The sequence below is a fragment of the Nelusetta ayraudi genome, unplaced genomic scaffold (genome assembly GCF_046127955.1).
Source record: "Nelusetta ayraudi isolate G7.1 ecotype Tasmania unplaced genomic scaffold, CSIRO-AGI_Nayr_v1 ptg000017l, whole genome shotgun sequence".
NCBI classification, from domain to species: domain Eukaryota; kingdom Metazoa; phylum Chordata; class Actinopteri; order Tetraodontiformes; family Monacanthidae; genus Nelusetta; species Nelusetta ayraudi.
This window is the reverse complement of record NW_027466067.1, coordinates 8387421-8458831: the sequence shown is the minus strand read 5'-3', so window position 1 is coordinate 8458831 and position 71411 is coordinate 8387421. Positions and strand designations below refer to the sequence as shown.

Sequence of the window (71411 nt, the reverse complement as noted above, 5' to 3'; positions counted from 1 at the left end):
ATGTGTTGGTTTCATCTTTTATGTTAAATTGCCAAAATAAAACAACTTTTACTTGATAGTCTGATTTTTCGGGTAGTACCTGTATATACACGTGAGATGAGACCTTGAGCTGCAGAGGCCAGGTATACATATAATGTGATGAAGTCTGCACTCAACAACACTCATTCATTCATTTTCTATACCTCGCTTCTTCCTGAGATCAGGGTCACGGGGTTCTGCTGGAGCCTATCGCAGCTGTCATAGGGCGAAGGCAAGTCGCCAGTTCATCGCAAGGCCACATAGAGACAAACAACCATTCACACTCACATGCACACCTACGGACAATTGCAGTGTTCAATTGATGTCACATGCATGATTTTGGAGTGTGGGAGGAAGCCGGAGAACCCGGAGAGAACCCACGCAGACACAGGGAGAACATGCAAACTCCACACAGAAAGGTCCCAGGAGACCCCGGTATCGAACCCGCGACCTCCTCGCTGTGACGCGGCAGCGCTAACCACTGCGCCACCCTGTCGCACTCAACAACATGCATCACCTAAAGGTAGATGACATGAGCACACACACGTGGAACCACGTCTGTTGCACGGCGACAGTCTGCGGTCGCCCAGACCCAAAGTGGACTTTGAAAACTTTCCCCGTCTCCCTTTGTGATTTATGCCCCTCGTTTCATTTTCGCAGAGCGGTCAATTAACCTTGGCCGTCCTCTCCGGGACGTGTAACTCTCTTTGAGTTTGGATCCTCCTTCACAGCACGCCCGAAGGTTATGCATTTTCCTTACCTTTCTGCGGGACAGCTGTTGAGTGAGATAAGGCCCTAATATCTAAAAATATCCCCGCACTTCTGTCGGCTGTACACGGCGCGGCCTGTCATTCAGCCTTCGCCTTTGTAACCCCCCCCCCTGCGCACAAATGTGTTGAGATAGCATGTTGCAAAATGCGCAAGATAACATCGCAATCCCCTCTCCTCTTCTCCCTGGCTGCTTCCTTTTTTGAATAGGCTTGTGCTCACTTGGGCACATGCAACTCCTCTCCCCGACTATAATTTCCTTCAAGCGTCTCATTGCTTTGATGTGTTTGATACCATGCTTTAGGAAATTTGAGAGAACATGTTCAACCTGTTTTTATTTATTCATTTAATCTTTATATATTACCAGGAAGATCCCATTGAGATTGCGAACCTCTTTTTCAAGGGAGACCAGAGGGAGGGAGGAAGAACTGGGCATTTTGCTAACACTCAGTTTATTATTTATGTACACATGTACATACACCATCTACAGAGAAGACTAATACAACTCAATGAATGTACTGTGAAACATGAGCAGGCCGCCAGTTTCCTGTCCACTGCCTTCATACATATGAGATATGTTTGCAGCTAGGTTGGTTCAAATACGGTGAGGAGGTACAGTCTGTCCTCACTGTCTTGCCATTGCAAGTCCTGTGTGAAAAGCAATCATTATACCTTTACTGGCAAGAGCCAACTCCTGCACAATTAGGGCTGGAAAGACCTAAAAAGATGAAATAGAAAAGATGAAAGGGAAAAACTTGGAATTCGGTGACAGAATCTGTCCAGCCTTTTCAAGCTGCTTACTCTGATCGTGGATAAAGGAATTTTCGGTGGCGCCAAAATTATGGATGAGTGTGAACATGAAATAATTTACTGAATGATTTCAAATAAGTAAGCAAGTTCAGTGGACCAAGTTACAAAAGAAAAAAAAGGTACACCGCTCAAAAGAGTCTTGTCAAGCTGTCAAAAAGAATGGGTGATTTAAAAAAAAAAAAATCACATTCTGATATTGCACGTCCTAGTTTTCACCTCAAATACTTTCACAACTATTTTCTTTTAAAGAAAAATCCTTTTAAAAAGCAGAACCTCCTGAGCGCTGCTGACTGCCTTCTCAGTGATATGATATATTGGTGTAAAGTGTTTCAGCCTTCAAACATCCGTCAGCTACTGTGCGTAGCTTTGAAAAATGCGACTAGCTTGGACTGACAAGTACACAAGAAAAACTGACTCTCCACTATACTGATTAGTTATTATCCAACTAAATAGCCATTTAGATATTTGATTACCGACTGGTAACCAAATCAGATCAAAGGAAAGGGTCATTTTGGAGTTGAAAAAAATTCTGCCCAAAATATCTCTCTGATTATTTATTTACTCATATAAAGTGATGCAACGTTGTTCTTCTCAATTATTTTTACAGTTCATGACTTGCCCATCAGAAGAATCGTGCTCCTACTGTTGAAATAGCACAAACAAACATGGTGTGGTATTGGACTATATCACTCTGGTTGCCTGCCCAGCGCCCTCTCATGTTAACACACTACGCTTAACTTATACCAGACCAACTGGGTGCAGTGAATCGATCCCCATCACTTTTAGTAGAAAAGAAAAAATGCCACTTTAAAGGTGAGAACTCTTTGAGATGTGTACAAAAGGGCCATATCACTCTTTTAAGATAAAATGCAAAGTCATGCCCGAGAGTATTGGGATTGTTTTTTGTGCTACTGATTGAAATGTGGTTTAATTTTATACTGACCTAAATGAGCAAAGTGATGCACTGATGGTGATACTGTACATGCGGAGTTGAATAGAGGCAGAGGAACCAAACTTCTGCCGTGTTAACAAACCAGCAGAAGGGAATCCGAGTTAAGTGGGAGGAAAGAGCAAAGCTCGTTAAGCTTCCCAGACACCACTATCCTTTGCAAGTTTAATTCTTTTTAAATGAGTTTAGGTGTTAAATGAACCCGTGTTGGAGCTAAATTAAATTCCACAGCTATCATTAGAAAGGTTTCTATTAAAGAGCCTTATGCTGGGAAATTGCCTCCAAGAGCATCCTGGCCCGATTAGAGAAGGAATTTTTCTAATTTCCTCCTCACCGCACTCGTTTTGACCCCAGAGGTTCAGCAAAACTGCAAAATAGACCATTAATTGTATCTGGAAGCAGGCCTCCCATTAAAACAATACAACAATAAGTCACCTCTGACAATTCACGGAGTGGAACATTCGCGCAATAACACACTATGCAGCTCAATGTCCCAGTTATGTTGCAGCGCAGCGCAGGGATCCTCAATTATTAACAAAAACAATGGATGTCATTCAAAAATTAATCTGCCAGCCTCAGTCTTTCTGATACCAATTACCCATTATCTGAAACTGCAGTAAACACCATTGATCCTGGACGTGAGAAACTGCTTCGCACAAGGCAAATTGGAAGTCCACAAATCATCAACCAGTCTGATGAAGAAAGATGGACAAAAGGCACAAGATGATGAAACTAAAACACTCAACCAGACTATTGATTAACTCCCCTCACAAGAGGCTTTGTTCCATCTAGTGTTAATTAATCCCTTTCCATAGAGCCGGGGCGCCACGAATGCAGTTAAAAATACCTTTCATCAAATCGAGCCTGATATTATAGCTACTTTCACTGTCAGAAAACCCACAGCTTCAGACAGGGCTGGTCATGGGAGTTAATAGTGCAAGTAAGACAATTAACCTCATAAATCACCGAAAAACATTCATCAAACAAACTGGAGGCAGGACAAAGCGCAGGCAAACACGGCTTGCCATCTTGTGTGAGAGGCCAGTTGTGCGACGATGAAGCATGACAGAATCATAGATGGGAAGGACAAAAAAAAAAAAAAAAAGTTTCAACAAGCATCTCAGCCTCTGAAAACATAAACTCTCCCGTGAATAGAGAAAAGTCCTTCACAGTATTGTCTATTTTTTTTTTCATATAAATCTCCGTTTTAGGGAAGTTAAAAGGAGCAGATTTTTGTGACATGCCTCCACACACGGTTCAAGTTTTTATCAGGCACAACACATTACCGCAGATACAACATGCACAAGGGAAAGGCACTGAGATTCTTGGGCATCTCTCCCTAGTCAAATAGACATAGTGGGAAAGTTTTAGAGTGTCTGTATAGCATAAAAACTCTACAAAATAGGAGCAGCCCTGCAATAAAACTGACTAAAAATGGATGAATGAATGGCTGGATAGATGAACACGTGTACGTGTATTGCACGTATGCATGTCCATAGAGGGGGGTTAAGGACTGAGTCATACTGTGAGAGTCACTTTAATCAGGACAGAATATGTGATTCCAGTCCCAAAGTCTTTACCCAGCAGTCTGGGTGTTGCAACCATTAAACACCAAAAACACACCTGTTTCACACCTACAGGCAGGTTAGAGTTGAAGTTACTGCCCGAGGGAGCTGGGGAACTTGAGAGGAACCCACAGTGGTAAACTCAGTGGCTCATTGTCTTCAACACAACGTCAGACATCCCTTAGAAACCAAGCTGGGCAACTTTCATCCGCCAGTATTTCCTCATCATTTGAGATTGTTAGAGCTCAACCTTTTAAGAATCACCACATTGCTTCATGTAATTATCATTACATTAGGCGAACTGAAAGGACTTGAGCAGTTGAAGGATTAACACTTTGTGGCTACTTGTCGCTGCAGACAATGAAAGTAGCAATTAGACTTAATGGATTCTTGAAGGGGGGAAAAAATCATCTTAAAATTCACACACACACACACAAAAAAATGTTTGCATAATTTCCATAGGGGAAATTGTACTGAATGTGAATAGTTTGGATCGTTCACTAAACATCCATCTCACATGGGCCCCACTGAGTCGTTATCAAATTTGCCTGAACAAGCTCATCTTCTGAACTTCCTGTTTAATGAGATGATGACTAAATGGCTACAAGTATGCAGACAAGTCCCCTTACTTGTGAGAGTCTTGATTGGCTAAATGTGAAGTTCTGGTCCAGCTACGCTTTCAGACGACGGCTTGTCGTGGTAAACGACTGCACATTTCTGTGAGAGCTATGCAGCTTTCCCAGTAATTGCTGTGTAGATTGAATGGCACGTTGCTACGAGGTTGATCGACGCTTGGTGAATGACACACTTGTCGTCAATGACAGAATTCTGAGAAATATGGCCTTCAGGTTCTCCACTCCTGTGGCCCCTTCCCTTCATTTGTAGAGCGGCATAGCACAAACCGATCTCAGGACATTTTCCATGTTGAGGAGATCTCAAGCTCATTACAGGCACTTACAGCCAATTGTTGCAACAGTGGCAAAGGAATAAAATAAATAATCGGGGAACCTCGGTTCGGCGGATGAACTCAGAGAGGTCATCCGCCAGAAGTGGAGAAAAGGAGGCGAAGCAGAAAAGGAGCCAGAAGTGGGGCTAGAGTACGTATAATAGACGCCAAGATCGCAGAGATATAATGGTCAGCCAGAATGAAAGGAGAGGTGCAGAGAAAGGTTGCGAGAACAGCAATGCTGGATGGTTCAGAGACGGTGAGCGGTGGGGAGACAACAGGAGGAGGCGCTGGAGGAGGAGGAGGAGGAGGAGCAGGATGGACAGGATCAGGGATGGGAACATCAGAGGGACGGAGCAGGTTAGATGTTTTGTAGGGCCGACAAAATGTAGACAGCACTCACGGATGCGTGTCAGTTCAGGCGCAGGTGGAGAAGACAAGGCGGCAAAAATCATCCAAAAGATGTTCTGGAGATTTATTTGGACAGTAAATACATGCTGAGGTTGGAACTGGCAGACAGGAGGACTGGAGGAAGGAAGGACAAGGACGCAGTTGGGGTGAGAGAAGAGGATGCAGTGGACAGGGTTAGATGGAGGCAGATGATGCGGACGTGCGATTGAAGAACCAGACAACTGAGGAACCAACCGTCCTGAGTGTGAATGCAATTCAATGAGGGAAGACCAGGCGACTTCTGCTGGAGTTTTCTCAGCCACCTCTGTCTCGTTTGCGCTGCCCAACCACCGCACGGTGTGACCTCCCTTCCCGCTCCCGGCCCAGTCCGCGTCACCCAATGGAGACGCTGAGCCGAGAGCGCGGTGGTGGTGGTGGTGGTGGGGAGGGAGGACCGAGCTAAACGTCTCTCTGAAGAAAGTAGCAAGATTATATATAGCCACATGATTAAGGCAGAGATGGGAACATGACCTACATGCATAACAACATTTTTCTCTCACTTTGAGCCACAGAATGTGCCTCCGTCCAGGACCGGGACTGGGCAACTGGGAGAGTGGCTCTAATTATAACGCGAGAGTCGGATTCCAATACAGCCTCGTTAATATTTTCTCTCATTATCTGTGCTTTTGGAAGGCGCTTGGGACCAGGGGGGGAATCGCCGGCGTGTCGCCGACCGGCGGCTTTCCGAGTGCACCTGTCGAGCAGGTGAAAAAAAATAGAGCAAACCCCCCCAAATATAGAAAAAAGATTCAGCAGCTCCCCATTCATTGTTCCTCTAGCCTGGATTGAGTTATGGTTGATAACTCTCTTTCACGTTCAGGGCTGCGCTCTCAAAATAGCCGTCCCCCCCCCCCGAGAGGCTCACGGGGGACGATGGTGGGGAACAGGCAGCCGAAGAGCAGAGGAGAGGGAGGTCTTCCTCCGTCCTCATCAGCCTCTCCGATCCCGTCCCCACTCGGGAACGGGGAGCCAACTCTGCTTGGGATCTGGCGTATAGATCCCTTCCATGGGCCACCTGGGTTCGGTTTAACGCTCATGTTCCCGGACAGTGAAAGCAGCCGATTATGCAGCAGGTCAGTTTCTCCCCTCGTCTCACCCGCTACACACAGAGCTGTCTGGGCTCGCACACACAGACCAGGAAGGAGATGCACAGAGGCGGGTCTCAGTGCTGAGACCAGATCAAAGCGAGGACCAGTGCGTGTGTGTGTGTGTGCATGTATAAATTCATCGGATCGCGATCTTGACAAGCTTGACAGTCGGCTGTAAACATCTCCAACTCTCATGTCGCCGTCTCGGCTCCTCTGTTTGGAATCTTCATTCCTTATTGATGTTGCTGATGAAAATCTTTTTCTCTGCCTCCCACTGTTAACGCCGACCGACTGGGTTCACCGTCATGTGTGTCGACTGAAGAGGCAGCTCTAGTGCCTTGAAATCCAAGCAAAGAGGGTTTAATGAAAATCATGATGTGGATTTTCTTTATTGGGCAGTCATTTGCCAACAGCACACGTTTCTTCAACTAATATATATTTTTTTTTTAATTGTAGAAATGGAAATTGGTCGCAACTCACCATAAAATGCAAAGGCATCCATTTTTGAATCCCAAAAGAACCATTTCCTTTATATTAAAAAAGCTCACACATCAAGAGGGTCTAAAATGGCTTCAGGTGGGACGACGCGTCATCATTCAAAGCACGGCAACGGTTTAGCTTTAGGCCAATTCCCCGTCTCCAGCTCACTGCACTGCTGCAAACGGGCTCCCCAAATTGTTCCCAGACAACAGATCCAAATGACAAGCGTCTGACAGCACGAGCAATTCGTTTCTGTGCACGCACTTGAAGTTCTCACTTGGTTTCATTAGTCTGCATACGAAGGAGTCTGTCGGCCGTGATATTGGGGCAAATGAGATCTGCAGCGCTGAACGACCGCAAGTGATCAAGGACGGCTCCGCAGACACCGGCAGAGAAGATCCAGTCGGATGAAAGCTCCCTGGATCCTTCCCAGCGTTTCTGACAAAAACCAGTCGGTTGGCAAACTCGTTTACGCCGCTTTCTGCAAAAGTGAGCGCTGAAACATGCAGGACACGGAGAGGTCACCTTTCCCAGGTGACTGACAACAGGGTCCAGGGTTTGTCCCCTGGCACCACATCACCTTGTTTCTGTACAAGCTGTCTTTTTTTGTCCAACAATTTTTTATGCTATTTCATTATGCTAACAAAGAACTAGTATTGGAATGAAGCTACAACTCAGTGCTTAGAATTCAAGTGTGCTAGGTCTGTTCATTTTCGTTTGTTGTGGATTTTAAATTCAACGTCATTCCTGTGGCTCTGCACGCGCACTGACAGATGGGATATCGGTGACCTCACCACCTCGGCATATGTCCTTGCAGCAGGTGAAGCCATCGGCAGACGGGAGGCAACGCAGAGTGTTGAGAAAATCTCTGCCAGTCATTCACCTCCAGTTGCACCTCTGCAATCATAAGCAGCTCATCCCTCCCTCCTTCACACTCGCAGAGCCGGGCGAGGCCTCGGCGCGCTCAACGGAGACTTTACATCCCCCCCCCCCCCTCCCACCCCCCGGTTTGCTTTTGTTTATTTTGTGTGGGCTGGAGGTTTTTTACAGAACAAAGCCTCAACGCGACACGCTTGTGATGGCTTTTTTCTCTTGCTGAGGGCTTGCAAAGGGAAAAGCCTGTGTTGCGGTTGGCGGGATGAAAAAAAGAGCGGTTGTAATGCGCGATGCTGCAACAGCTGAACAACGTGCGGATCATACACAGAATCTAGCTGGGCAGTGCGGATGATCCTGGCTCGCTTTTTAAAACCGTGTCAGTTAAATCCCAGTTGAATTGAAATTTTGTTTAAAAATTGATGCGCCAGAAAACCCAGGCTTTCATCTACTTTTGTCCCGTGAGACCCCCTGTTGTCACAGGAAATACACCCGGATGCCGTTCGGAAAAGCAAATGTTTAAGTGAATTTTTGTCCGCAAAGAGCATTTTTTTTTTACATTTCAAATCAGTGCAATACAGAAACAGGGTTTTTCTTGCATGGAGAATTTGGTGTCGGTCACCACTGCCAAATTTGTTACCGCCACCAACTCACGGCTCAATGGAGCAAAGTATATTATACGGTTCCCTGCCTGGATCAGTCTTTTTAGTTATTAGCAACTGCAGTTGCACGCTACCACCAGTAGAGGTGGCGGCGCTGTGTCGAAATAATCAAATTAATCTCATCGGACAATTGAGAAAAAGAAGAAACGAAATAAAATACATTATATTTGACCTTTTGCAACGCAACAGACTGACGAATCCACTGAATGGGAGTGTGTTGTTTCATTATCAGCCAAGCACATCCAGTTCCATTTAAAAAGTTAAATTTTTTAAAACTATGTTACTTCACATTATCCTTTCTGCAGGTATGGCGAATCGTAAGCAGTTTTTTTTTTTTTTTTTTTTACAAAAACGAACAAGAGAAGAAAGAGGAGGAAACAGCCAGGTGAAGGAGTGTCAAGACTATTAGAGGCAGTTAAAAAGCAATCATTCATGTCGTCAGATATGAAAGCAGCACAGCCAAGAAAGAACTGGCAGGGAGAAGTGAAAGGGGGGGGGGGGGGGTGCAGGACAGCGAGTTGAGTCGCATGTAATCATTCTGTCTGTCATGCGCCCAAGTTCTGCAAAAGGGAGAGTAAACAATGTTAACACGATTTTAAAGTATGTTTTTATTCTCCGCTGATCTAAAAAGCACTGAGCCTGCCCGTGATTTTGACCCGCAGCAGCTCAACAAGTTACCCTGACCCAAACACGCCGTGGATGGCATGATTTGTTATGTCTGTCAAAGAAACATCCCTGCGGCCCCATTCAGCAGCTTGCCAGTGGGTTTGCGAGGAGGCCGTGCACACTATTGCTAACGAAGGAAAGCTGCCACGTAAGATGGCACACGGTGCCAGTGGTACTGTTCTCAACGGTTGGCGCGCTTTAACAAGGAGAATGAAATAAACATACTGCCATGTTTTAATCACGTAATCATAACTCACGAAACAAACGTATAGTAAAATGTTTGCTTGAGCCAATTGAAGACAAGATACATGCACGAATGTGAGCTGCACCACTGCTACCTCATTTTAAGCCAGGAAGTAGGGAAGTCCGATATTATCAGCCTCCCGATATTATCGACCGATAAAGGTATTAAAAATTAATATTGGAAAATATCGGTAAAGTATTGGGAAAAAATATTATAAAAATATGACGTTTTTTTATTTAATTTCTTACAAATAGTAGTCATGCCAAAGAAAGAATTCCTTGAATTTCCTGGTATTACTATATAGTAAATAATACTTGTCTACTACTCGTCTCTACTACGCTTGATGATGTCAAATGGAAGCATAACAGCAAGCGACACACGCGTTTCAACAGAGTGGTTTCAGCTCGTTCGTGACGACATCATGCGGGACATGACAATACAAATTAGCCATAATGTGTTAATTCCATGACCGCATATATCGGTATCGGTTGATATCGGTATCTGAAAATAGGAGTTGGACAATATCGGGATATCGGGTATCGGAAAAAAAGTCGATATCGGACATCACGACCAGGAACCCTGAGAAATACTATGTGGTGGCCAGTTTACTGGGCAAATTTGCCCAACAACAAAAAAAAGTTTTGAAAATGCATGCTGCATTTGAGCGCTGACAAAATGTGATAGCCTTGAAACAGGCACCGCAGATTGTTCTCATCCCTGTGAATGAGTGTCCTTGGTTGTTGATTAGGATTTTTGTATCTGCAGACAGACTCTCCACGCTGCTACCCATTGTGTGTCGGACATAATGGCTCCGCACTCAAACTCATTGTGCATGGTTCACAATCTACATAATGCTTTCACCTCACCATTTCAATTCTTTTATATGTGGTGGCAGGGAAAAAAAAACCCAAAACATAGTGACATAGCGTGTGAGCACACAAACGCTCCCAGCTCGGAAGAGTGCTAAGAGGTTTTTTGGCAAACTGAAAATGGAGGGAGTTGTCGGGAGAACATTGCCAATATCTTTCACTGGGATTCTCGAGTAAAAGACAAAAACATTGTCATGCCGATTGGTACCCAAAAGTCGTTGGCTCAAGATTGTGGTGGTGGGATCATATCATGTGATATGATGGAGGGAAATAAGGAAAATTTCTGTCAGCCCAGAGAGAAAACACAGGGTCCAGACATCTAAATGAATGGAATACGGTGCAGTCGTTTGCCCATTTTCTTCCCAGTGTTTTTCACAAAAAAAATTCTGTACAGTATCGAACACTGCAACAAGAGCTTTTTAGATCAAAAGAACAAGGCTCTTTTTCCTGATGTATTATAGTAGAACTAGGACTAGCTAAGCCTATTACGCTGAAAAATGTATGACAAAAAATACAAAAACTCTTGAATGGCTAAATGAATGCCAGACGCTATTAGAGCCCACAGAGATTAAAGAAGAGGCGAAACCTGAATGGGAATTGAAAGAGCTCTCCTTCAGTCATATAAAAAAGAAAAAAAAATGGACCCAGATTCCACTTTCTTATAGTCTACTGCCAGTGCATCCAGGTAGCAACAGCTCGAGGGGGATGAGCTCCTCCTGCTGATCAGCCCCATGCCACTGCTATGTGGCAAACTGCAATGCCCTGCAGTGTTCAAGTAAACTCTGCCAAAGGCAGTCAGGGGTAAAGTTGAACATCGATACCACCACGAAAAGTCTTCAAGTCAGTGCATGCTCAAGACACAACAGGCACAACTACAGCAGTCATGCAAAGTATTTTAGCAGCAGTCGGAACAGCAATTGCTTCCAGGAAAGGGCTGGTTGCAGAGGTTGTTTCCACAACTGGGAATCCTGACCAGTGAGACCAAAACAAAAACTGATTGGTGGAGGAGCGATTTTGTCTAAACTTGTGAATGTATATCATATTACTGTTTATTATATGTACGTTATATGCAATATACTGTTTCATATTATTATGCCGATTCTGTAGAAAATGTAAACCATCAACGCAAGTACATAATACTGCAAATTAGCAGCTACCATATTTAGCAGGCTGTGTAATTGCCATAGTCGAGGACTGCCCATTATATAGAGTCATGACAGCACAGCTGCCAAAACCATTTAATGATGAGCAGGACAGCACACATGTAGATATGATGATGTCACTGGTCTTATACAGAAACAAACTTGAGTAAAATATAAATGTATCTTCAATGGTTACATGGAAAACAGAGCAAGTAAGAAAGGTTGTTTAACATTCCCACCCCCAAACTATTCCATTGAGAGCAACATTGTACCTGATGTAGCAAAGCTGTGACGTAAAGCAGAATTAACTCTGTGAACCTCCATGGTTTATCCAGAGAGCTGAATCAATCTGAGACAACCCAGCACAACAGCTCCTCTATAAATTTTGCTTTCACAAAGATAATGGGGTTCAGCTATTTTTTGACACGGACAGATAATTTCACTAAAAGCATATTACTGACGTTGCAGTTTGCAGTGATGTTGAACTGGATGCCTTCTTGGACTGAACAATGACTGAATATTGATTTCAGATTATACGTTATATTGTATTAAATATTATATATTACATTATACTGTAAAAGTGAACAAGCTTGAACTGGAAAGAGCAAAAGTCCCACCCACCATCTTGGGCGTCCATAAGCGTAGTATTTTTACATTTTAAAACAATTGATCGTTTAGCCTTAAAGCCTTCATATTCACATGTTTTGGACCGTTTGGATGACCCCATTTATGAACTTGACCAGGTGAGAACATTAGAAACTGAGGCATTATGTTTCTAATGTCCTCCGACTCAACCCTGACAAGTAATCCAACCACAACAGTAAACATAATGGAACAAAAATGAAATTCTAAGCTTTGAGAAAACACACAGAGCTTGCTGACTCAGCTTCTATCGCTGCGCCTTCTCCGAAATGATAGATGTTGAGATCTTAAGACATATATTAACAGACAAAGACTCTTTTTGAAGTGTTTTTTCTCAAATTATAAACTGCATGTAATTGCTAGGTGATTGCTAATGAGCAGTTTTTTGTGTTTTGGAAAATAGTCAGTCATAACCGATCCGAACGAGTCGAGTTGGAAAGTTGTTTAATTAATACTTATCTCATTTGAATCATTGAAGACCATCCAAAAAATCTGACTTTTTTTTTTTTTACTCCTGACTGACATCTATTGTCATTTCTTCAGGAAATGTTTGGCCCTCATCTGAATTCAATTTAATTTTGAAGGAATCTCAAACTAATGTTTTTCTGCGTTTATGCAAGGCCTCATTTTATTAAGACATTCACAAAGAACTTCTCTTCGTCTTCTGTGCCTTCATTATAGAGCACTTCAGTTTGCCAAACTCTCAAGATCACCCTGCCATTCATGGCACGAAGACTCGGCGGGATGTGTGAGACATTAGGAGCGCAGTGGAATCATAATAAAGGTGATGTTGCATGAGACACATTGCCTTTTTTTTTTTTTTTTTCAAAATGCAGCTACAAATACAAGAAAATAAAGCCGGAGTGTATTTTATTGGCACGTACACCAAAGGGAACCACTGCTGGCAAAAAACAGTCATGACATTATAATGTTATAAAGATTTGATAGGTTGTAAATTATTTTCAGCATTGGTTACAGCTGATATGATAAAGATTGGTGAGTCAAAGGTTTTTGAAGCGAAATTAAAAAGGGGGAATTTAAGCATTCCGAAAGCAAGGCGCATAGACGCAGCCAATGGTAATAGCGGCCTCGCTGCAAACACACAGAGACGTACAGCTAATCTTGCACATGTTCCGACACTTCGTGGGTATCCAGCCAACGTGTCCCCCGTTTGACGAACCATAATGAAACAAAATGCTACGAGTGTTTGCGCTGGTAGCGGAAGGCTACGGCGCCTACCCTTACTCACTCTGGCAGCTTTAAATAAGCCCTCGCAAACTGAAATATGGGGGCAGCGCCTCCCTAATGCTCTTATAAAACTCACGGCAGTTTTCATAAATTATTTAGGCCGAACAAAAACAAAACCCGCAAAAGAAATCCTCCGTTGGCTGGACGGGCGGATCCTTTGTGAATTAAAGCACAGCAGCACATCAGCGGCCAAATTCAAAGGACGTTCACAATACCCACAACCATATGTGCCGAGGCGTTTTACCTTCACCTTGCCTATAAGTGGGTGAGTGGATGTGCGTGACCGTCACTCACCCCAGTGTTGTCATGGTGACAATAGTGTACCAGAAGGACGCAGGGATGCTGGTGAACTTGCTGGAGCTGGAGCCCTTCTCGGCGTAGAACATGACGGTGGCGAAGATGATGATGGCCATGGTGAGGGAGAAGAGCAGGAAGCCCAGCTCCGAGGCGCAGCTCTTGAGCGTGTAGCCCAGGATGCGCAGGCCCTGCGAGTGGCGCGAGAACTTGAAGATGCGGAAGACGCGGAAGACCCGCAGCGTCACGAAGGCCCCGCTCACGTCCTCGTTGTTGGTCATCACCAGGCCGATGTAGTAGGGCAGGATGGCCACCACGTCGATGATGCTCATCACCGAGCGCATGAAGCGGTAGCGGCTGGGCGCGGCGAACAGCCGCAGCAGGTACTCCACCGTGAAGATCATGACGCAGGCCGTGTCCATGCAGAAGAACGCCACCGTGTAGCGCTCGCCGCACGGCGCCTCCTTCTGGCTGGCGGTGGAGCCGCAGGGCACCGTCTCCACCACGTTCGTGATGACCGAGACGGCGATGAAGAAGCCGGTGACGTAGTAGAAGACCAGCGCCATGGTGGAGGTGTGGGGATTCTCAAAGGCGCGCCACATGGTTTGCCTGAAGGTCATGTTGGGCAGCTTCTGGTCCTTGTTCTCCTCCTGGTCGTCCTGCAGCCGCTCCAGGTTCTCCCTCTTCCTGTCCTTGTACTCTTCGTAGCAGCAGTCGCCGATGATCTCGGGGATGATGCCGAAGAAGATCAGCTCCTCGTCGTAGGCGGAGATGCACTCGTGGCGGGGGTAGTGGAGCTTGCCGGTCCGGTAGAAGTTGAGGATGCTCCTGAAGGCGTCGGGGTCCCGGTCAAAGAAGTACTCCTTGCTCTCCTCGTTATAAAAGAAGTCTTTTTCGGAGCTGCCCAGCAGGGTGTCGGGGTAGCGGTCCAGCGTGGTTCTCCAAGTCTGGAAACGCCGGCCACTCACGTTGAGGATGATCAGCTCGTCCTGCTTTTTGCTGTTGTCCCTCGGTGCCAAGGGCATGGGGCAGTTGGCGACGGGCATCCACCCGATGGCCGCCGCCCGGGCAAACGGGAGCCATGCAGCTACTCCTGCAGCCATCTTTGAGTCTCCGCGGCAGTCCTGCTCACCTTCACACTCGACTTTCTGTCAAGTCAGACGGCATCCGGCGAACGAATGCCATTCAAGTGGTACGAATGCACACCTGGAAACAGCAGCAGTGGAAAATGATAAAGCACACTTTTCGTTGTGTGTTTGCACTTACACAACTAAACAGGGCAGCTGAAATGTTGAGGTCCAGGTTATACTGACGAGAGGGTCAAGCAAATGTGAGATCACAGTTCACTATCTTGCAAAAGAGTCACCGTACAGTGCATTGCCAGCGTACAATCACAGGAGCACGACAACAATCATTTTCTGTTATACTGTAGTTGATATATTAAAAAAAAAAAAAGCATAGTCAACCTGCACACTGATGACCAGCACTCTGCCGAGAGAGTGAAGAACTGGATGACTTTTAACCTGTTGAATCTGCATAAATATGCGACTGTACAAGAATACAAGTAAACAAAAAAATATGGACTTGATATTGAAATCAATCAACGAAATGCGTTGACCTGGCACTTTTATCATTCGAAGAATGAAATCATGATTATCGTCGTTGGAATAAATGTCGGGTCAACACATGTATAGCCGGGGGGGGGGGGACTAGTAGGAATCATTTCAAGTTATCCACTGCACGCAAGCTGAACGGAAACGCACTTGTCAATCCTTCCCAGCTGCTCGCTCCATGTGCACATCGTCTCTGACCGACGACAAAAACGCGACCGGCAGCAGCAAACTCGGTGAAACAGACTCACCGGTGAAAAAGTCGAGGCGGGAGCCGGATTCACAACTTTCCGTAAGAGGAAACGAGTTTCCGGGAGGACCTTGTCCCGTGTAGCGGATCATCCAGCAGCACCTGTCCGTCGCCGCTCGCTCTTCGCGCCTTTGCACCGCACCGCGCGGAGAAGCGCGCCGAAAGAAAGAAAGAAAGAAAGAAAAAAAAAAAAAAACAACAACAACAACTAAAAAACGAAACAAAAAAAAAAAACCGCGGCAGCCGGCAGCGACAATAAAAAAACGGGGTTCGCGGTTGGAGCGTTCAGCTCTATTGCGGGCAGCACTGGTGGAGGTCCGCCGGCTCGGTTTTACATCGTGCCTTTCTGTCTTTGGTTCTTCCTTCGTCACTGGTTGTAAGCAGAGAGTGGATGGAGAGGAGAGGAGAGGAGAGGAGGCGAAAGCAGAGGAGAGCAGAGGAGCGGCGCGCCTCCTTCCAGCCAGCACCAAGTACACTGAGCGACTCTCTCGCCTCGCCAGCCGCTGTCATCGGCTCCGTGTCCTCCTCTTCACTTTGGCAACACCCTCAATTGTGCCACTAACCATAACAGTTAAAAAAATAAAAAATAAAAAATAAAAATTCAGGTAACACAGTGGGACGTACTATCGATTTTCAACGTTCCAACATCCTAATTCATCTTTGTGGAAAAGAAAAACTCATCTAAACTACCTTTTGAGGGCCATTAACAGAACTGTGAGATTACATCTCTGCAGGTTTTATGCTAAGCATGCATTGCAAACCGGATTTCTAGAAAGTGTGAATTTTTGCAGACGGCCAGAGTGCAGTTGTGACAAAAAAAAAAAAAAAAAAAAACAATAAAATAATCAGCGGAAAATTCTGCAATCTTGTGTAAATCGGTGGCTGCAAGTTTTGGCTGGGTACCGCTCCTTATTCAAAGACGTGGGGTGGTGGCGGTGGCAGAGGGGGTTGGAAGTGTCTAGTTAACCATTTGCAACAGGTTGGCTATACCAGTGGACACTGGAAGTGTTTGACCATATTTTTTAATCATATTTATTCTCCATTCGTTATGCATATGCAATCCAACAAGTGTGTCCTAACTGCAGCCAAATACTTCAATGGTCTCAAAGAGAAACAGCAAACAAAGGAGCTGGTAGTGTTTCTGGGTGTGAAGCCATTAAGGGTTTAGTATTTCTGCGACGCAACATATAATTAATTCTAAATCTTGTAGGAAGAATTCAAGGTGGCAAACGCAAGATTAATTTGCACTTTCCTCTTGGCGGCGGTTAAGAGCTTGCTGCAGTTAGAATGAGCTCAAGTTAATTTTTATGCAGACCCACTGAACAGTGTTGACAAAAGTACTGGTATTAATCGTTCCAACAGATGGCAGAAGATGATAAACAGTGCTGTCATGTCTGTCATGCTCCCGCAGATGTATGATGTCCAAGTCACAAAGACCAGCTAACTTTCAGCCATGGTAGTGATTGCATCATAGCTGTGGCCTTTTTTTTCTTTTTCTTTTTTTTTTTTTACCGTCAAGCCTGCATGGTGTTCTAAAGTCAGAATGTTCTTTGATGCCATTTTCTTGGAGTTTGCACCAATTGAAACCATGCTTTCAAGTTGTCTCCTGATGCATGAAGGGTCAGGCTGCAGCCCTTAGAAATTCTTTTTGACAATAGCTGGTTTAAAAGGCCTTTCAGACTTGAGTGATAAATGAAGTCTTAGGATACGACTAATGGTTAACATTAAAAGCAAAGCAAGCCAATTCTTTACCTTGGCACCTCTTTCTTTTGTTTTTTTTTGTTTTGTTTTTTTTTAAAAAAGCACTGCGAGTGTAAAGTCAGTTATGGTTTAAGTTTTTTTTATTTATTTATGGCAATTTCAATGTGTTTTCTTACAAATTTGCCTTTAATTGCATCCGAAGAAATCTCATTTCAGAATTTGAGGTGCTTTTCCAGCCAGTCTGAATAAACTGCTAGCCATACCTACTTCCTCACACGTTTGATTGAACACCTACTAAAAAGAAAGAGAAAAAAAAATCCCTCCACCATCATTTTTTTCTTTCCTGGAAAACAAGGTTTCACCATCAAACTGAGCAAAGAAGAACACACGTGTCAAAGGGAGCTCCACAGAGCCTCGTCATCACAGAGGAAGAAGCCCCAACTGGCTCTACCTGCCCGGCTCACACTTCAATGCCAGGCAGCGCGTCTGTACATAGAGCCCTCCGGGGACCACTGTGGCTGGAGGAGGACAGCCTTTGAATGGATGGCCTTGTGTGTGGCTGCAAGAGGGGCGAGAGAGCGCTAACTCTGAGAAAGACAGACAGACAGGGAAGTAGTGTGACCAGGATGTTAAAACGATGGAGTCCCCTGTATTCAGATGTTCAAATAGGCTCTGGAACATTCTGGCTATGAAATATTCATCAGTTGAGATTATTATTATTATTATCATCATCATTATTATTATTATTATTATTATTATTACACTGTGGTGTCTCAATCTGAAAATATTGCCAGTTGAGATCTATTTTTGTTCAACTGCACATGTTCTCACCTCACAAACTAAAACCAAAAAAACAAATACAAAATGAAGCAAAATTGCCTTGTTTTTTGTTTTTTTTATCTTTGTACTTTTGTTTAAACTGTGAATTCATCTTTTAAGACCTGATTTTATCCCTCGGCGTATCACTTCAATCTGCCAAATACCACGTTTCCCCTCCCTGCTGTGTGTCATCTCACCCATTCCTCACTCCTTTAAGCGATGCGCCCAAACCCCTGGGGTGACGGCTGAACTTCAGAGATGAACACTTACGTGCAATTTTTCATAGTGCTTTGCATGAGGCAGAGACAGTGGCGCATTTCTAATTTTAAAGATACCTTTAGGCGCGCGAGCACAGAGAGAGACAGAGAGACATTGTGAAATGCTTTCCAGGAAAAGACGCAAGCAAATTTGGAGCCAAATAATTAAGCCCGCCATTTTTCAAAACCTCTTTCGATGTGATGCAGCTTTGTTTATCACAGCAGGTTTCCTTGCGTGCTGACTAATCCATCAGGAGTTTCTCACAGTAATTGGCCAGATCGATCGCAACTTTGTTGCTTTCATTGTTCGGGAATACAAGACAAGTTGGGTCTCATTTACAAGTTACTTATGCAGTGTTTTAATTCATTGAAACTCATCCAACTCCAGTGTTGGCATTATAAAAGTAAGCAGGCAATGAAAATAAGCATCAAGACACACAGATACAATAAATCCTTGCGTGTAATGTATTTTCAGCTTGGCAGTATGATGGCAGTGTAGAAATTGATGACAGTATGGAAACTGCCATCATTTATCATCCAGGCTTTTTGGCAAACCTCAAAAAGAAGAAGAAAAAAAACACCACAGAGATTTTAAGGTGGTTTTTGTTTTTTTTGTTTTTTTCATCTAGTGAATTTTCACCTGAGGTTTTAAAATTCTTAGTCCTGAAACAGACCAACTTCACACAGAACATGAAGCAGAATGCATCTGCAGCCATTGACTTTGGCCATTTCTTACTGTGTGACGAAGCTCTGAATCAGCTCTTTCATCATTGTGTTCATCATTTTCTTGATGACAAATTATTGAATATTTTTTCAAATTTTTAAAATTATTTTTCCAACCTGAGTACAAAGTCTTATTTTTTATCCAATCCATGTACTAAACTTGGGTGTACATATTTCCGTCAATATAGTTCAGCCTGAAGCTGAGTGAATTGACAGAGAAATGCACTAAAGGAATCAGTGTACATATATTAATCATTGATTTGAAAAAATTATAGCGGATGACAAAACTTAATATTCACAGAGGTTCTCCTCCTCAATTAGGTACAGATGACCCTCAACTTTTGGCGTACTGTTCAAGAAGATTAGCCGCTAAAAGGAAGGTTGTTCTAAGAGATAATGATCAAAACTAAATTGCAGTGGGTCAGTACAAGGCTTTTATTCTGAAATTAAAAAAGGAAGGTCTTTTATTTGGTCCTTGTTTTGTTCAGTATTTCTGAGGGGAGGATTATTTCATTTATTTTAATTGATTTTTTTTTTCCCCCAACCTGTTCAGACCAACAACTTTGAGGAAGAAGGGAGGACAAGCCCTGGACAAGTCCCCAGAACGAAATGAACAAACCTGATTGCTGCCCCTTTGCAGGCTGAACCGCAGTGACGTTTCTAAATGAACATTATACAATACAGTGTTGTAAAATTTCAATTAACCCTGTCAAAAGCCTTTCCTACATCTAATGAGACATCTACATGGTTGAAGGTTGGGTGCTGCCATAGTCTATTAAAATGGAAGAGTCATTGTGTTGTTGTGTGAGTGTCTGCTCTTCATGAAACCAGTTTAATCAGGATGTTTAATGCAGTAATTAAACATCATCGTAATTCTTTCTAATCTTCTTGCTAAGGCCTTGCAGATAATTTGGAGCTTTGCATTTATGATTGATAGCTGCAAGTAGATGCTATCTAGTGAATTTACATAGGTGTCAAAATTCATTTTTGGGAAGAGTATACCATAACCTTAATAACCGTTTCCATTCTGTAGGAGTGGGTGCTATGGGCCACTTGCACTTCCAGGTGAAAAATGCTTCCTGGGGACTTATTGTTTGGTAATGCTGCATGGCCTTGTGGACTTTGGCCAACTGTAATTATAATCGGACATGATCTGCTCTTTATTTTTGGTTCATATTGTTAAGGAACTCCAGTGTGCCAGTGCAAAGTGGGTCACTGTGAAATGGGCATCAGTTTCTGAAGAAAGCTTGCAGGACGCTCTTTTTTCCAATATGCTAGTTGTTGTTTTGTCTTTGCTGAGTTTAAGTCGTTTGGCCAAGAGTTTGATTCTTGTTATTATATTATAAATTATTAAATGTAGCTGGCAAGCTACAACAGTAGACGTGAGCAAAATATAGTGACTTGAGTTCTAATTTCGGCTGTGAGTTGTCAGACTAGAACAGTGAGGTCTGAACAGTGTCCAAATTTGAATTTCACATAAACTTAAGGCCTCAAATTTACCTCAGATTTTAATTGACAAACCTCTCTGTGGTCCAGCAAGTTGACTTATTATACAAATCCTTGTGTGGAAATGTAATATCAACAGTGTGTGTGTGTGTGTGTGTGTGTGTGTGTGTGTGTGTGTGCACACGCACACGCACACGCACACGCACGCGCCACATCTCTAGGCTTCGGAGTTACATTTTCCAATGTCTCTTTCGAAATGCTCTTTCAAAACTAATTTAACATCAGAACAAACCAGTTTTCAGGAACCTAACTATTCTAACATTTTTTTTTGCCAACATGAAATCCCCAAGCATCCAGCAGTCCAATTATTTAGTAGACACCTCATATATAAAACAACCCTATAATGTCGGCAAATGGGTCACATTCTGTTTTCTTTCTGCCAAGGCTTCAGTGTGATTTATTTTTGTTGAGTGTTTTGCAAGTAATGTAGGTTTGATGTTCTTCAAGTGGTGTCATTTTTAACATGGATCGCACATCCGCCGTTCCTTGGAAGACGGATTCAAACAAAAATAAAAAGCTCACAGCGGCCCTTTGTTAAATAAAAAGAAGAACAACAACACCAAAAATAATCGCGTTGACAGAAAAATTAGAAGAATAGAAAAGAGATTGGTCCATCATGAAAAGGAAGTGAAGGTAATGAGGTGGACACGGGGCCACAGGTGTACTCTTAACAATTACCAAACATGAGCAGCTGCAGAGGCAGCGAGTCTGTAAGGCCACTGGAAAATAACAAAGTGGAAAAAGCTCATTAAAAAAGATGGTTGCGTCTGAATCATTTTTCGTGTGAAAAGTCATGAGTGCGCATGTCTTTGGAGGGAAAAGCAAGCTGGATTACCAGCCTGGCAGAGTGTGGACCCGAAGGGACACCGTGGGTGTGGACGAATGCGCTCAGATGAAAGTCGGCATTAATTACGTCGGAGAAGTCGTCCTACAGCTTTGTTACGAGACCGTGACTGGGATTCATTACGTAAAACAGACGCCACGTCAGTGCAGACACTTTGCAAAACCAACGTTTGGTGGACAGGCCAGAACAATAGATGAGTGAACTGTTGACTGTTGACAAATGGGGAGAAATTCACTTGGCAGGCTTTTTTTATAACAACACGTCTCCCCAGCCTGTCAATGAACTCTCCCGAAACAAGAAGTCCAACTTTTATTTCATTTGCTATTTTAAGACAGTGAAGTCAGTGCTAAAGCACAAAGGCTTGGAAATCAGCCATCTGTGATGTCACCGAGGGTGCTTAGGGTCCACTGAGGTTAAGGACAACACCAGCAGCTTGGTATTCTCAAACGACCTCATGACTTCCTTGTCTTTAACCCTTTTCAAACATGTGGAAGGTGCAACTGAGCATTTTTATATTACTAGGCTGTAAACCAATCAGGGACACCTTTCACCGTCCAGAAAATAGCAAAGTTATCATTGTTGAGGGTTTAATTAGAATGCACTAATCAGTGGAGCGAACGCTCTACGGACTCCGAATAACAAATTACAGAAAGTAATGAATAATTGCATTTGTGAAAGTCATAGTGGACGAAATCATCAGCCTTCATGCCATAAAATAAGACCATAATCAGCTTTGATTGGTCTCAGTGGGGCATCTTCCTCAATGACAACTGGCTACTGGAAATGTTTAAAATTGTTTGCAAGTCGCTGGAAAAACAATCACACCCAAAGCTGGCTTGACAGGCAGAAGAGTGAAAACATGAGGATGTAAAAGCCTGATCGGTCCTCTTGACCTACTTCCTTTTTAGCATTATTATCTGCAGTTCAGTTAGACTCAGATACATCAGAGCAACACAAGACAGGGGCTTTATGAGCTGGATGAAAGTCCCTCTGATAATTCACCAAATTACACAGCGCCGCAACAATGAGTTGTTGAAATGATGATTTGAGTGACAGAAATGCGATTTGCGAACCACTGTAACGTTGATTCATGGTTACAATCATTCAATCAGCAACCACATTTTCCATGAGCTCATTGGCTTACACGACACAGCAACATGCTAAAAAAAAAAAGAAAAATGCAGCAGCATGCTACATCGCTCGCAGGGTCAATTCAGAAAATGCCAATGTTTAGTCATTTGATTGTGACAGTTTTCAACATTTTCATTCATCTTTTACAATTCAAGGCCAGGCCCGTGAAAATTTTGACCTTGTGCTGGAGCCTCTGTTTGATAGAAGTGCTTTTCTAGTGGCGCTCTTTGCCGAGATGACATTTAAATCCAGCCAAGAAAGGTTAAACTGATGGTGGAGCTAAATGATACATCAGAGGCTCAGCATTTAAAAATGAGGGTTCATCTTTTCTGCACGAAGACCATCAGAAATGAATAAGGTAGTTTATTAAAAAAGTTGTGTGAAAAAATCATGAGTTTAAAATGTAGGTCAAAAACTTTTCCAACAAATGGAAATCTGCCAGTAGTGTAACTTTGGAGAAACTATCAATATTTAAGATAGGGTTTTTTTTTTGTTTTCAATTAGGGACTGAACATTTCCTGAATGTTGGCTCAATGACATTTGCGACATCCCAAACACGAGGACAAAAGTTGAAATTTATTTTTCATAAACTCTTTCTATTAAAATATTGTCTACTGTCAACTGGATATCTGTTTGGTTCCTACAATTTCCTATTTGTTTTGTTATAATTTAGAGAGATTTTTTTCTCTGTCAAACCACAGTTGTATTTTTTTTTTTTTTAATCTCTGTTGAGAAGACCTTCATATCTGTGTGGATGACATTCCCTGTATATATTATGTTTCTGTTGTCTGCAAATAATACAGATTTCAAAATTGTTGACCACAAATCATTGATAGATAAAACAAATCATCTTTGCCCCAAGACTAATCCCTGTGGCAAACCACATGTGATTTACCTTCAGGTAGATACTGTCTCCCAGACGTACATCATTTTCCCTGTCTTCTATTCTATCAAGCAAATTTGACTCAACCTCTTGAAAGCTATATTTTTCCTTTTTTTTCTTTAATAATAAGGGGGGGCTATTCTGGTTTAATGTGTCAAATACTTCTAGTCGACAAAGATTCCCATGCCATGGTATACATTTGTTTATCGATACTGGTTATCAGTTCCTCTGTCAATGCCATTACACTTTCTAGTAAAGAATTTTGTCTATAGGGCCACAGAGTCCAAAAGTGATTTGATGATCATGACATCATTCTCTTCGGCTATTATTATACCTCATTTATAAAGGCTCTGTCACTAACCTTATTCCGGGCTTTAATTTCCAATTCAATTAGATTAGACTGAGGTATGACAGAGTACTTAAAATTTTGGGGTGGTAGGAGTAGGACATTTTTGGCTGTGTCCAATTTCCTCTCTGTGCGTTATGTGTGCGTGAAGTACCTACCGCAATCCATCTGGCATCCCTGTGAAAGAATTTCCTGGACTCTTTTCATTTTTCCCTTTTACCGTACGCTCTCTTCAAATATATTAGAATATTTTCTCTTTGCTGCTGCAAATTTTGCACTCATAATTTGTCACCCCAGAGTGTCCAATGTTTTTTTAACAGGTAAATTTTATGGAAAATGGGACTTTTTCTGAGACCCTTATGCCACGGTGAGAAATTGTGGCCTATTTCCAAGGCTGAAAGAGGACACCGCGAGAGAGAATAACAGAGAGGCATTAAACAACAATCTGCCTCAACAGCTCCACTCTGACCTTTAAATCGATGTGTCTGGGGAGTGATAATGACAAAGCTGCAGGTAAACACTGCACTGTATGAACAGTCACAGCCTGAGATTTGACGTCAAAGAAAGAATATTGTCAGTTAATAGCAAGGTCAAAAAGTGTTGACTCAAGTCCAGTGACAGATCAGCAAGTGTGTTTAGTCCGACATACTTTAATGAGTTTTACAAAGTAAAGTAATGTCACAGATCGAAGAGGTGTGCACTAATATTTATCACCAATTATATTCTGTCTCACAAATTTATTGTCTCATTAATGCAGTCAGTGTAGCTTCCCAGGTTCAACACCTGCTCCTCATCTTCCTCTGGGAAGAAAAAAAAAAGTTTTACATTATTCATTGAATTTGTAGCTGAGATTTTGATTTCCTTACAGGAGCACACTTGCAAATCCCCTCAAACAGGCCTTTGATATAGAATGGGAATGGAGGGATGCTTTGAAAGCCCTCGCAGTTTGTGTCCCCCGATCGATAGCGCCAACATTTCAAAATAAAAGTGAAAGGAGCCTGACTTTCAGAAGCCTCGCAGCTGAATTGCACCCTGCCATGCTTTGTCCTGTGGGACACTTCCACAAACTCAAAAAGCAATCTATTGACTGCGAATCGGTTTGAGCCAAAAACTGTGAGTGAGTGCGTAGAAGGGACGGCTGGCTGTATTTTAAATTCAACATGATCAGCATGCAGGTTTGAAATTCGACAGTTGACTATTTGGGGGAAGCAGTTAACAGAGGATAGAATTGAAGAAAACATGCTTGAGCTATTAGTGTGCCGATGTAATAAAAAGGCCTGTTCACAGATTAACCTGGCATGCCAAATGAAACCTTTCCTGAATCAGTAAGATTTTTCATACACCAAAAGCCTATATGTATAGGGGTCATAGGAAATGTGGCAAACCTACTTGTAAGGCGAGTGGATGACCCTTCAGCATATCAGATTAAACTGGACCACTTCCCCCCCCCCAGTCGGTTGCCCCTCCAGCTACTGTTTGAGACTCATTGTTAGCGTATGGAGCTCTTTAGTCGTCACCACTCCATGGCCAGTTAATTCTTGCAAGAGAGTTGGGAGTTGGATGAGAATATAGAAAGCCCTCAGTATTGTTCTTTGCTTTCCAGTGGAATGCTGATCAGAAAGCAAATTCAAAGACTAGCTGCAAATGTTTTCTATTAAATGTTGGCAAGATGGATGAGCACCATATTTCATCTGAAGTAAGAACAAAGCACCTAAGGAGTTCTGTGTTTGTCAATCTAATGTAGACAGAGGCTTGCAAGGCTAGGCTTTTTTCATTTTCCAGGAGATGAAAAATATGATCATATCACCAGTTGCCAAGTTTGTGTTTTGACCCTAAAATTTTAATAAAGTTGAACCTCTCCTAACAATCCGCCGAGGTAAAAGTTCATTTTGTGTTCCGACAACTGCGTGCTGAACATGGCTGCAAAGATGTCCGAACTTCTTCAGTGGCGCCTTGAATATCAAATACAGAAAGTCATCAACATAAGTCTGGCAATTATTCCTAAAGTCATGTCTCTGGGGTCCTCTCAGTTTTACACAGTTCACAAAATCTTATCAAGTGTCTTTCATCAAGTGTCTGAAAATTCTGACTTTGCAGATAAACAGCCTCACTCAAATGAAAATCAGAAGAAGAAGAAGAACAGCAGAGGCGATAAAGGGTCTTTCTTTCAATTTTTCTGATATTTCTTATGAAATTGATAATCTGATGTATTCAGGCTGCCTATTCATATCAGACAAGCCTATGCCTTTGCTCTCGTTTGAGTTCTACCATCTCATGGAGGCCACTTAGCATCATATAGTGCGTTGTCTGAAATGAAATGAAACAGTGATCCTCAATGCCCCATCATTATTATTCACACTGCATTTCTGTGACAGTGGACAGGCACAAGGAATTACTTTTGGAGAGTGTCACAGCCATTATGTGATTAAATTACCATTCATAATGTTGCTATCTGCTGCTTTTTAGGCCTGGATGACTGCCTGGATAAACAGGCTGCCTCCTCCAACACAGGCGCGCGTGTTCCACGTGGAGCCGTTTTTAATTCGAATGGCCCTTTTCAGGCAGCAATTTGTGGATCAGCTGAGAGTAGAATGAAAGGCTGTCACTCATTTTATGGTTTGTTGCCTGGGCGCGTGGCACTAATGACGTTTCATACTGCTCAGTGTACAAAGAGGAACGCAATTTTCCATCAAGCAGTTCTTTGATTATGCCGACAACTATGTTGCTTGAGTGTCATTGTTAGGAGGGGGAGTTATTCTTTATATGAATCCAGATATAGGGTGTGAGGATGCTTTGGCTGAGGTCAATTTTTTCACAAGACAATTTTTCCTTTTTTGGCCCTTTGTGGGGGTCTTGGTTTATGACTCACAACCTTGCTGTACTTGGAAGGCAGGACATTTGTTTTAACGCTCGTACGGGGAACTGCAAAATCATACAAAAACAAAACTCCTCTGTGTAATTTGCCTTTTTATTCATTTAAAATAATTGGTGTTTGGCCCAATTTGGGTGAGTGGGTTTGTATGCATGTCAAGTGCATAAGTCGAGTGAATTGATTAATTGACCAAAGTGTGTCTGACTTCACAAAAACTCAGTAGGGAATGTACCTCATTTCCGCTGTCCTTTAATGTTACTGATCAAACAGGCTAGTTAACGGCAAACTGGGAGCATGCCGAGTAGGGAAAAAAACACTGAAATTCTCAACACTTCCAATGTGCTCTATGATTCGTTCTCCCATGTTTTGAGATTGCTTTCCTTTGATATGCACTCATGCAGCTCAGATTTTATGTCAAAGTCCAGGCCAGCAAACTTTAGAACAAACGCCAAGCAAAGTTTGGATTTAATTGAAGGATATACGGAACGTTCGCCAATCAATTAATTCTAGGCGTGATAGTGTCTCAAAATGAGCGTGGACGATTTCTATGATGCCAAAGTGGTAACGTGGCGCTCCAAGGTTCTAGTCCACAGTGTAAATTAGAAATTATTATTATTTTGGACGCGGGTGCATGGTGTACAGGTTGCTTTAGTATCTCTGTGGCAGATGTATTTAGCTGAGCAATTACTTTCCGGGCTGTTCTCTCAACAGCTGCGTAAAATGCATGTGTGACATTGATGGGAAGCATCAGCCCATTGTGTTAAAAATCCAGCGAGTCTGCGCACCGGCAAAGCATTCTGGAGCTGTAATATTCTTCTAGGACATAAAATGAAGAGAAAAGGGAGGAGCGTGTAGAGAAAGCAGCATAGGAATAGCTCTAATCAGACATATAGATGACAAAGAGCTGTTGTCAAGGTGAAGGTACAAGCTGGGAGACTGAGCCAAGTGAGAAAAAAAATATACATGAGGCAATAATCAAATGCTGTGGTCAGGAAGTTGCATTTAATAAGACCCTCTAGTTACCTGCTGTGGCAGGTTTCTTTGCACAGTAGACTGCTCCAACCCCTGAGGCAGACGGCAGTGCCAGCGTGTAGAAAGTACGTGAGCGTTTCATCAATGGACAAGGTCATAACTGAAAATGAAAAACAGAACAAGAAGAAGACAAAAAATGCTACCGATTGCCGTCAAACTCAATTTGGTCGCACCAGTTTGAGAAGACACAAGCGCATAAGGCGATGTGTCCCCAAGTGCGTTGGAGTGCGAACCCACTGCTGGCTGGCAGCTGTATATTTCAGCCTGGTTGCTACTGGACGAGGTTGATTGTGGTCATTTGGGCGCCATTGACATGATATACAGCCAATGTAGCCCTCTGCAAATAAAATGACTCGACAGCCACAAAGTCGGCATGGCAGTCACCTTCAGGCAAAATGTAAGTGTAGTGAACATGTAAAGGAGCTAACCGTGCTGTGGCGCAGGGACAGGAACAGGGTGGTGTTGAGTGCAGTGCCTGTGAGGTTTGGGGAAGGAACTATATATAATATAATATAATATTCATGCTTCAGCACGGTGCAGAACATAAACTTAGGAATCACATTTGTATGTGATCACTGTAAGAAATCGTGTACATATTTAAACACGTTACAGATAAAATGGCGAGGAGATCATTTTTTATGCTGTTTCGGTTTAAACGAAACCTTCATAGACCTACGATGGAGCCAAGGCCATTCAGCTGGCCTCAGGCTGAACTGTGATTGGATAATCACTCATGAGAGCTGGAAAGACTTAACCCTTTCAGCGCCTAGAATTTTTTTCAAGAAAATATTCAATTTTGATATCAAGATTTCAAATGGCCGTGACTTGAAATTGGTTATAGATAAAGCCATAGTGCACTTGAGAAAAATCTTCAGTTTGACCCAAACTTTGAGTACATTTTTCCTTGTTTGTTTTTGGATTATGTCAGATGTCAGGGATCTGTATGCCAGATCCCTGTCTCCACAATACCCCGAGGCTCATCAAAATGTTTCATCCACTTTTGATCATTTTACACATATCTCACAGACTCAGCCATCATCACTGTAATTTACAGGGTGACCGCGAACAATCCCTGCTGCCTCCACCAGCACTGGCTGGGCGTTTCCTCCCACAGCTTCTCCCACGTTGATCACTAATTCCCCGCGCCCTCCGTCACCATTAGCGGTGTTTTGAGCATTCCTGCTTCCCCCACCACGTCCCCTCATTCTCATTCGTCGATTACTCCAACCTTGGCAACGCTGAGGCGAAGCATGCTATGATTGGTGACTGTCGTGGCGCATGGACTCGCTGCCGCTGCGTAAAGACACGCCAGCAGACTTCACTCTCACGGGACGACTAAACATCATCGTCAGAGTGCGAATATTCATCTTTGTAATCTGAGTCAGACATTACTTGACAAAGTACTTCATCAACGAACAAACCTCTCGGCAATGTATTCTCGGTAAAAATTTGCTGTCTTTCTCTCCGCTCCCACTACAACCACTTCCTCGTCTCCTCGGCTGAGGCGGGCTTTCTCTCTATTTGTACTCCGAAATCTGAATATAAACACCCCCACAAATGCTGCTCAGATTCAAGCCACAGGTGTCTGCCATCTCCTGGTGTAAAGTAGTAACTACTTTCAGCACCATATTTGCCGCTATGGCCTGTTTAATTCAGCAATGACGCTTCTCGCAATTTTGTGACCATGGCACCTAAAGGGTCAACTAACCCAAGAGATCCGATGGCTGAGCAATCATCTGCAATTTATAGTGAAGATACCACTATAATGGTCAATTGCTTTTGCGAGTTTGCAAATTGCTGTTGCAAAATCATACGCATCTGTTTACTTTTATTTTCAATTCATAGTTTGTTTTGTTATTGTCTCATTGGCGTCTTATGAAATGGCACGGCAATGTTTTTAAGCTGACATAGCGTACTTTTGCTGGACTTATTGAAACTTTGTTGACTAATGTCTTAAAATCTGCATTTATTTTTGAGTTTTGGCTTTTTCGATGGTATTATGAGGTGCATTAATTTAGGTAGGATTGAGTACGACATCACTAAAGGCCTAGATGTGAAATACATGGGCCGCCACAGCTACCATGCATTGCCAAAGAAAACACATCGGATTCCAAAATCCAACGAGTTGCCGCATGAATCTAAAACAAATACATTAGCAGTAGCGGCACAGTGGACTACGTGAGGACATGTGACAATTTTGGAGATGTGTAGATGAGTAATCAGGGACGCTTGTAGGTCAGCTAACTTGGGCATAATTCATATTTAACATGTCCACTGGCAAAACATCAGTTTCCCCCCCGCTTTTTAAAAGCGACGCATGTGGTGCGTGGCGATTAGGTGAGCGGGGCACATTGTCGTGCGCGAGCCGCTGACAGGCTGACTCACTGAGAGGCTACGGAGAGGTTACATCCTCCCACTCTCTCGCATGTCTACTCCGTACGGCCAACGAGATGCAAAAGAGACGGGGGGATAAAAAAAAAACAGGAGGAGAAGAGAAAAAAAAGTGACAGATATGGAGCAATAGATGAATAACTAAAACCCCCACAGAACCGGGTGCCAGGCAACAGATGCCGATAACTGCCACAGATTAGGTGCTAGATTGTCGTCGGCTCCTGCCAAGGCTCTGATGCTATATTTACTCCCTCCTCTGATCGCGTCGCCGCCGCCACAGTGTCACCTCCACATTACGTCTACAACGGAGCGCCAGGTGTGAAATGAAGATGATGTATTGGCTTTGAAGGCCAGACTTTGGAGTACGATGAGACAGTGTGGGAGAGAATTGGATTGCCACAGTGTATTCACTCCAGCGTGATTAGGGACCATATGTTAAGGGTTCAAATGAGACTTTTCTTCATTTCGGAGGAACTTTATTGTTGGAACTGAAATGGGAGAAGTCTCCCTGAAAGCTGGGGGATATTTGAGCATATCATGCATAACCTTTACGGAAAAATTTCCTTTCCCACACCTCATCTCTCCTCTTTACTGTCGTCCAAGCACATATTTTGAAATTCTAAGTGTGTGGGTTTTTTTTTTTTTTTTTTCATAATGCTACCTCTGTGCAGAGCTAAATGTCAGTGTTCTGTTTGGAGTGTGAAAAGTTGAGGCACCTTCAGAAGAAAAATATGGACTTGATATAAAAAACACCCCAGTCAGCAATTATGTCACACAGGAGACGAAAGGTCTGCGTGTGTGTGTGTGTGTGTGTGTGTGTGTGTGTGTGTGTGTGTGTGTGTGTGTGTGTGTGTGTGTTTCGAGGGAGGAGTTTGGTGAAAAGCATACAAAAGAACAAAAGTAACTTGTGCTGACACAACAAATTTGGACTTTCTTTGGAGGGGGACTCAAACGATGGCTGGAGCCCTACATTCACTCGTTTCCTTCATCAACTTTTTAATTATTGAAATTGCATTTGATACACTCCCGAATGAAAACATCATTGAGTGAAAAAAACATGTTTGAAATTTGTGAATGGACTATTAATTGAAAAAAAAACAACAACAACCCTACATTGCCATGAAGGCCATTGTAATTAGAACAGCATGCTTAACTTGTGGAACGCATGTGCATGGTAGCTTTGAATACTAAAGGGTGTTTCCAAATGTTTTAATAAATAGCAATACCTCGATAACGACCAAAAACGAATTGCTATTCCTCACGTTTACATCAGCTTCCACAGGGCAGTCAGACGAAATCCTTTAAAAATTGAATAACACTGACCACCTCTGAACCCTATTTTTCCAGGACTACAAACCAGCATGCTAAAAGATAAAAATTCATATTTGACCGGCAAATAGAAATATGAGGACATAAGACAAAGACTCGGAGGACACACAGGTGCCACTCGGCGGCTTGAACGGAGCAGCTTAATTGAAGACCCTTAAATAGAGTCTCTCTATTAAGGCTGAAGAGGCTCCCTGCACCAGCGGCCTATCAGGGATGACAATACTGACTTTGCTCTTTGTATCCCCCTAAGACAGCAGAGTGAGAAAAATAGGGGCACAATTGCCAAACAGCTCAGGGATGCTGCATAGCAATAGATAGGAGACTCATTTGTGTGTACTTGTGTGTGTGTGTGTGTGTGTGTGTATGTGTGTGTTTTGTGCGAACTTAGTGCTGACACAAGGTTGTGTGTGTGTGCATCCTGTAACTTCTTGCCAAATTACTGCACCAAAGTGCACCTGTGTGTGTGTGTGTGTGTGTGTGTGTGTGTGTGTGTGTGTGTGTGTGTGTGTGTGTGTGTTTTGCTTTTTTCTTGCTTTGCTTTGCTTTCCTTCAGCAGCAGGGCTCCACCAGATGTATCCCAAATTTCACTTTGTGGTTTGGCTGAGGATCATATCTGAAGTTGATTATCTTGAACGGCATCAGTAGTGTAGCAACCAAGAACAGTAAGTGGTGAATTGCCAATCAGGCTCCTGCGTAGTTCTCGGTAAAGCCACTTTTCTAGAGTGTTCTCTGCAAATAAATTGCTGGTGTGTGTGTGTGTGTGTGTGTGTGTGCGTGCGTGCGTGCGTGTGTGTGTGTGTGTGTGCGCGCGTGTGTGTGCGTGTGTGGACTTGTGTGAGCAGTGCCCTCTACCGGCAGCTATTTTGAACTGCATGCCGGGGCTTCAGCTTGCGGTTGAGTCAGCCCTGCGATTTGAGATCTGCAGTGCAGTGAGCAGCTCATCTGTACATTGTCACACACTGCACCTGGGGCTCTGCGTCTCCCACATGAGAACAACAACAACTGTACTTCCTGCTCGTCAAACTCTTGAGATTTTGCTGCTCCCAAGTGTGGCTAATGAGACACGGGATCCGTTTGAAGTGCATCCCGAAAAACAAAATAGAAAAACAGGGCACATCACTGCAAGCTCCAGTTGTTCGGCATTTGAGTTCAGGGCTCGTGTCACGTTAGTTTACCTGCAGTCTCTAACCTTCTGATTTCCCAGGAGATTTTTTTCTGGCCTTCCCAGACATTTTTCTGGCCTCTTTAATCAAATAAACAAACACTCCGCAGTACTGCAGAACAGCCACTCGCTATCTTGACAGCTGCTATGCCATTATACAGTAGTCAAAACACTGAAGAATCCAAGCAGAGATACAACAGATGCAGAGGCAGAAATTACCATGACACAAAAGTCGGGAAACTGAAGAATACTTCAGGTGGGGAAAATGCCCCCGACTCCACTCCTCCATGCCATTTTGTGTCCAACAGTGATCATTTTATTAAATAATGAGGATTACTAAACCTGTTATGACTTTGCGGATACCAATAAAACATTATAGTACATAACCATGAACTATTTAGGTGTTCGAACTTAACAAAACCTATATCTATACCTGTACTACTCACCAAAATACAGTACATCTTTCATAAAAATGACCTTTTTTTTCTTTCTTTTTTTTTTTTTTTTACTGCAAACAAGCTAAAACATGTTGTTCATACACAAAAAAACAACAACAGAAAGAAAACAAACTTCACGTTCTTGCACCTAGTAATTACGCGACAGTAAACAGTCTAGGGGAGAGAGGCATACCATGAAAACCCACTGAACAAAGAGATCCAACCAAAATCCAAAAGGTGGGACCTTCCTCCTACTGCCCCCTTTTCCGCAGATGGAATCTCATTGGTCGGTCGCCAGAGCTCCGCCCCGCCAATTGGCTGAGCTTGCCGTCAGTTGGGACGAGCACTCGGAGATTGTTATGTGGACTTCTGTGTGCTGGAAGAAAATAGCGTGCACCTCTCGGGGGCGCGCACAGCTAGAGCGGAAACTAGGGAAACTTACGATCTGTACGTGTGGGGGCTCAAGTGACTTTTTTTTCGTGAGAGCTGTTTTAAATAACGGGGAAACTAATTAACCACAAATGTGTTTTCCTGGAATGTATTTAAGTCTTCTTTTTTTTTTTATTTATTTCATTTTACATTTTGAAAGTGGGGAAAGAATCCACAAAATGTTCTGAAAACTTCAGACTAAAAATAAGCACACAAAAGCCAGACAAACGCATCATTATTGCAATAAACATGGCAGTTTAATAAGATGGTTTGGGCAAATTCCATTGTCAGTCGGAATTTATCATGTGATCTCCCAAAACCAACTGTCATATTTTACTTTAACCACTCGTTTGATGATCACCCTCCTATATTTTGACTTTATATAGTGTATTGTTGTAAAGAACTCTAACGTATTAATTGATTTGATTTTTTTTGATTAGAATACTTTATTTCGATCATGTAAATTATAACAAAAAAAAAACAACTAAAAGAAAAAATAAAACAGTTAAAAACAAAACAAACAAACATGGTGGCATGAGTACATAAACAGTCTATTGAGCGCATTCGAATGTCAGTACAACTAGGATCAACTGAATAAAAAATTAAATTAAATTAAAAATTAAAAATTAAAAAAAAAAAAAAGCCAAGTAGTGAATCGTTCGCTCGAAGTTTCTTCCTCGGGTGCGCGCGCTCCCGCGATAAGCGATTCTTTTGCGGGAGCGCGGAACTCGTCATAACACCACCAGTGTCCAGCGTTACGCTGCGTCGGAATCGGAGCAAATCAAGTGAAACGAGTCTTCCGACAGTGGAGAAAAGTTAATGCTGGACTTTTTAAAGAGTTCGCAGGGACACATGAAGGTAAGCGAGTACGAGCCGAACGTGGTGCTGTGTCTGTTGTCAAGTTAGAAGTGACTGCGTAGCTCGTTTTTCGGCAACATTTTCTATTTTTTTCCCCGTTCGCAAAGAGGGGCAAGGATGCGCGAGCTAATGTAGAGCAGCCTCGAAGGCCGTTAAAACCGTGTCCTCTGAGGGTGAAAGCAGTCGAAAGGTAGTTTTTGCTCTAAGAAAGCCAGTGGTTGAACGTTAGCAGCATGTGTGAGAAGAGAAAAGCCACAGCGGCGGCGTGGTCTCTCGCAAAGTTAGTTTGCATCATGGCCAGTAACGGTGTGAGGCAGGCACAGCGGTTAGGTGAAGTGGCCTGGCACACACACACACACACACACACACACACACACACACACACACACACACACACACACACACACACACACACACACAGAATCCAATTCAGAGTCCAGACATGCTGCATCTGCAGAGGGTCCTGATAAGAAGCAGCAGGAACTGGAGGTTTTTGTGTCTCATCAGCAGGGACCCTCTGTTCACATGGACAAAGAGTTGTGTTACAGTTCCTGGTGTGTGTGTGTCACCAACTCCCATTCCCACCGGTAGAAGCAGCTGGATAGAGGATGTGAGTGAAGACGGCAAGACTCAGAGACTCGAACAATAAAAAGAAAAGCCCACCGAATTCCACCCAAGCACTTTGCTGTGACGTCACACAAGCGGGTCAAGTTTGTAAGACCGTCTTCAGCGGTGGATTTGGTTTGTTGTTTAGATGTGAAGGGCTTTGCTTTTCAGTAGCCGTGAGAGTCAAACTCTGTGACTCACACCACCCCCCACCACTCAGTGGAGTGTGTGTGTGTGTGTGTTTTTTTCCAGTATGTGTTTAATAAGTTTTACAGTGTTGCAGATGGGGCACATGGCTGACCGAGCTTAAAATAAACATGGATCAAGGGATTATGGATGCGTGGCTTTTCCAATCGGATGTGAGGCCACTGTGAACGGTGGGAATATTTATGTTTCCCATACTATTGCTGTCAGCGTGGCCTCACCCTCACAACTGCATAGTACTTACGGGCCAATCGTTTGGGCCAACACAATTGAAGGCCGGACACAACAGCGTGCACTCTTGTGCTTCTCTCTCTCTCTCTCTCTCTCTCTCTCTCTCTCTCTCCCTCTCTCTCTCTCTCTCTCTCTCTCTCTCTCTCTCTCTCTCTCTCTCTCTCTCGAGATTACAGGAGCCTGTGAAATTAGCGAGCACGCCTGTAAAAGTCCGGGGAGGTGTGCAGGCTGTAGTTTAATTAGCGTTTTAACCCTGCGGTTAGGCCGCAGACCATGAGGGCTGGTAAGAGCAAGAGCTCCGAACACACGGCTCTGTTGTGAAGGGACATTGCTGCTGAGGCTGAGTTTTTTAGGATGGACCAAAACCTGGACACAACTATGTGCCTTGTGTGCACTCACAAGTGTCCCAGTGTGTTGACTTGAAGTCATGAGAAATTCTGTGCCGACAGATGTCATAAATATGTTATAAATAAATTTTAAAAAGTTGGCGTAACGGTATGATTTCTGCCAGAGTTTAGTTTTTTTGTTGTTTTTAATTTAATATTGCCTTTTGGACAAAGTGAATACATCATCAGTTAGATTGATATCAACCAGTGTTAGCAGCCTCTGTTCTATTTGTTAATTTTTTTTTTTTTTGATTAGGTGAACTTTCAGAATGTTAAATTTCTTGTTGGAAAGTTCAAATTAAGGACTTGAGCAAATGTTTCGGACATAAATAGAGACATAAAAAGACTCTCACCTTCTTTCAGTTCATTGAATGCAAGTGGTGATGATCAAATATGTCGTACATATATGGACCATTTCCACTATTGGCATTGTACATGTCGGTTTTTGGTGTAAAACAAAGTTTTCATCCTGGTGCAAACCTGTGGTGAATGCACTGAGCATCCTCTCTGAATGATGAGAAAGGAAACGATAAGAAATGATCATACGCAGTTGAATACAGCTCATACTTCAATAGACAGCGATTATTGGAAAAACGACTGTGTCAGCTGTGCTTTAAGCGTGATATACGACTGCTGAGCACAAGCTTAAGCAAAGTGAATATTGTGTGATATGTCCACGGTGGCCAAGAATCAAGCCGTGAATCTTAAAAAAAAAAAACAAAAGGCCATGACACGCATCCCTGTTTGGACATCACACTGAGTTAACTTGTTCGGCCGAGCTGTCACAGCAGCGGCTGCAGGCTCTCAGCCGCTGTTATTGACAGTGTGTCAGAGATATTTCAGCCTCGAGCCTCAAAGGCCGGTGGCTCCCGTCTCTTCTTATGCAACCGGTGCTCCTGAAGACCGGTCCTCCACCCCCACCCCCCCACACCCTCAACTTCCACCCCACCTCTTCCTCCTCTCCACCCCCTTCCAGATGACTTCATTGTGTGGAAAGTCGTGGCTACAAAAAATGCTCCGAGAGTGAAGCCTGGGCCTGTTGAATCGATCCTAGCTCAGGTGTGCAGGATTACGATCTGCTGAGAAGCAGCAAAAGGTTTTGGTTTTTTTCTTCTTCTTCTTCTTTTCTGCTGCACTTCTTGAAGAACCGGTGCGATGATTCAGTTCCGGCTTGTACCTTCGCTACCCCAAGGTGCACTTGCATCTCGACACATCTGTCAGGAGGATCCGCGTCCGACAAAATAACGCTCAGTGTAAGAACAGCAGGAGCTTTGATCGTATTTCAAAGAGCGACATGTCTGCGTTAATGTGTCCAGAGCGCGCCTCCATGCTTGAGATGTGGGCACCGCGCGGCTTGTGAGCACAGCCGACGCAGCTGTGAGATTACAGCGCACACAAAACTACAAAGAGACCACATCACATCGGTATTACAGAAATAAAAGGCGGCGGTGTTTTCTCGGTGCGCCTTTCGCGAATCGAAACAAAACAAATGGATCGCATAAAATCCGCCCGCGCTCGGCTTGAACTGGGAAACGATACGAAGGTCATCCGTGAGTCTTTATTTTCAGCTGATTTGTTGCAAGAAGCTGCTCTCTGCTATTTAATGGCCATCACAGCCGTGTCGTGAAGCCTTGTTTGCGTCAAATCAAGGAGGGGAAGAAAAACAAAAACCAACTCTGCAAAGTGTTTCAGTCCTCAAGTGTTCTTTTCAAATTGCTCTGCTGTTGAAGGCAGCATTTTATTCAAAACAACCTGCCTGACTCGTGTTCAACTACCCACAGGTTGCTTGGACGGCAGCAGGGCGGATACGCAGGTCGCGTCGAGCATCACATATATAAGATGGAATTCTACATGCTAACGGTTGCTAAGACGATCTGCCAGGGCTTTCTGCAGTCGCGTTTGAAGCTCGGCGGCTCCGACTGTACGAGCTGTCACGCGTCTCGCCCGGCGCGTGCGCCGAAATTCCCGAAGCCTTTTGCCGCTCTGCCCAGGAAATATGGAAGCGAACACCTATTTCTGAGAAGGAAGTGGTTACGCATGCGCATATGATCGGAAGATAATCGCTCAGTCTGAAAAGGGAGTCGCGCGCAACTGCACCCCTCTCCCTTGTTGACATAGCGGGGAAGTCTCGGCTCTCTGAAAACTCAGCTGTGCAAATACAATAAGTCGCTACGATGAAGAAACGCAGAGAGAAAAAAAAAAATACAGGACCCTAAAGAAACACGTTTTTAGCCATCGTTGCTATTTTGCTGACGCTAATCAACCCGCTAAAAGGTCTGCATGACCGGCCTACTCTGCTCAGTGCACTGCAGAGGGGAACAACAGCGCTCTACATGTGTAATACAACAAAATAAACATCTCTCCAAAATGTCTTCTTCTGCATTTCTTTCATTTGTCTCAGAATTAAATTCAACTTTGCAGTAACCTCTCATATGGTCAGATGCACAATGTTAAGTAAAAATCTCAGACTAGAAAAAATAAATCCTGCCCTGTGCTCTTCGAGAAATACAACATTGAGCAAAAAAATATATCTACATATATTCTTGTTAATTCTCTCATTTCCCCCCCCCCCTTTCCAGTCCAAGTTCAGCATGGAGAGTCTGACCAAGCCGGAGTTGTTGATGCTCTTCAGCATCCTGGAGGGAGAGCTTGAAGCCCGGGACCTGGTCATAGATGCTCTAAAGGTACTGAAAGTGTCTCCAATTACTATCATTTTCATGCCTCTGTGCGTGGCAGTTCATCTTTTTTTACTGTCCGCCACCTTCCTGGGACCATAGACAAAGCCGTTTTCAGACATAAAACAGCGCTTTGCCACCAGAAAGCGGATCTTCCTGACCCATTGTAGCCTTTGCCACAACATTACACACTTCTTTTTTTAGTTTGCATGAGAGCCTCCACTGCCCGGTCACTTCTGACAAGCGCGGCTATTCCTGTCGCGCAAAACAAAAATGGTTGACAGCAGAGTAGCAGAATCTGGTGCAGTGGTGGTTTGGGAGGTTTCCCATGTGACCATTGAGACTTTCTTTCTTTCTTTTCTCCGGTCTGGCAATACCCAGGCACACATCAATCTCCCGTTGACCAAGGCCGCAGATCTTTGCGAAGCCGTCGACTTTCACATGTCACGAGATGCCACCTGTACAAACCGCCGCGCCAGCCAGCTTCGACTACGGCTTCCTGGTGTTTGTCTTCACTTCAGACAAACTTGTACCGATTGATCTTTCTTGCGTTTTGAGACGTTTCATTTCACCCACAGACCGGAGGCGATCGACTTCCCAAACCAGATTAATGAATCTAATGGAAAAACTGTAGAAACAAGTGGACCTTCAGCTTTGCATCAGTACTGCTACATATATTAGCCCTTTTCTGGACAGTTACATCAGCAAACTCCACACATTCAGTGGGAATTCAACGGTATTAATTGAAGGCTGTCCATCAAAAAGCTTGGTCAGTTACTCAGAATCACAATCCTCTTCATTCCAACCCTTCTCTCTATTCATCCGAGCTGTTTGCCACACAGGCCAGCAAATGTTAGTCTTTTACTTACGCATTCTGCAGGAGAACAGAGACTTAAGAGGTTCCCAAGGTTCTTGCACAACTGGCTGTGGTGCAATCCTTTAGTCAGACCTCCTCAATCCACGCACAGCCACTGAGTTTCCAAAGTTCTTAGAATAACATGTTTTTTTTCTGAACAAGTTTAGTATTTATCATCATACATTCATATTGATCTTATCGAGAATGGGATTTATTTAGGCATATGTTCTTTGTATGCAGTTGATCATAATGTAAGAGATATACTCTTTGTTAGCTTAGCATCTAATTGTCATTAATCAAAAGCCCCAAAGTCAAAACACTTCTCTTCGCTTAGTTTTTAATCTTTGCCATTGTGGCAGTTTAGCTTCGTATGAATTTTTGTGAAAGTATGTTCGCGATAAGGTCCAAAGATCATAAATTGAGATTAAACCCTAATAAGACTGCTGAGAGCAGTCATTTCCTGCTGGAATGAAAAAAACAACAAAGTCCTGTGTCTGAGAAGCTAATGTCTCTCTGCATTGTCCCAATTTGCTCCGAGCGAACCAGACTCCGAGAGGGGGAAAAAAAACACTTTCTAGACTGTCTTGTCCACCTCTTCGAAATTTTGAAATGACCAGACGCATACCAGTGAACTCAAAAAATAAACTCCATTAGAACTTGTCTCTCACTCAAGCTGTTTTTTTTTTTTTTTTTTTAAAAGAAGAAAAAAAGCTGTTTGGACAACATAAAAGATCTCAAATGTTTTAGATTTGTGAGTGACCAAGGCTGAATCGCTCTGTCTGCCCAAAGTGCGTTCTTGTCCTGTCTAAAACGAAAATGTCTGTGCTTAGAAGAAAAAAAAAAAAATTCAACAAATTCATTCATTTTCCATACCCGCTTAGTCCCGAGCTCAGGGTCACGGTGGGTCTGCTGGAGCCTTTCCCAGCTGTCGTAGGGGGAAGGCGGGGTGACACCCTGGACAAGTCAATTCAACAAATATGAAATGCAAATACGAGGAAGGGAGGCGGGATCACACACATTAGCCAAATGGAACCAGCTTCGCCGTTAGAGATGAAGGACTCCCCAGATGTGTGATAAGCGATGAATGAACGTTTTAATTACGATGCTTGATGCAAGAAAAGTTCATCTTGCCCACCAGGTTCCCCAAATCTGGTGGATTCATTCCATGCATTCAAACAACCATTGTAGCCATATGTAAAAAAAACAAACAAACAACAACTTGGAAGGTGATTGACTGCCTGCCAGATTTTCTTACCGCCCAGTTGAGCCAGTTGGATACGGTAACAGAGGTTTATTAACGGCGTGACTGGGCGACGCTAAACTGCGGCACTTTCTTTTCTCGTGACGGTCGAAGTGGAGCTGTTTTTTTTTATTTTGTTATTATTTAACACCAGGAAAACACTCGGCAACAAGCTTGGCAAGATGGATGTGTGGAATTTGAGACTTGAATATACAAATGCCTCGCGAGGTATAAACCAGAGGTTCTCAACGAATGGAGTCTCAGGACCCACATTGTTTTTTCCTTACCATGAAGTTGCGACCCAAATCTATTCCACAAAAATAAAACACCAGCCCACTTTCCATCATGTTTAGTAAGTACCAAGCAAATTCTTGGAAATCATTTAATTGAATTGTGTGTCCTGCAAAATAAAGGTCAAGTTTTAAAATCCCTTTTCAAAAAAAAAAATTGGGGGGTAGAACTGCCCTCAAAGCCGTGACCCAATCAAAACAGCCCCACAACCCACTTTTGGGTCGCGACCCACCAGTTGAGAAACGCTGCTATTAACCACCACCACCTCAAACCCTCCTTCACCTCCACATTAAAAGCCATTAAAATCCTTTTCACCGGTACTTCACTGAGGAGCTCCTGTACCGGAGCGGCCGCTCCAGCCAGCGAGCGACGGAGCAGATGTCTGCGAGGCACCGCTCTCTCGCTCAATGTTCACGTGTTGTGTCTAGACCACATTCCTGCATCTCCTCGGGGATCTGGCCATCTAAGGCAAGAGGAGTTACAGCACACCGGGCGCCTGGTGACTCAATGTAAACAAGAGGAGGGGAGGGTGGGGGAATAAACACGGTGCCTTGACTAGCTGCTCGGGAGGGAGGGGAGGGGAGGGGGTGGAGGTGGAGGCGGGGGCGGCGGGTGGTGGTGGTGGTGGGGGTCCGAGCTCCTCCACCGCCGGCGCAGACTGTTAACCCATTCACGTCTGAGATCGCATCAGCGTCGGCTCCCTCCCAGTTTAAACGAAGGGTGTAATCACCCACCTGACCCGAAGCAAACAGCCTGCAGTCAAAAGCACGTGTTGGGTTTTCCCAGGCAGCGTTTGTGTCTTCGCATCGGTCGACCGTTCCCTCACAGCCTCCGTGTTGCCGCGAAGGAATCAGCGTGGTGGAATCTTTGCGAATACAGATTGTTATCGGCCAAACGATGCGGCTCCTTCCATTTCTTCGCTGGATTTGAATCCGTTGACTTTAAGTCGGTCTGTATCGTTGTGTTCATTACAGGGGTTAGTTGATCAGTTAAAATTTACTATTGGCCACAGTGAAGGTGGCAAACGGCAAAGCGCGGCAAGCTAACATCCCGCCACTTGCTAACAGGGGCTTGTAAGTTGTGTATTCGGCCGAAGGGAAGTTTCTGCATGTTGGCTTGGTGTGCAGAAAACCACAGTCGCTGCAGAAGTAGAGTCCAGTCATTATCAGGCTCATGTGTCACGTCACCGCTACGCTAAGTGTCATGGGACATGTGTTCACACACTTCTTTTGTCACAGTGGCAATAACACAAGTTTGCCTTCAGTCCTTTCAATCTTCATACCTTCGTCTGTTCTGGTTAAACGAATGTGAGCAGGCAAGTTTTCCATGTGAGGTCTCAGTATTCTTATTTGTTTGCGATTCTAATTTGTGTGTGTGTGTGTGTGTGTGTGTGTGTGTGTGTGTGTGTGTGTGCGTGTGTGTTTCGGGGTGGTCTATATTTAATTATGCAGAACCATCACTGGCATTCTCACACTATCCCCTGCATTTTTTTGACCCTCGTGACTCACCAGTGCAGCTGCTCACGATGTGGCTCTGCGAGGGAAGTCAGTTTCGTCTCTGGCAGCGGCTCTCTTTTGGCAAAAACAAAGAACCCCGCAGTCCGTCCAATAGTCCATTTGCTTTGGAGAGAAACATATGATTCTCTATTTTGAGTGAAAGGGAGACTGGCGTGCGGAAATGAGCCCCTAATTAACGTCTGAGGTCGACTGGAATTCTAAACGGATGGAAGCTCTGTGTCAGATGTTTACCTTGCGTGCACTGTCACACCAAACAAGGGTGCACCGATCAAATAGCCGGGTGCTGGCCTAGTAACCGCGGCCTTCTTTTACATTTCGTCCAAGGTTCTCGTCTTCACTGAGGAACGACAGTTTAATTCAACCTCGAGTTGAGTGTGTTATACTGTCAGTCTGGAATGTCCGGGATGAGTTGCCATGCTTTCTGGTTCCCATTCCAAAATTTGATAAATGTGGGTGGGCGCTGCTACACACATGGAAAATTAATTTCGTTAAAACACAATCGGACCGCCTCTTAATTAGCTTCAGCTTTCTTGTCGGCATCCGCTTCGACCTGCTCTGCAAACCAAGAGGCCACCTGCACGGACTCTGCATGCTCTTCTCTCTGTAAAAAAAAAAAAAAAAAAGGCGGCCCGGTTGCTTGTTTAGATTAAACAGATGCAGAAAATGAGCAGACAGCAAAGTAAACAAATAGACTGCTTTGTTTGCAGAAGCCCTCCTTAAATTGAATTTTTAATTGCAGCTGTTTTTTGCGACGTGCTTCTTGACCGCCTTTGTGAGTTGCTCTGTTTTTGCACTGCCACCACACACTCATTATCGTTTTCTGACTTGCATGTTAAGTGTCGAGGCTGAAGGGCCGTCGAGTTCTAATGCGCTGAGCATAAGGCTCGAACTGTCCCTTGAGGACGCGCTCGAGCATGTGGAGTATTTAAGTTGCTCTAAAATATGCAGGAGTGCCGGCCGGCCGGCCAAGGAGTTCGTACATATATCACCTGCATGCAGTACGAGACGGACGGCGTCGCCAGCGCAGCAGTATTGAAAGGGTCCAGGCATGTGTCAGCTAAAGGATGAGCTGGATTCGGGCGAGCGGAGCCGCCGCACACAGTGAAGTCAGCCAGGCTGCCAAGAGGAGCGGCCCGGCTGAGATAACGTGAATGAAAAGGAGCTAGCGTGCGATCTGCCGCCGACCTTGCTGCAAGGATTTGTGGGTATTGTGCATGTATGATATGATGAAATAAAAGAAAAAAAAAGGGGGCGGGGGCGCTGAAGTGGATATGGGTCGTGTATTATGAAATGCATTTCCTGCTAACTCTTTTTTTTCACTTCCTTCACCGTCGTCCTGCTGGAGGACTGAGGAAGAAGCGAACAGCTTCTTTGCAAGTATCCTTGGTGTGCGTGAAGGATGGCACGAGAGCGGAGGAGGCTGCGCCTGACGGAGGAATACAAAGTCCAGTCATTCATATTATTGAGCTGGAGGAACGGGCGCAGCGCGAGTGAAAGGCGGGTTGAGATAAAGAAGTTTCACTGAAGAAGTTCCTCTGAAGCACGACTTGAACAACCACAATAGGGTCTTCTGCTGTTTTGTATTCCAAAAAAAAGAAGAAAAAAAAAGAGCCTCCCCGCCGTTGTCATAACGGCTGCAGATTTATGCGTTATTGCTGTTGATTGGTCGGTGCACTTCCAGCCTTGTAATCATGGAGTCATGTAGCCTGCGGCAGAATACTGACGGTGTAAGTTTGCTGCAATCTCACACGATCAAAGTGACACATCAGAGCGGACGATCGCTGACGGGAAGTGGGACGGACGGCCGGGGGGTGGGGGGTGGGGATGTGTGTGTGTGTGTGTGTGTGAGGGAGGGGGGGGGGGTATAGTCTGGAGACAGGAGTTGACTTTGAAGATTCTCTTGTAGAAACTGGATGTCCAGGAAAAAAAAAAAACAAACTTAAAAATCCATCTCTAAATCCAAACTGCTGCTCATATTCCGTCGTAGGCTTCTGGTATGCATCGCACGCATGCTGGAGGCACATCTGCTTTGCGTTAGCACGGAGGACTAACGCATGTGCCAAGTTACTACAGTGTTGCACAGCTGCTTTTCTATGAAGGAAAATAAAGACCAAATCAAATATATAAATGCTCAATCGGAGCATTTCTGTAAAACTGGAAGCAAATCTTGAACCAGCGTCCAAAAATTTAGTTTTAAAAGATGAAAAGAAAATGTGCCACACAAAGGTTTTAAGGCGACCTAAAGCGTTGTTACATCACGGGGCGGCTCGACGTGGCAACAGGAAGAAGCAGAGGCAAACAAAACCTGCGGAAGAATAAAAAGGGGCCGTCATTTGGCTTTTAAGTTTTCATTTTCCTTGTATTGGCCATGAGGAACGCTGCTCTTAAGACCGAGACAAAATAATGCATGAAGCATAACGTGTGCAGGGGTGGCATTACAAGTACAACAGCTTGTGCTGTGAAGGTAAGAGGGGCAACGTGAGCTGAATGTTCACTACATTAAAACATTTTGCACATTGACTCATCTATATTTATCTATATCTATTATTCGCCTGTGATATGCAGTGTGACAAAGCATGGCGAGAGGTAATGATCAAACACTCCGGGAGTTGATGATTTGGATTCATCGAGGTATTATATTAATACGTGAGAACGATTTTGCACGGCACCAGCTGCTGAAGTTCTGGAGGCTTTGAAAGGAGACCGGGTCCGTTTGTTCCGCACACACCGTCTTCCTGAGGCGTTCAGGGGCTCGAGGATATCGTCCACTTTTTAGAGGCATATTTGAATTCTCCCGAGCTCCCTGCATTTTCCTGTTTCTCGCCCCACCACACTGTTTGATCCACCTTCGGGATCTCAGCGGACCGGATCAAGTAACTACAGCAGAGTCTGGCGGCTTTGCCCTTCTCCTCTTTTTGCCATTTGCCACTGTTGTTAAAGACGGCGATCGCTGTGTCTGGAATCTGTTATCACACAGAAGTTGAACAGGTTCTCTGTTATAAAGTCTATTTTGTACTTGTGCTTGTTTCAGATATGTTGTGGTTTCTCTTTCCTCGGAAAAAAGACTCACTTGCGGCCCCCGACACATTTTTGTTAAGCTGATTGTTGACATGGTAAAAGCCAAATCCAGTTCACACTTTGACTCTGTCAATACTATCCGCCCCGTAGGGTATAATTGGGCCTTGTCAAGCCTGTTTTATTTCCCCAAATTCCATTTTCTTTTCTTTTTTCTAGCCTTTTACACATTTTAACCATTGCAGACAGTTTCTAGTCAAGAGTTTGTCGACAGGATTCGCAGGACAACATTTCAGCTGAGGCGCAAAAGTCATTGAGGAACAGTTTGGCTTCGCATTTTGAGTTCATTTATGAACTAGATAGGGTTTCGCTTACACTGCTTTGCTGACTTCTTAAATGCTATTTCAGTTGTACTGGAGTATTTGTGAAGCGATGCATAGAACAGTCAGATCCCACATATTCTATGTTTCGCAGTAGAGCCTGCAGTTCGGTCTACGTAAATCATAGGATTAGAAGGATTACGGTTAGCATAAGCGTTTGTTTGTTTGGGAACGTTTGGGAAAATCAAAGTACTGCCTGTCAGATCCAGTGCCAAGTGAAGGCTTACCCACTGAGTTTGGAGAATGAGAAGAGGAAAAGTTGGGCAGGTGCCCACTGCCCAGGTAAAGCCAACGCAGTCTGAAGCCATGTAGCACAGGTAAGACAAAGGTATACCGCAGCATAACTCTGCTCAGCCAAGCATACATTACACATTACTGTATTCAGTCGGCCGTTGACGGCTAAATCAGGCCTTGTAGGTCAGGCCACACTTTTGATGACACGTAATGCTCCTCCAGTAATCTTGTTAATCTTTGGGAGCTCTGTCCTAACCCTGCGACGGTAGGATACCGTTCTCTAATCTCCTGATCCTCTTTGTTGAAACCCCTTGGAGACACTCTGCCAACTCCCCCACCTGTGTCACATATTCGAGAACCAACATCATTTTACAGATCGCCTCGCAGCCCTTGTCCCTTCCTTTGTGAAAGTCCCACCATTCAGGGCCTGGTGCAGAGCAACTATCTTGTTGAAGATGAAGGAAACACATCTGTTGCTCCTTCCTGCTGTTTCTTCTTGCTCCCCATCTTTGATCTGCTCCTCTTGTACTACACAGATATGACAGACACTCTTTCAAGTGCACATGGAGCACCCAAACATGAGAGACCTGTAAGATTCTTTGTCGAAATGATCAAATTATTCTTTAAATTGTAGAGCTGTTTAAGAAATCTCTAAATTATGTTTTTAGGTAGACTTTGACCATTTATATAGAACCACTACAGAGCTCTTAATTTCCATACTACTTACTGAAGAAATTCTTGACTCACACATACAAAAAACCCATTCATGTAAATCCAACGCTTCAAACAAGACTTAGAAGGGGAAAAAAACAAAGGCTCCATCTTCCGCTCAAATCAAAGCAGCTCGTTTTTTTCCTTGTCTTCAACTAATGCATTGAACCAATTTTCATTATTTATTTTTTTTGCCAATGCGTGTGTTGGCCTTTAGAGTCAAATTACCTGAACAGTTTGCGTGCTCCATGCTGAAGCATACTGATGAGAGCTTTAGAGTGGATGTGCAAGTTGTGAAAATAGTTCAAGTGGGTGGGAAAAAAAATCCTCAAAGAAAGAGAATTTATTTACCTTTGACTATTACTCAACCTTGAATCAAGAGTAGTCCTTGTGCTGAAGCACACTTTCTAGTTTTCCCTTATTTCTTTTGATGGACAATACTGTCTTAAATCACGTTCCCGACTGGTTTGCCATTAAATTGTAAGAGCATCGACTGGCACTCTTACCAGAACGTGCCTCAGCAGTACAGGAACCAACGTTAGCGCCTTTTGCAGAGCTACAAGAAGCTGTCTGTCTGAAAGAAGAGAGCCTGGATAGGTGTGTTGTCATGAGAGGTTGCTAGGCATGCAACCAAGGTTGGAGTTTTATGCCAGGACAGCTGGGGGCGCTGTGTCAACGGCAGAAGTGTCATTCCCCCGTTTACAGTTAAGTCAGTGAAAAGGATCATTTTGATTAATTTGGTTAATGACGAAAAATATTGTGTTGCTTTCAGGGACGACAACAATTGCCTTCTAATTACCTTCTACTTTGCAAAGAATGCTATTGGCGTCCATATGCAGCATGTTATTTCATTATTTTCCACCCTCAGTGTGATTCTCTGCAGATCACACTTTCATTAATTAAGCACAAAAACGCAGGTTCGTCATGAGCCGTCCTTGACATCGGCACAAACTCTTTAGAATTGGAGGTTTCCCACATTTGAAGCTACTCTCCCCACTCCACCACCACATTGCTTAAGACAACCAATGGCAGCTCAGTTAAAATGCATTACCGTCTGCGCCGCCACCGCTTTCTCGCCCAGTTCCCAAGGAAGTCATTAAGGCAAGTGCAGCGAGGGTAGCAGTGTCATGGACAACTGGCCATGAAAAATGTATTATTCCTGGCTTGCACTGTTTCCCCCAGCTCATTACGGAGCCATTCAAAGGAGAGAAATGTTGCGCTGAGATGGATGATTTTTTTTTCTGGGAGTGAGTGCCACAAGTGGGACTGTTTTTTGTTTTGTTTTTTTATCTTGCCATTCAGAACAGTTTGCTCGTAATAGGTGGCACTTTAAGTTGATCAACAAGTCATCTCCTACCCCCCTGTCATCAGTCCCAGCGTAAAGAGCTGTTCATCCAGGAGCGCTACGGCCGCTACAACCTCAGCGACCCCTTCCTGGCCCTGCAGAGAGACAGCGAGGCCGTCGGAGACCAGAACAAGGATCAGGCCTGTTCCTCCCCCGCCTCCAACCCTCTGGTGGTTCTCAAACTGGTGGTGAGCCACTGCAGGAGGATGCAGGAGAAGATGTTGGCCCAGCTGGCCGCAGCGGAGAGCAGGCACAGGAGGGTGGGTGTAAAATTTCATCGCTCTGTTCACTCATTGCGAAGATTCATTACATAGTTCGTCATTCAATGCATTGATTGTTTTTGCAGTGTTCTATCAGAATATTAAAAAAAAAAAAAAGAAAAGAAAAGAAAAAGAAATGAAGACTTCCAGTGTCGAGATACAAGGTTACTGATCCATGAAGAAGTATGTGATCAGAGTTCCACTGCAAGTTATTGCAGTTATTAAGTTATTTAATAATTGTTAGGATAACCTGCAAACCTGTCCATATTCTACACATTGCTTTTTTAAAAAAAGTTTGAACTTGAAATAACATTTTTTTTTTTAAATTTTTGCAAACGAGTAGCAAATTATTTGAATGTACTAAGCAGAGTTTGTGTTGTTGGTTGCGGCTGCCATTGAGTGACTATGCGTGATTACGATGTTTTACTGCCTTAACAATAACATAATTATATACATTTTCTCTATATTAGGGGTTTAAAAGCCTGAAATGATGTGTATGTAAAATGTAATTGAAGTCTTTGTATTTGGACCTAAATAAAGAAAGAAAGAAAGACAAGAAAAGAAAAGAATGAAAACTGGCCCAGTTTATACTTACCAGTTTAACTCAACTAGCTAAAACCCTATTTGTTTCGTTTACAATAATACAGATTATTACAGATTTTTATTTATTTATTTATTTATTTTTTATCACTGTCTTGATTATTGTGGCAAATAATGATTTCCACTGCCTCTTGCGAAACGAGCCGACACGAAGCCCTCCGTCATTTGAGGCTTTTTTTTTTTTTTTTTTTTAAGACTGTAATTTTCTGGTCAGGCGCCGCTGAACACCACCCCCATTTAGACGAGCCCTCGTTGTTGTTGTTGCCGCCGCCGCCGCTTAGGATAACTGCCATCAGCGCTTTTTGCTCACAGCGCAGTAATCATACCGCACCGAGCCGGCGTCAATTGCCTCTAACCTCGCAACACAGCGAGCTGACGATGCGCCGTTCCCGACTCTGTGTCTCCCCTCGGCGGTGGCTGCAGGTAATAGCAGATCTGGAGGAGGAGAAGAGGAGGCACGCCGAGGACACGGCGGAGGGGGATGACGTCACCTACATCCTGGAGAAGGAGAAGGAGCGTCTGCAGCAACAGGTCGGCGCTGCTGAATGATTTGAATTCCGGGTCCAAGTTCTCCAGTGAGCAAAAATTGAAAAAAGTATTCACCTTCTATACTGACGTAAAAGTATGGATACTCTTGAAAGTACTGAGTCAACTCCTTTACTCAAGTAAAAGTAAGAAATTACAGGTACTGACATTTACTTAAGCAAAAACAAAAAAAGTACAAATTATTTTTCTTTTTTTGTAATTAATGAAAGAATACATTCAATACGTTTGTTTTAAGTATTCAGATTTTTACTTAAGTACAGACTTTGAATACTTTTGCCCCCTCTGCTATGAAGCCCACTTCATTACACTGGAGAAAATAGTGGAGGATTTGCATCACAGCCAGGGACGATGGCCAGCAGCAGCCTCTTGAATTGACCTCCCGGGGAGCTGCAGGTTGTTCACTCCTTCCAAACACTTTTTTTTTTTTCTGGCCTCAGCTGGAGTTTGAGCGAAGCCAAGTCCGCCGCCTGGAGAAAGAGCAGCGGCGGCTCACCGACCAGCTGGAGGAAGAGCGGGCGCAGTACAAACAGCTCTCCTGCGCCCTGGCCAAGGAGTGCAAGTGGGCCAGCGCCCGGGCCCTGGAGGAGGGCCACCGGCTGGCCGAGCTGAGCCGCAAACTGGACAAGGTAGCGCCGCCAGGCGGGCGATGGAAACTCTCTCTCTCTCTCTCTCTCTCTCTCTCTCTCTCTCTCTCTCTCTCTCTCTCTCTCTCTCTCTCTCTCTCACACTCTCTCTCTCTCTCTCTCACTCTCTCTCTCTCTTTCTTTCCCCATTCTCTCTCCCTTTCCCTCTGTGTCGTGGAATGAACCTGCTTGGTGTGTGTCACAGGAGAAGGAGAGCTGCCAGGCCCTGGCCAGGGAGCTGGAGGAGGAGAGGAGGCGAGCGCTGAGGATGGAGGCCAGGGTGGAGGAGCAGCTGGCCGAGTTCGACACGGAGCGAGAGCAGCTCCGCTCGCGCCTGAAGAAGGAGGAGGCTCACTGCTGCCAGCTGCAGCAGCAGGTCAGAACCCCCCCCCCCCCCCACCCTTCTCCACTCTGAGCTGAACAAGTGACACACAAACGGGCTCATGTTCTGTAATACCTGTAGCCGCTGCATCCGTGACCCGAGCTGCACCCTGCACATCACAACCTATTGAAATAAGCAGTAAGGAACTGCCAGCAAGCACTCTGACCCTCAGAACACTTGCTTCTCCCTGTCAGCACACGGCCAATAGACTGATGAGAGCGGACCCTGAAGTCCATTCTCTCTTCTCCACATAAAGTTAACAAAACTGAAAATTTGTTTCGCTGCTGTGTAAATCAAAAAACTTCCTATAATGCAATTGTAGTGACCAGTCCGACACGCTACCGAAGTTGTGACTAAAACAAATCGATAGTTATAAGGTGCATTGATTTAATTCAAAATACCTTTTTTTCTTTTTTTTAACGGAGCTTGTGATAAACCTTTAACTGCAAAAAAAAAAGCATCAGATGCCATAATTAACTCCACCCTAAAACACCTGTTGCCACCTTCGGCCGGCACCACATGATACTGCACTGACCTCTGGTGGCTCGGAGGAAAACAACCCTCAAAATGAAGTGAGTCAGTGGCTCTTGCGGTCCAAACCCGAATGACAGCGAATCTGCTTTTCTGTGTCTAACTGGCACACAGATTGAGTGATTGACAAGCGAGAACAAAGTTAAAGTAAAAAAAATAGCTATCATTTTTTTGGATGCGCTGCACCTGTGGTGTTTTCTCCTCAAGCTGTGCGACCCAACCACACGTCCACAGGCCGACCTGTGCGTCACTAGAATACACTTACTCTTCGTTTTTGTGGTCAATCTGAACTTCCTATCTCGCGTTCAGGTGGAAGAGCTGAACAGAAAGCTGGAAGAGGTGAGCGCCAAGAGAGACCCAAAGGGGGCGCCAGAGCGGGAGTGGGCCACGAAGGTCAGCAGTCTGACCGTGGAGGACGTGGAGGACGTGGAGGACGCGCAGCCCAACGGCCGTCACAGTCCGACGGAGACCAACGGCCACGAAGGGAAGAGCTGCCCGCAGAACGGGGAGGACCTCCCCCCGCCGTCCCCCTGCACCTCCCCCCTCCTCACCAAACGCCCGGCGGGCGGCTACCAGTCGCCCTACCAGGCCGGGATCAACCAGCGCTTCCACGCCGCCCGCCACAAGTTCCAGGGTAGCAACAACCCCGAAGCCGACGCCCAGCCTCCGGCCGCGGCCGCCGCCGCCCCGCAGCCGCCGAAGGAGGCATCTCCAGCGCCCCCCACGGGCGGCGGCCCCCCAACAGAAGGCTCACCGGTCAAGCAGATGGCCCGCAGCACGGTCACCCAGGTGCTGTCCCGCTTCACCACCGCCATGCAGACGGCCGCCGCCCGGGCCGCCCAGAACAATTCGCCCTTCGGCACGGACTACCGCAGCCTGGCGGCCCCCCCGGCCCAGGGCTCGGCCCAGGGCTCGGCCCCGGGCATAGCCAGGGCAACGGCCGCCAGGTCCCCCACCGTCCCCAGGGCGGACAGGGGCCACCCCCCGCCCATCCCGCCCAAGAAGCCCGGCCTGGCGCAGGCCCCCGCCTCCCCGGCCACGACGCCCAGGTCCGGCGGCCACCACCCGGGCAGCTGCGGCCTCACGTCCGGCCAGGACGCCGTCAAAGAGCTGGACATGGTGGTCTCGTCCAATTAGACGAGCCGTGGCTGAACTGCTCTCACGTCGAGCAGAGTGTTCAACCTGCGGCCCGTGGCGAGGACGAACACGCTGGTTTCGCTTTTGTACATGACAGGATTTCATATCCTTGTAAAACAAAGGTCTTAAAAACACTGTTGTATTTATTAGTTGTTGTTTTTATATATATATATGTTCTATGTTACAGCCACAGGTGTTCATTTGTGCCAACCCTGCGTGTTGGACACACCTTCATTTTACAAACTATGTGTCCTACTCATGTTGACAGTCTCATCACATGAACAACATCATCAAATTCTGTTACTTTTTGCAGCACGTTTCTGACCAAATGTAACAGTGGCGTATTTTATGTTGCGTTGTCTTATTTCAGTGTGTCACGCACACAGCTGTCGGTCTAATATTAAAAAAGTATAACTCGTGTAACAAAAAAAAAGCATTATTGTATCATAGTTTACACCTTGCAGAGTCGAACCAATGTAAACCGACCTTTGTCCATGCAGTACTTTTTATATGTTCTATTAATTATTCCGCAGATTCTGAGTATTTTCAGGTGCCGTTGGAAAGTGTATATCGGAATAGGAAACTATTTGTGCCATGCCTCTTGACATTTATTTAAAAATCCTTAATAAAGCACAAATACGTCAGTGTCAACGCAGCTGCTGTGTCTCTCCAGGCTTCTCTTCCACTTTATATTATTAGTACAGCCTCAGCTGAAAACGGCAGATTTAATAAACTAATCTCAAAGAGCCTTGTGTTAATCTCTCAATTTTTTACGGCCACATGACAATCACATGCTCCAAAAACTCTGAGCTTCCTAATGTGTGAAAGCTCCATTAAATGGACAAAATGTGCTGGGACTGAATTTGTTTGCACATAACAATTTAACACTATTGTGTTTTTAAAGTGTATCTCCAAAGTATGTCCACCAGAGGGCAGTACTTCATAAATTCTCCAAGAAGCCATCAATGACGGATCTCTGAAGTACAATTTCTTTGGCAGGTGTGAGCCACGATCCTTTAACTAGTTGTTTTATTTTAACCAGAAATCATGATAGAGATGCAACAGTAATGTAACAGTAACCGGCTCAGGTCGACAAACTGGGCGGGTCACAGTCACCAGCCCTCAATCTGCAGGCAACCACAGAGCAAGAAAAACCTCAACAATAAATTGGAAGCAGGACTTAGTTCAAACATACACTTGTAGCATTTTCCACTATTTTGTTTCAATTGCAGAGTAGATCCCCCCCCTTAACTTCATGGGTTGAATTCGTTCATAAGACCTGAATTTTTTTCAAATCTTTGCACTCTTTTATATTCACACTTTGGCCTAAAGAGGTGAAATATTAACAGAGCAAAGTTTCATTCGAGCAATTGCCTCCACCCAAATTAGATGTTTAATATGTGTGTGTGTGTGTGTGTGTGTGTGTGTGTGTGTGTGCCTCTCTCAACGTGATTTATTGGTTATTTTTCTTTGAAAACTAAACAAACGTGTGCTGCGAAACGGCACGTCGTGTGTTCGCCGCGCACGCGACGCCCGCGTCGACGCGTACACGATTGAGACGACAGACGCTGGAGGTCAAGGAGGGAGCGCGTAAACTGTCATGAGGCAAAACCAGAAAATTTACAGCCATTCCCCCGTTTTAGACCCGCTGAACATCAGCGACGCCCGGCCGTCAATGTTCCAGTCCGAGTGGGTGACGACTGCTGCCGCGGCGCTTTTCCTATACGTCGTAAATTACGACGTAGTCTGAACCTCCCGCCCAATTTGCACCACGTTTTTGGCGTAATTTAATTCATACGCAGGTATACGCCGTATAACCACTAGAAAGGGTTCCGAATTACCGTACAACTACTAAAAAATGCGCAAAGACAGGTATTAGTGAGTTGTTGTTTTTTTTTGACCCGACGTTAATTTGTGTGTTTGACTATGAGAACGCTTCATGTTCTGATCTGTTTGAGAGTCAGCCATTGCTTTAGTGCTGCTTCAGACAATTCATTCACACACACACACACACACACACACACACACACACACACACACACACACATTTTAACAAATGCGTCTTGTGGCTGCTGTTCGTCAGTAAGTTAAAGTCCAGCTGTACATTATTGTTAAGTGTTGCTTACAATAAATTTTCACGTAGACAATACATAATCAGTCTATCATGACCTCATGTATGTGTGGGTACAGACTTAATGCATTACTAAGCATGATGGTAGTTCTTGTTTTGTGATGTGATGAAGTAGCTGCTGCCGGACAGATGTGTATGAGGCTAAGGGGGTGGGGGGGATCAGAGTGTACCCACTAGAATACACTAGACTACACCAATGGTCGTAATCACCAGCGCGATGGCTCCGTGAGCTCCACGGCTCCTTTTTATTCTCCTTTCACTCTCTACTTCTTCCTGTCATTCGCTCCTCTGCATCCAAATTTAGCCAAGGCCATGAGATGTGCCTAGAATAGGAGCCCCCCCACCCGAGCGCAGAGCCCCTTGAAGAGCACAGCTGGAGCGAGCATGAAGCAGTGACGACGGTGGGCGAGGGAGGGCCAGGCGGCCTGCGTTATCGTCACCTGCTGCCTGTAAAGCAATTTGTAACGGAGTTGTCACAGTAAAATCCATCGCTCGTCTCGCGGTAGGAGGCAGGGCCGAACATATGTATGTCTGTATGAATGTGAGTATGTGCAGCGCGGCTCGGACATCCGCATTTGGCTCAAGTGAAGGACAGACAGGCCGATACAGGAAGCGGAGCGGACCGACCTGTGAAACACTTTGCTGTGGTGACAGGTGGACACTGTGCCGTGCTTTTTATTAATTCGGGAGCCGAAAAAAATCCTGACAACATTTCTATTTTCCCGCTTCATTGTGTTTGATAGACAAAGCAGCCTTCAGCAATTCTGAAATTTACACTGCTAGTAGATTCTACAGAATGCGTTCCATCGCTAAAATTTCCATCCCAAAGTCCTGCTCATCCATGTTGCCGAACTCCAACAGAAAGCTTTTTCAGCAGGGGCCCCATTACCACCCAGCTTATAAATTAGCACAAAGAGGTGCAAATGATTGTTTATAAAAAGCCCCAGAAGAAGAGGGGAAAGAAATACAAAGTAACACTGTTAGCCTTGCTAATGCTAACTCCTAGAACTCTTTGGCAAGAACACACCACTTACTATACAGCAACGTGCCCCTCAGACCAGTTGGAGACCCACAGGTGTAGCCGTTCCTGCACAGAGCATGATTTGTTCACTGAAATGTGACGGACAAGATGTTCATTCAAACCACCTTCCAGGTTTTGCCTCCCTATTTTACATCCAATCACTTCCTACGAGCCATTTCGCCAGATGGACCCGTGAGAAAAAAGTCTCAAAGATTTGGAAAACATTCCATCTTTGTGTGCCAGGATAAGTGTCTTCAGTCACTGCTGTTGTTTAGCAGGAGAGTCACAGCAGCGAGTTACTGTGTGAAGACACACACACACACACACACACACACACACACACACACACACACACACACGCACACTAGACCTGTCCTTGAAGAGGTGCATGTGTTTCCAGCACGGCTCGACGAGACAAAGCTGTTTCTGGAATCGAGACTGTTGATATGAGCCGAATCGCAAGCACGCACTGCAGGGCCGGACCAAGACAGGTTCAAGTGCTCCGAGCTGGGGAAAGTGAAACCTTCAACTGTTTGGCATGGTGTTGCAGAGGTGTTTAATCATTTTATGAACAGAGTCAAAGGTGAACTCTTCCTTCTAAATAAGCAAAAAGCTCTTTTTGGTTGGGTTTTGGACTAGTTGCACCAGGCAGTACATGCAAAGGTTCGAAACAGAGTTTCATTGATCCTTGACAATTCTTTTTTAAATACTTGGATTTGTTTGCTTAACCAAAACAGCTGTGCATGAGTAAGAATCCGATTATATCAGTAAATCACATGTGTTACTGCTGTTGATATTTGTCATGTTGGCGGGAACGACTGGTGCTTTTACTGAATGTTTGCACAATATCTAATTCGCTAATGCGGTGAAAGCAAATCGTAGAACGCCTTTCGGATCTGATGCTCCCGGAAAATTATGCAAGCTTAACCAAAACAATCTGTGCCACGCCTTGCTTTGTCATAGCCTCCTAGCTGTGTTTTACCCATCCCTATATGAGTGTGTATTTGGCCATCAAAAATGTGAAACACTAATCTTGTCAAGACATCCTAACACTGCCCAGTTGAAAACAAACAGCACAAATAAATGCCACATGCCGGCTTAACTTAAAAGTAAGAAGCCTTTAAAAAAAAAAAAATGCCTTTAAAATGTAGTGAAAGACAGAAGTAAAAAAAAAAGAAAAGAAAAAAAAGATACTCTTCACATAACTACAATACTTTGTGTACTTTTATACTCTCCACCTCTGACTGTGTCAAAACGTAAAACCCAGAATGTCCCCGAAAATCCCTCAAAGGCATCAGGAGAAATCAGTGATGATCTTCTGCTGATGGTGATTTCTTCTGTGAAGCACACAAACTACAGCTTTGGTGTGTGTGTGTGTGTGTGTTGAACAGGGTGTGTGCGAATGGCATGAAACTGAGTTAAAGCAAAACTAAAGCGGACGCACTCTTGTCAGAGGTGGGAAGTAACAAAGTACAATTACTTTGTTACGGTACTTCAGTAGATTTTTTTTCCAGTATCTGCCAACGTGAGTATTTATTTTTCTGACAACTTTTTACTTTTACCCCCTACATTTGTAGACAAATATCTGTACTGGTAACTCTTTACACTGGAAAAACATGCTTGTTACTTTTGTGTTTAAAAGTGTTTAAAAGATACACATTCTGTTCAAAGTAACTCACATATTATTACAGTTGTTATAGCTTAAAATGGAGCCTTTTAAACGATTCTGTTGTGTAGCTAAACATAAAAATGAATCCAATTTTAAAGAGAGATTATTTTTTAGAGAGTCTCGGCTTTGGTTTCAATGTTCGGTAAGTTTTCAATAAAGAGATCAATCAAAATGCAGAAACAACATTGGCTATTGTACTACCATTTTTATTAAGTGGAATCATGTATGTAACAAAGAATGTATTGTTTCATCAATTGAAGAAATGTTTTGTTTTTTTTTACTTCAGTACATTTTAGAAACTGTGACTATATATGTATATATATGTATATATATATATATATATATATATATATATATATATATATATATATATATATATATATATATATATATATACATATATATTTATTTTTACCTTTACCGGAGTATTCTTTCATGCAAGTATTCGTACTTTTACCTCAGTACAGGTAAGAAGGTGGATACTTTGGCACCTATGACTCTTCTGCCATCGCTTTCTCCGCCGGTGAGGACATCGGATCAGAGGTAGGGACACTTCCAGTCTCCCTCCAGCTAAATATACACATCTCCCTCCTTGCGGTCTGCGGCTCCGCATACCGCTGGGACAAAGGGAGGGTTGGGGGCGGACGGAGGGACGGAGGGAGGTGGTGGAGGGTCCACAGACAGCTGACACCGGAGCGCTGCTGCGTTTTTGACGCGCATCTTCATTCGCGGCTGCAAGGAGGGGGGAAAAAGGTGCGCGCGTCAACTGCGTCTGCAGAGGCACGGGCCTCCGGTCTGATTCTAACCGGGCTCGCTGCTGCTGCCTCCCTTTCTCTCAATCTTGCATGACCATTTCTCAGCGGAGTCATCAGGAACATCACGAAGGGAAGGACACATCTCGAGCAACCATGTCCCACACCGGAGAAGACCGTGGATGTACCGGAGGACCGGCGTCGCTGGACTGAAGGAGGTTCTGGATTTTTTTTTAATTATTTTATTTATTTGTTTGTTTGGTTTTTTTGTTTTTACAAAAAAAAAAAAAAAAAGAGTTCCCCGATGATGGGCGGAGGGCGATCGCCGAGGACCTTCACACCTGCCGGCGCAGCCTTTACGCGCACATGAGCAGGACCATGTGTCCTCGGAGCGTATCGCACGTCGCCGCGGCCACAGCGGCGGCCAGGAGGCAGCACCGCTCCGGATCCATCTCCAAAACATGCTTCACCTTCATCCTGCTCCTGCTCATCTTCACGCCGCGGGTGGACTCGTCGTGGTGGTGAGTGACCGGCGGATTTAGCGGATCGGCTCCAGGTCACGTAGATGCGAGTGACGGCAAAAAGTGCAATATGAGAAGATACGATTTCTGGATTTCTGGCGTGCGTGTGCATGTGCATGTGCATGTGTGTGGTATTCTTACTCCGACTTAAGAACAAAACGTGGCAAACCGATTTTGAATAGGTGATGTTTTGTTTTGTTTTGTTTTGTTTTGTTTTTTCCAAACACACCTGCAAACTTTCAGGGGAGTTTTGAGTTTTACATCGATGATCAACACCTGAGCTAAAACTAAAAACAGAGCAACACTCTCTCTTTCTTTTTTAACAACCCTGTGAGGGAATGTACGCACTGATAATTTCTTTACACACTCGTGTAAACTGAGATGCTCTGCAGCCATGTGTGTGCGTGTGTGTGTGTGTGTGTGTGTGTGTGTTTCATGTTTATGAAGATGAATGGAGTCGGAGGGAATCTCCCCTATCCATCCATCTTGGCCACAGTAAGTGGCAGGTGCAGGCGCTGGTGCATGAATAAATGGCCCTTGATGATTTCTCCTGAGGGTTTTAAACACTCAGGGGAGGAGAAACGAACCCCCCCCCCCCACAACACACACACACACACACACACACACACACACAGTCCACCTCCCCTTTTATCCCACCCACCTGGGATACTTGTTGTCATGCGTCAGGTCACACTTGCAGAAATTGTTCCTGACGTGCACTTTAACCAACCACCTATTTGTTAGTTCTAGTCATTTAGACCCAGCAACCCCCCACCCCCCCGCCCCCCCTCTGGCCCCCAACAAGCAGACCCGGTCTTGTACATGGGATTAGGTGAAACACAAACCCCTTCCAAAGAAACAGAATGAATTTTTTGATTTCCCAAGGGAGCTAAATGCATTCATTATCCCATTTGCCATTGCGTAAAGCTTCTGCCCTTATGTAAATACCGTACGCAGAAGGCTGTGATTAAAATCCCCGGAAAAAAAAAAAAAGTTCCACGGAAAGAGAGGGAGAGAGACAAACACACACAAACGGAGCGAGGGAGACATGGAAAGCCTCGCGTCCCACATGATTAATACTTATTTAATCCTGGTTTGTGTTGTCGGCGCCTATTTTTAACCGTAGCAATAATTCAGATCAGCAGCATGTGTCTTAGTGGCGCAGGAAGCCCCTTCCGTCCCCTCTCTGTGTGTTCTCTCGGAGACGGTCGGGGGGGGGGGGTCTTTTGGCACAGCCGGTGCGCACAACACAACACACAATAAACACAAGTAGTGCTTCTGCTCTGCTTTACTGCTCAGGCACACAGTCCAAGAGTGAACGGGGACGGGGAGGAGGGGGGTGGGACGGCCATAACGGGAGTGGAAACTGCACTGCTGCCTCCGACTGTCTAGGTGGCCGGGCGACACAAATGCGGCGGCGATTAGGGACCGTAATGATAACCGGATGGAGAGTAGAGCGTGCAAGCTTAGGGAAGGATTGAGTGGGACGGGGGGGGCAATTGGTGCGTCTGCACATGGCTGATATGTAGGACGGGGAAGGGGAAAAGCCCCCCAACGGCGGTCACTTCAGCACTGTAGACGACTGTCCTTGTGTCCTGTTGATAAGTGGGCCCTCCCACCGGGACACAGCAGTCCAGGCATGTGATCGGCCCTTTCAAGAGTTCCTACAAAGTCAGGGATTAGGCCTGAATTGAGCAGGAGGCAAAGGCCCTGTCACAGGGAAGGAGGCGCGTTTCACTGAATGTAAGGAATTTAATAATCTCAAGCTCCGGAAGGAGGAAGAAGCATGTGGATGTGAGTACAGACAGGCAGTGTGGGCCTTCAGAGGATCAATAGTCACCAATCTCTGAAAGGGAAAGCTTGACGATGAAAGATATTTGCGGGGCTTTTGTTCTTGCCTAGATGAAAACTATTGCAACCTCAATCTTTTATTGTGTCATGTCCAAAAACTATTGGAGAAGAGTTTGGAAAATGGCACCTCAGAGGGTATTTCTGCCAAAGGAGCCTTGTAACCATGCAAATAGCTTTTGACCTCATGACGGTGAAGTAATGTCACATTACTCCGACGTGCTGAAGGGTGGAACCAAAATCGATTTTAAGGTTGGTTGTTTTTCCGATAAATGAAAGAGGTTAAACCAAGGTCTCAGTTTTGCTTGTAATAAAGTGTGCTGAACTGTTATGATGACGTAAACACAGTTGGCAATTGTGTTTGACAAATCAGAAAGTTAACTTGTGATAAAGTTGTGAGGAAAAGCGAGGACTGGCCAATATCTCCTCGCTTTTCAAAAAAGTCCCAACTCTGTTGGCTGAAAATGTGCCGTCCTCGCGTCAGCAAGTCATAAATACAGAGGACCAGATTAAGGTCTTTGTCAGTGTCTTTGTAAACAATCTTACATACACAGGTTTTGATATTGCAAATTGCAACGCTTCATAAATGTTTCCCAACCGAAATTCAGAAGATCGTCTCGTTTCAATTCTGGTGAAGAAAACAATCTTGGCTGAGCTTGATCGTTATGAAATCATCAAGGGTCGCGAGTTCTAAACGGCCTAAAAGATGATATCTTTGTAGATGGTCGAGGTTCCTCACAACATTTAAAAGCCACACCGCTGAGACTTCCTGGTACCACAGACGTGTCGCTTTCTGCGCTCGCAGGTACATCGGAGCGTTGGGCGCCCGGGTGATCTGCAACAACATTCCTGGCCTGGTCAACAAGCAACGGCAGCTGTGCCAACTCCACCCGGACCTGATGCAGTCTATCAAAGACGGCGCCAAAGAGTGGATCGTAGAGTGCCAGCACCAGTTCAGGCACCATCGATGGAACTGCAGCACGCTGGAGCGGGACCATACGGTCTTTGGCCGGGTGATGCTCAGAAGTGAGTCTCGGCACATGTGCTTGCTGTCCTCGTGGTCATCTGCATCACTTGGTTGTTTGAGACACTCCGCTTAATCATCCTCGTAAATGTCTCCAACGAGGATTAATAGGTGTCTTATTCAATCTGCTTTGGCCGGCGATACAAACATGCACGGAAAGTGTCGAGGACATCCATTTTTTTTTTTTTTTTTTTTGCCTCTTTGGGAAGAAGAGTAGATCGGGAAAGTGGACGCTCCCCCAAAAACAAGTAGCAGAGCACCACCCTGGCGATGTATAAACAGTAATAGGAGATGTAAATATTTGGGTAGATGTTTCTGGCTGCCAGACAAAGCTTTACTCGCTGACATATCGCCTGTGTTCTGCTTCATTGCGTGAGCAGGAATGAGGACAGGAGGTGGGTGGGAAAGCCAGACCAAATAACCCCCGAAATCTCCTCTTGCCTGAAATGAAAACACAGCCGCCGTGGCCGCGAAAAGCCACCATCTGTGCAAATTGAAAAAGGTGAAAGGAGAGTCGACTGCACTGATCTTGAGGCTGACATGCTGGTACCTCTGTCTGGAGCATCCACCATAAATGGGCTTGCTAGGTGGAATGTAGAGGTTAAAGTAAAGTACGAAGCACAGTAACTTTGAACAAAGGGATAACACCTTGGACAAAAGCGTTGTGGCTTTCGAACAAGGTCTAAAATGTGTCAACAGCGGCAAGCAGCTATGAAAATCCTTATTTTTTGTAAGAAAAAAAATAATAAAATACGAACAAATTGTTAATCTAAAGGATTTCCTTACAAAAGTCTCTGTCCTTGTGCCACCCAGGCAGCCGAGAGGCAGCGTTTGTGTATGCCATCTCCTCTGCTGGAGTGGTCTACGCCATTACCAGGGCCTGCAGCCAGGGGGAGCTGAAGAACTGCAGCTGCGACCGCAAAAAGCGAGGCCAATCCAGCGACGACAGAGGCAGCTTCGACTGGGGCGGCTGCAGTGACGACATCAAATTTGGCATCAAGTTCGCCAAGGACTTCATCGACGCCCAAGAGCTGATGATGAAAGACGCCCGCGCCATGATGAACCTTCATAACAACCGGTGTGGGCGAATGGTAAGCTGAGGCAAACTTTCACCCCAACAGACGCACAATTCCAAAATGTCGTACCTTGGAAGGTGACCAAAGTTTCCAATGCAAAACTACTGCGCTAGCTCAGCCGATCACGCCCACATCAGACCCCCGGGCTAGTCTGTCAGCTTAACACCCTGTCAACTCTGACCTCTGCTGCAGGCAGTGAAGCGCTTCATGAAGTCGGAGTGCAAGTGCCACGGGGTCAGTGGCTCGTGTTCCCTGAGGACCTGCTGGCGCACCATGTCAGACTTCAGGCGGACGGGAGACTACCTGCGCAAGAAGTACAACACGGCCACCGAGGTCACCATGAACCAGGACGGGACCGGCTTCATGGTTGCCGACAGAAGCTTTAAGGGAAGCACCAAGAATGAGTTGGTGTACGTGGAGAACTCGCCAGACTACTGCCTCATGGACCGCACGGTAGGTGAGTGAAGACATGTGTCTTTTGTAAAGACTCGAGCTGCAACGCAACGTTTGATTGATGAGTCGCTCTGAAGGAAAACCCAACTTCTCGAAAGAAGAACTAAAACAAGCTATCACGCATCTCTGTTTCCAGTTCTGAAAAAGTTAAAGCTTTGCTGCATCTCATCATTTTGATTGCTAGAACCATCGTTGATAAGCCAGCGGCAGATAAATATGATGTCTTGCATTAACTTTTGAGATCTAGAAATGACGAATTTTGAAAAGGCTCATTTCTATAACCTCAATTGACCAATTTGTCACCATCACCTCTTCCTAAAGTGCTCAGATGATCCAGTGTTGCAGCCCTGAACGGTTTTATCTGATGTCCTCTGAGAAACACTTTTTTTTTTTTTTCAGTTTGTACTTCTCTACGGAAAACTCTTAGTAAAAATATTTGTATTGTAAACGCTGCCTGCGCCTTTGAAAGCCAATCCAAACACATCTTGGCAAACAGGAAGAAGTCACAGTCCAGTGTACGTAAAATGAAAAATACTTTGCTCTTTTGGTCATCTTTATGAACGTAAATAACTGAAGCAGATGATATCTGTATTTGGACATAGGAACTCTGTGCACCTTCTGGTCGAGATTAAACTTGGCTGATTGCTAGCCGAAGGGTTCTTTGCTAGAAAAAAAAGACTGCCGGGAGCCAAATGTTTGCTGGGAAGAAACGACAGAGAGGGACGTCCACTTTGTAACCCAGTTAGACAAATATGACTGAGGTCTAATGTTTCTCCAGTGTAAGGGTCTGTTCTCTTTGATTTTCGAGACAACTCATACCATCAGCGGAATTTCCTTTAACTTTCTTTAACTTTTCATGGGTCCTTATTGTTTGGCGAATGAGTTTTGAGCTTTTGTAACTTAATAAGTACTTGAAAATGTGTTGTTTCTGTGTGGTCAGTACACTCTTCAGTAAGTTATAAGGATACAGGTTGGTCTGGTAACTCTTTAATGTACTACTTCAGTTTAAAAGGGTGTGAAGTGATGTACCCATCCATAGATAAACATTTGGTAATTCAATATGTTGGTTAAGTGCTGGCCTTTGTTTTTTTTTTTTTTAATTTCCTGGCCCTCAGTGATCAGCCTAATTCAACTGACTTTGAATGAACTCCCCAAACTCTCGGCCCATAAACCATGTGACACAGTATTTGTTTCCCAGGACATTCAATTAACAGATTCCGTTCATTCTTCTTGTCATCTTTCTTTCATCTCGACAGCAGCGGGAAATTAGAGGTTTTCTGTCGCTTAAAATAAGCTTGTGACCTTTTTTCTGTCACTAATCTCTGTTCTATCACAATTCTCAGCCCAGGGACGTGTGCAGGATTATTTTTTAAATCCCTGCTTTGGTCACTAGTCTAGAGGTTGAGTCCCTCGAGCCTGAGGGGAACAGCTCCCCTCTCCCTTTCTCCTTAACTTCTAGGTTACTTCATCGTTAGACGTGGCATCTGATCGCATGCCTAATATTATTCTCGAGTACATGGACACCTTTGTGTTTGGCTTTGGTCTGTCAGCGAGTCTGGAAGCCCAATACTCAGCTGGAGACTGTGGGAAAAGTGACTTTTTTTTAAAAAAAACAAAAATTTGTAAAAACAGTTTCAGTTTTCAGGAAAATATCCACTTGTGTTTAGAGGTGGTGAACTTCTAACTTAAGCAGTTCTGGACCAGGACATATTGTCACTGGAGGTTTTCCCAGCGTGAAGTAAGGAGTGATGTGATTTGTTGAAAAGTGATGAGGGGAGGGGAGCCACGACAGGAACGGAGAGAATTAAGACAGAATGTTTATCTGACTGTGTTTGTCTGTTCAACAGGCATATGTCTGCTGTTTGTATGACACTATAAAACAACAACAAGCTCGATGGATGTTGTGCGTAATGTGAGGGTTTCGTCCTCACCCACTACAGTTTAACTTGAGCTTGGTTTAATATTAGCTTGATAAACAGTGTTTCCAACTGAGTTGAAGGCCCAGTTGTGGGTTATGTTATTGACTGCCACACAAAGATCATGTACCAGTTTAGCACGTTTTTTATATATTTTGTCTTTAGCCTAATGACATAAGATACTACAGATAGCTGCCAATGGCATTTTTTCTGCTTTGTGTCTTGTTTAAATTCTAGACGTAGAATTTAGAAATTCTAAATTCGCTAAATAATCAAATTAATACTGATAAATAATTGTAATATTACACATATGTGATATTATATACTAATATTCTATTTTACCTTTTTATTAAATACTTGATCTTTATATGGAATAATTGCTTTTCTGCGCTTAAGACGCAAGTTATGATTACAAAAAAATTAACAATTTTTGTATTTTAGCTTCAGGAAAATTGATAATTCTACCCTCCTTAACACAAATGTCTTTCCAGGATCCCTGGGCACGGCAGGCAGAGTGTGCAACAAGTCCTCCAGAGGCTTGGACAGCTGCGAGGTCATGTGCTGTGGGCGGGGCTACGACACCATGCGCGTCAATCGCGTCACCAAGTGCGAATGCAAGTTCAAGTGGTGCTGCGCCGTGGAGTGCAACGACTGCGAGGAGGTGGTGGACGTTCACACCTGCAAGCCTCACAAGAGACCGGATTGGCTGGATGTCACTTAACCAGGGGCACCCGACCAATCAGAGGGGCCACAAGCTCATTAACTTAACTTAACTTAACTCCAATAAAACTGTGTGTCATGAAGGGATTGACTTGCAACTGGCGTCGTTTCACAGTAATACCTCTGGCTTTGTCTCGACCGACTCTTCTTGAAGCTGAGACTTTGTGCAGACGACGGCAATACTGGAAACGTCCAGTCACCGACTCTGAGCCACTTTTATAGGCGCAATAACAACTTTTTCAAGACTGATAAATGGCAGAATCTTTTTTTTTCTCTTTTTTTTTTTGCTGTTGTCAATAGACTCTTCCACAAAGATGAGATGTAACTCAATGTCTAGTTGACGTAATGTGAAGACTATAAAAGGCACACGATAACCTTCAACCTGATGATGATGTAGTTTCCTCATGAGGTTTAGACTGAAGGCCTTTGCACGCGGGGATTGAGGAATTGATAAAACGCAAAAATCTGAACAGTGGTGAAACTCTCCAATGTAAAACTCCTCACAGAGTCGTCGCAGAAATGCATCAGGAACTCAAAGATTTGAGGACATCACCAGAACAGGTCCAACTGATCACTCAAGCTTTGCCGTGCTGTCACCAAGTTAGTTGTGATTATCTTATTTGTCAAACAATGAAAGCTTGGCGACTAGGAAACACGGAGAGGGACTTTGTCTGCCGTTGTTGTGGATTCTGTTTTTGGGAGACGGGCAACGCAGTGTTTAGCACTAGCACAGGTTACAGGCGTGATTCCTGGGCCTGAGGCCTCTCTGTGTGGAATCTTCGTGTTCCCCATGTGTCTGCGTGGGTGCGTGCTTCTTCCCACAGTCCAAAGACACGCACATCAGGCTGACCGGCAACTCATCTGTATTAGTGTTAAGTGAGTGCGGACGGCTGGAGTGTGGCACCACGTGGCCCTGCGATAAAGTGGCCCCCGAGACAGCTGAGACTGACTCCAGCAACCCTGTGTTGAGTGCAGGAGAAGCAGCGATAGATGGAGAAAGACTTGATGTCTGTTCCATGTTGCTGTAACGATTGAGGACTGTATGTGTTCGCTAAAATCGACATTGTTTTGAAAAATAAAAGGGCCACTTTTCCACAGGGTAATATCCCGTGAGAACATGCACAGCCAGTGTCTATGCTAGCATTTCAGTTTGTTTGTTTTTTTCTATTAATAAAAAAAACCCCAACAACAAACAGTGCAAAAAGGCATTACAATGGATATTATATGTACCTATAGGGCTTGGAAATATTACAAAATGCCTACATTGTATCATTCAAAATGACATATTTCTGTTGCATGGTCTGGCAGCACTTTGTATGAAATACAAACAAATGCTGTCACATTGAACAATTCTAAACAGTCAGAAGCAGAAGGGGCCTCCGGCTCTTCCGCCAACGTCCCTGCATTTCATTGGACGGCGCAGTGATGTGATGAAAATGAGGCTTTATATGGACTCCGAGCTGCTATTGCAAGGGTTCCATTTTAGATACAGGAACTGGCGTGTCTGAAAGTCATTCTGAGCGTGTTGCCTTCACGGAGAGCTTCTTTGTTTCTACCTCTGGACCTGGACCTCTCTCTGTTGTACGCGTTCACGTCTGGGGGTCACTTGCTTTGCAAGTGCACAGCGCCACATTTTAAAATGGTGCCTGATTAATTCCATTTTTCCTCTGTGCAGAAACAATATGTCGTGTTATCCAACAAAAATGGAAAAAAAAAAAAAAATTGCCCAAACGGTACCAAGTATTTCAATGTTGATTACTTGATAAAAATCCCAGAATTCTGCTCCTCACCTGATGATCTTAATGAAAGTTGATATAACGGTTTTCTACATGGTAATTTTCCAAACTTGTCACGCCATCGTGTGATATGTAATACCTGTTACACACCACTGCGCAGTGATGTGGTGTCCGATAAGCACAGATTTTTAATTTCAAACTGCTGTTGTGGTGCCTGGTTCCTCCGCCGCTGACAGCATGCCTGCTGCAAACTCCCAGTCTGTAACCCTGACACCTGGTTTGCCTGCAGTGTTTTCCTGCTCGCCAGGCTTGAGCCACTTCCAGTTCGTACTGCTCAGAGTTTGCTCATTTTTCATTCACCCTTCAAGCCCCCGACACACTTTGCAGCCGTGGAAGTTTTTGTTGTTTTCGGTCTTGAAAAAATACAGCTGTTAACGTTTCAGAGACTTTAAAAGGATAACTCAAATAAATTTTCATTACTCCCATTTCCTAATCTCCGACATTGTGACTTTCTTTAATCCACATAACCATTCTGGAGTCTCACAGAATATGCAAATACCACCCAAATGAAGCTTCTAATGTAATAAAACAGAATTTAAAAAATGATGTGTCTCCACTCGTGTGCCTGTGTGGTGTCATATACTGTAAGTGTGAAGATGTGGCAGTCCAGCTTAGTTGTCTTAAAACTGCACTGTCAAGACCATGTTAATAGCCAAAATATCCAATGTAGCCCCCGAACGGCATTAGGGTTAATAGTTAAGAAGTGAAAATATAATTGTGAGTGAACACTGGCAATGGCAACGGGTGAATTTGACAAAATGTTGAACTATCCCGTCAATTCCACAAAGCATGCAAAGATGAATGGGTTTCCCTTTCACACATCCTTAAACTTGTCATGTTTTCAAAGTCCAAACGCAAATGTGTGTTCCTCAGTGTATAAGACTGTGTTGTGTTCTCACAGTTTGTCGGCTCGTTTGGAAAACGCCGACGGAGCATGTTTGATTCGTCAGAGACAGAGCACTCTCACAATGTCATCTTAAGCAACAGCGTCTGTGGACTTTTAGTACGCACGCTCCTTGGCTGAGGATTCCAAGAAAACAACGCCAAATTATTGAGTGCTGTGAAGTAGCATGAGGACCCCGAATTTGACTTTTCAACATCTGGTAACGAGCCCAGACGTCCCGGTGGGCCAGTGGAGACACGGTCCTACGAGGGGTCGGTAGATGTAAATGAAGCTGACAACAACTTTTGGATGCTTGGACTTGACGCATTTTTGCAAATGCACGTAATGAAGAGGGCAGCCAAAGTAAAGTGCTTTGAACGGGGCCAAATGACACAGCGAGTCAAGCGTTCACAAGTCAAAAGTTAATTGCAAACAAAAGGATCGGCAATAAAAAAAGAATATATATATATATATATATATGTGTGTGTGTGTGTGTGTGTGTGTGTGTATACAGTGTATCTATCTATCTATCTATCTCTCTCTCTCTCTCTCTCTCTCTCTCTATATATATATATATATATATATATATATATATATATATATATATATATATATATATACATATATGTGGAGAGAGAGAGAGAGATATGTATATATTGCATCTGTAATTGCAAATAAAAACAGCCATCAAACCCCCTCGATAAATGTACGTATATATATGTATCAATGTATTAATATTGGACACGTGCATTGATTAGCATAATCAAAATACGCTCAAGAACATGATAGAATAGAAGGAATTTGAGCTATGTGGAGTGAAACTGACCAGGGAAGACAAATAAAGTCATTAAATTTCAAGTTTCAAGAATTCAAGTTATTCTCCATCCACACTGAGGATGTCTTCCACTCTCCTCAAGTTTAAATGGTCCATTTTGCAGAGCAGATGTGGATAATCAGTCGGTCCCCCAGAATACTTCGGCGATGTAAGTGAATGAGTTCAAGGCTTAAAGTTCGCTCACTTTAAACGAGACGACGACAAAATGGACACGGCACCGCCTCCACAATTCCCAAAACAATATTTTAAAAAAACCTTCGAGCAAAGTTTCTTCAAAGAGGAAACTGCCAAGTGTCTAGCCAACCTCTTACAAGTGCAGAGCGCATTAGCGATACTTTGCTAATCTTTAAATCTGCCATGGCATCCGCGTCACTTTATTCCCCCCCGCGATGTGCGATCCAGTTCAACTCTGTAAAAATAACAGGAGTGGCATCGCAGGCATTCTCAGCCATCGACCGTGATATCAAATGGGCATCTCAAATGATCAACATTTCAGAGCTAAAACTGACCCGAGGGGGGGGGTCTCAAAGTGTGGTCCACATCTCTCACTTGGAGAAAGACTGCGCTGTAATTCATACTTACTAAGTGTAATGAGTCAAAACAATTCGGTGCACCGTCAATTTCACAAGGAAACACATTTGATTTTCTCACTGTGCTTGCATAACCAAAACTAAAGGACTCCAAACCAATTACATGATTTACATCTACGATATGCAGCAGTGTGGTTCTTATCTTGATATGTCACACATCGCAAAGACTGTCGCTCTCCAGATAATTAAGGAGAAGTCGTAGGAATGTTGGGGGAAGTATTTCAGTGTTTCATTATGATTCTTGGACGAAACAATGGGCCTGTTGACCCCAGCAGCAGTAATTAAGAGCTCTGTCTGGACATGACGTTGGACTGCATTGTGGTTTGCTAGAGAAAGCTGTGTGATCACTGTCTTGACACCATAAAAGCGAGCTATTAATCGCACTTAGACCATGTTCTATGTTACAATGAAATGACAGGGACCTGAATCACCCTGAATTCTAAAATATCTCGATGTTGATTTTATTATAATAGTTGCGGAACACGTGGTGGCATAAAGAGAATCAAGTGAAAAACATTAAATATAAAGCAAACATGCCCCCCTCAGTACTCAAGCTTGTATTTTCATCTTACCTCTAAACTGAGAAGAGCAATCTTTCACTGTTTTAGTGTGGTTAGTGTGTTATTGTGATTCTAGCCACAATTCTGACCAGCAGACAACCATCAGTAAATATTCTTCATGGAGATTCATTGTTAGCAGCAGCTAATCACTGACTTTGCGTCGAGTGAAGCAGCCCAGCCAGAGGAGAAGTGCACAGCTGACACTGTGACAGAAAGTCTTCACATTTTGAATGTCCTTACATCATAGGGTGGTTATGGTTTTTGCGGAGTTAGCTAACCAAGCAAACCTTTCGCTTATAAAACTAGCTACTAGCACTTTTGACTGTTAGTGGGTGAGCTAATGCTGCAGTGTGCTTCCCAGAAGGTTTGCTAGCAAACAGAAATTAGCAACAGGCCAGGCCTTATATAGTCAGACTGATGACAAAGAGTGCGTTTGTTTCGAGTACCAGGAGGTAGAATATGACATGACACTTTTGCCAGAGCTGTTCCACATGAACAGTATTTTATTTCAGGTGACTGTTGAATGGAATTATTTAGCTAAGTAGGCTACAGTAGATAGCTGAATAGAAACCTCAGCAGAGTCTTGGGAGGAGGAAATGATAAAAGCTAAGCTATGTGTTTCTCAAATGGCAAACTTTAGGAAAGATAATTGAATTATTAAACTTCTCAGTTTAATAATTGACCATAACACAACCTGATTCCTAAGAGATGAAAAAGGAAGAAAGATGCAATTGAATTTTTTGGGACATTTTTAGACATGGACTTTTTCTGATTTTTCACCCGTTTTCATGTTACACTATGATAGAACAGTCATCCTAATGAGTTTCAGGCAAATCCGAGTAGTGAAAATACCCCCCCCCCCCCCCAAGCATGTAAGGGCGTGATATGTTTGGTTTTGTTTTGGATGCGTTGGGATTTTCCATTCTTTAATGATTTTTCACAATAGGCTATCACAGCACAGTAATCCCAGTGAGTTTCAGCCAAAAATGAGTCGTGGGCCCCATTTTCAAAAAAAGAAAAAAAAAAAAATGTAAGGGTAGATCATGAATTTTTTCCCAAACATGTCGACATTGTGCATTGTTTCACTTCTTTTCAACGCTAGAAGATGAGCATGTCGTCATTTCGGGAGGTCTCGGAGCTGGACAGTCGGTGTACAGCCGTTGACACGTCAAGCATGATACCAACAAACTCAACCAAGCCACTAGGGCAGGACGCTGGGGCCACCCTGGAAAATATGCATTGGTCCACTCTCCGATTCTCCACTCTATCAGTTTATTTGTCAATGCCGCTTGGCTGAATGCCGGAGTAGCAGCCGACGAGAGACGGATGCAGATAGCGGGGCAAGTCGCACCGCGCTGTGCTGGATCCATCCCGACCGTATCGCTCCCTCTGCTTAGAGGTCAACGAGCAATTTGGGTTTTCAACGCGCAGTGTGAAACCGTGCTCTGGCACCGGGAGCAAACCACTCGAGCACCTGTCGACGGTCCTCGACAACAATTTTCATTACCGCCGCCCGCCACTTCAGGCACGAGTGCGCCGGGTTCAATTATGG

The 71411-nt window shown here is 44.3% G+C and overlaps 3 protein-coding genes across 5 annotated transcripts in view; 2 read left to right on the top strand and 1 right to left on the bottom strand.

The window, feature by feature from the left end:
- The window catches only part of LOC142887516 (A-type voltage-gated potassium channel KCND3-like), a 77397-nt gene extending 62470 nt beyond the window's left edge, over positions 1-14927 (bottom strand). The window contains exon 1 of the mRNA XM_076025224.1: positions 13715-14927. Coding sequence (XP_075881339.1) covers positions 13715-14817 — 1103 coding nt within the window. The 5' untranslated portion in view covers positions 14818-14927. The remainder of the gene's footprint in view (positions 1-13714) is intronic.
- Positions 14928-34157: 19230 nt separating this feature from the next.
- On the top strand, positions 34158-52810 carry LOC142887515 (CTTNBP2 N-terminal-like protein). The gene is made up of 7 exons (XM_076025223.1): positions 34158-34294; positions 38301-38405; positions 48012-48245; positions 49269-49376; positions 49829-50017; positions 50220-50390; positions 51237-52810. Exons 1-7 carry the CDS (start codon positions 34256-34258, stop codon positions 52062-52064), a joined length of 1674 nt encoding a protein of 557 aa, XP_075881338.1. The 5' UTR covers positions 34158-34255; the 3' UTR covers positions 52065-52810.
- A 4942-nt stretch (positions 52811-57752) lies between these two features.
- LOC142887513 (protein Wnt-2b-A-like) lies at positions 57753-65550 on the top strand. 3 transcript variants are annotated; one of them, XM_076025220.1, is made up of 5 exons: positions 57753-58158; positions 60812-61032; positions 61844-62121; positions 62299-62559; positions 64967-65550. In XM_076025220.1, the coding sequence occupies exons 1-5, from the start codon at positions 58004-58006 to the stop codon at positions 65246-65248; spliced, it is 1197 nt and encodes a 398-aa protein (XP_075881335.1). In that variant the 5' UTR covers positions 57753-58003; the 3' UTR covers positions 65249-65550. The 3 variants fall into 3 exon arrangements, with proteins under 3 accessions (XP_075881335.1, XP_075881336.1, XP_075881337.1); XM_076025221.1 differs by having other exon boundaries at positions 62299-62563; XM_076025222.1 differs by lacking the exon at positions 57753-58158 and adding an exon at positions 59705-59952.
- The last annotated feature ends 5861 nt before the right edge of the window (positions 65551-71411 follow it).

What these genes read in the sequence shown, in the direction of transcription:
- LOC142887515 (XM_076025223.1), top strand. Translation starts at nt 34,256, where the DNA reads ATGCTGGACTTTTTAAAGAGTTCGCAGGGACACATGAAG. An exon ending in GTTCGCAGGGACACATGAAG is followed by an intron (nt 34,295 to 38,300) that starts GTAAGCGAGTAC and finishes CCCCCTTTCCAG; the next exon opens with TCCAAGTTCAGCATGGAGAG. An exon ending in CGGAGAGCAGGCACAGGAGG is followed by an intron (nt 48,246 to 49,268) that starts GTGGGTGTAAAA and finishes CGGTGGCTGCAG; the next exon opens with GTAATAGCAGATCTGGAGGA.
- LOC142887513 (XM_076025220.1), top strand. Translation starts at nt 58,004, where the DNA reads ATGAGCAGGACCATGTGTCCTCGGAGCGTATCGCACGTCGCCGCGGCC. An exon ending in TGGCCGGGTGATGCTCAGAA is followed by an intron (nt 61,033 to 61,843) that starts GTGAGTCTCGGC and finishes TGTGCCACCCAG; the next exon opens with GCAGCCGAGAGGCAGCGTTT. An exon ending in ACAACCGGTGTGGGCGAATG is followed by an intron (nt 62,122 to 62,298) that starts GTAAGCTGAGGC and finishes CCTCTGCTGCAG; the next exon opens with GCAGTGAAGCGCTTCATGAA.